This window comes from Nicotiana sylvestris, chromosome 6, assembly GCF_000393655.2.
Source record: "Nicotiana sylvestris chromosome 6, ASM39365v2, whole genome shotgun sequence".
NCBI classification, from domain to species: Eukaryota; Viridiplantae; Streptophyta; class Magnoliopsida; order Solanales; family Solanaceae; genus Nicotiana; species Nicotiana sylvestris.
Genome location: NC_091062.1, coordinates 37930168 through 38002256, shown reverse-complemented (window position 1 = coordinate 38002256; position 72089 = coordinate 37930168).

The following is a 72089-nucleotide window of genomic DNA, read 5'->3' as shown; positions in this document are numbered from 1 at the left end:
CAAGACCTTAGAGAAGGTGAAGGTAATTCAGGAGAGGCTTCGTACAGCGCAGTCGAGGTAGAAGAGTTATTCTGACAGGAAGGTTCGAGATGTGTCCTACATGGTTGGCAAGAAGGTTCTGTTGAAGGTTTCGCCCATGAAGGGTGTTATGAGATTTGGAAAGAAAGGCAAATTGAGTCCTCGGTTCATTGGGTCTTCTGAGGTGCTTCGGAAGATTGGGGAGGTGGCTTACGAGCTTGCTTTGCCACCCAGCTTGCCGAGTGTGCATCCGGTATTTCATGTTTATATGCTCCGGAAGTATATTGGGGATCTGTCTCATGTTTTGGATTTCAACACGGTTCAGTTGGATGGTGATTTGACTTATGATGTGGAGCCAACAACTATTTTGGAGCTTCAGGTTCAAAATTTGAAGTCAAAGGATATAGCTCAGTGAAAGTACAGTGGAGAGGTCAGCCCATAGAGGAGGCTACCTGGGAGACCTAGCGGGAGGTGCAGAGAAGATAGCCTCACCTGTTTGAGGCTTCAGGTATGTTTCTTAACTCGTTCGAGGACGAGCGTTTGTTTAAGTTGGTGAGGATGTGACGACCCGGCCTGTCATCTCATAAATTACCGCTCTTTTTCCCCATTTCTACTTCTTATTGCTTTATCTATCAGTTCTATATGCGATCGGGTTAGTTGGCTCAGGTTCGGAAAGGAATTGGTAAGGTTTGAGACACTTAGTCTCTTTTGAGGAAGCTTAAGTTGGAAAATTCAATCGGATGTTGACTTATATATTAGAGGGCTCGGATGTGAGTTATGACAAGTCGGATAGATTCGAGAAGTGATTTGGGACTTAGAAGCATGATCGGAATAAGTTTTAGAGGTTCGGAGTAGATTTAGGCTTGAATTGGTGAAGTTGAAATTTTGGCGATTTCCGGTTGGTAGGCGAGATTTTGATATAGGGGTCAGAATGGAATTTCGAGAGTTGCAGTAGTTCCATTGTATCATTTGGAATGTGTATGCAAAAATTTCAGGTCATTCGGACGTGTTTTGGTTGGGTTTTTGATCAAAAGCAAAATTCGGAAGATTTTGGATACTTAGGCTTGAATCCGATGTGTTTTGGTTGATTCGGTGTTGTTTGAGGTGTTTTGAAGATTGGTACAAGTTTGAATAAGGTTATGGGATATGTTTGTGCTTTTAGTTGAGGTCCCGAGGGCCTTGGGGTGATTTCGGATGGTTGACAGAGAAGTTTGAGATTTTGTAAAGTTGCAGATTTTTCTGCTTCTGGTATTTCCGCACCTGCGAATTGGGACCGCAGGTGCGATGTCGCATATGCGGAAGAGGGGGTCCTAGAAGCGGGAGCTAGCGAGGTTGGCAGGGACCTCAAAAGCAGTTATGGGACCGCATCTGCGAAGGCGCAGGTGCGGTTATTTCATCGCAGATGCGCAGTTGGGCATTTTAAGTGATTTCCGCAGAAGCGGTTAGATGACCGCAAATGTGGTACCGCAGAAGCAGTAAATTGGTCGCAAATGCGAAAATGCCTGGGCCAGAAGGTATAAATTGTGTCATTCGCAATTTTTGAGTATTTCACCATCTTTTACTCGACTTTAGAGCTCTTTGGACTATTTTGAACAGGGAACTTCATTGAGGTAAGAATTTTGGACCAAAAACCCATTCATATGGTATTATTTCACGAATTAGAGCTATAATTAATGGAATCTAAGGTTAAAATTAGGGAAACTAGGGCTTGGTATTGGAGACCTAGACTTGAGGATTTGAGGGACCTATTGTGGTTGGATTTAGGTACTTTTGATATGTATGAACTCGTGGGGACATAAGGAATCCATTGATATAAAAAAATTCGAATTCCGAGACATGGGCCCGGGGGTCGGGTTTTGGTAATTTCGAGATTTGTGTCATATATTGATTAGTTTTGCTTGGGCTTCATTCCCTTAGCATATCTTGACATCGTGATTTTAATTTTGGATAGATTCGATGCGAGTAGAGGCCGATTTGAGGGGCAAAGGCATCACGAAGTAGTATTTTCACCAGTTTGAGGTAAGTAACCATTGTAAATCTGGAACTGAGGGTACAAAACCCTAGTATTTGACTTGTTTTGATAATTGCGGTGACACACATGCTAGGTGACGAGAGTGTGGGCGTGCATCGGTAAGGATTGTGACTTGGTCCGTCCCATAGCGACTATTAAGACACGTACTTGATTTGAAATCTTATGATATCCCATATTTTAGAAATTTATACTGTATTGTGGGTTGTCTGCCATGTTTGGGGCCTTGTGCCGACCTGTTGAGACCCTTAGGGGCATTTTTACTGTTTTGCTCACTCTATTTGTTTGAAAGCATATCCTCAGTCATGTTTTACCTGTTTATTGTCAAAATTGGTTTCCATGATTTCCACTATTATGCCCGAGTGGTTGTGAGGTTAATGATTGAGAGAGGTTGAGGACCTAATGGTGAGGATTATATATAGATTACGGATCGGGCTGCACGCCGCATCAATAATATAAGTATATATTATGGATCAGGTTGCACGCCGCAGTGATACTTATATGGATCGGGCTTCACGCCGCAGCGATATATATATTGGATCGGGCTGCGTGCCGTAGCGATATGATGTTTGGACTGTAGGAGCCCCTCCGGAGTCTGTACACCCCTAGTGAGCGTAGTCGACTATAAACTATGGATCGGGTTGGGCGCAACAGCGTTTACTATGATTATTATTATTATTATGAGATATTAATGAGCCCAAGTGCTGAGATTGTTTACTGAGTGACGAGAGCTGAGTCACGAGTGACTGAGAGGCTGCACGAGAGGCCATATTCTAAGTGATACCTTACCCGAGGGCCCAGTTATGATATGTTCACTAATTTCACTCTTCCTTTAAATAAGCCTCTGTTGTAAAATTACTAAGTATATGATTTCAAGTATTTAAACTGAAATTGATGATTTCACGATGAATCTGGTTTTAAACTGTGGAGTTTAATCGGTTATCCTATTGTTTGTTCATTTATATGATTTTTAACTGCTCGTCAATGCTTTCAGACTTTATTTACTTTAGTTACTTACTGAGTTGGCATACTCACGTTACTCCCTGCACCTTGTGTCTATATCCAGGTGCTCGAGCGACAGAGTGAGGATCCTCAGCTTATCCAGAGTTTGCCAGATATTGCAAGGTAGCTGCATGGCATCTGCAGCCCTGCTTTTTCTCCTTCCTATCTTGTTCTCTTCCGCATATTTTTAGACTTATGATGTATTAGACAGTTGGCTGTGTATTAGAGGCTCTAGACTTGTGACACCAGATGGTTGGGCTGTGTTGGTTTATGTTTTATTGATTTTCGCGCATTTTAGTTGTTTTAAACACTTATTATGAACAATTTGGTAATTAAACCCATGTTACAAAATGGTTTATTAAAAGAAAAGGGTTATGATCGATGTTTGGGTAGGCTTGCCTAGTAATGTGATAGGCTCCATCACGATCGGGTATTTGGGGTCGTGACAATTCATGATGGATGTTGTACCGTCTACTTTACATCAAGTTATTAAGTTTCCTTTGGAATGGGGGATTCGACAAATCCATGGAGATCAGCAGGCCCCTAAAAGTATCAATTTAGTTGTGGATTTGAGCACAGTGAATGATTATGCAAATAAGAAATAGAAACTACAGAGTTCAGTTGAGGACATAGAAACACAAACCTCAACTGAAAACGGTTCAAGACAGATGGATGTAGATTCAAGACCTGATGTCATTCAAGAGCCAGAAGAAAATGAAAACATCAAAACAACAATTGAAGAACTTGAGACTATCGCACTTTCCGAGTAGTGGCCAGATAGAAAAGTTTATGTTGGAATGAGGCTAAGCCCGGGAATGAAAGGTAAACTTGTTAAATTTTTAGAAGCTAATGTAGATTGCTTTGCTTGTTTGCATTCGAATATGACAGGTATACCACCGGAGGTGATGACCCACAAGCTGAATGAAGATCCATCGTATCCACTTGTCAAACAGAAGAAAACAAAGCAGGGATCCTTCAAAAATCAGGTGATCCAGGATGAGGTACAAAAACTTTTAAAAATTGGGCCAATACGAGAGGTAAAATATTCTAATTGGCTAGCTAATATGGTAGTAGTACCAAAAAAGAATGGGAAATGACGAGTTTGTATAGATTATATCGACTTAAATAAAAATTCCCTTTACTACACATAGATCAACTAATTGATTCTACTGTAGGCCATGAGTTGTTGAGTTTTTTTAGATGCCTATTTAGGTTATAACCAGATAAAGATGGACCCCTAAGATGAAGAAAAAACTTCCTTATCACGGACATGGGGACTTACTGCTATAAAGTCATGCCTTTTGGTCTAAAAAATATTGGAGCCACATACCAAAGATTGGTAACAAAAATGTTTCAATAACATCTGAAAAAAACTATGGAAGTCTACATTGATGATATGCTAGTCAAATCGGCACAGGCAGGAGATCATATCCAGCATTTGTCGAACACTTTTCAAATTCTCCGCAAGTTCAATATGAAGTTAAATCCAGAAAAATGTGCTTTTGGCATGGCTTCAGGTATGTTTTTAGGATTCCTTATTTCTAACCAAGGTATTGAAGTAAACCTTGCGCAGATCAAAGCCATTGAGGAGATACCAGACATACTCACGAGCAAAAAAGAGGTGTAGAGGTTGACAGGTAGGATAGCTGCCTTGGGGAGATTTATTTCCAAATCCTCAGAGAGAAGTTTTAAGTTTTTTTCAGTATTAAAAAAGCAAAATCAATTTGAGTGGACTGATGAATGTCAATAAGATCTCAAAAATCTAAAAGCATATTTTTCAAACCCACCCCTACTGCCTAAACTGAAGGATGGAGAAAGGCTACTCATATATCTTGTCGTGTCAGAAATGGAGATAAGTGCAGTATTGGTACGAGAAGATAAAGGTAAATAATGTTCAATTTATTATGTTAGCAAATCTTTGTTGGATGCTGAGACTCGATATCCTCACTTAGAAAAAACTTGTTTTAGCATTAATTATGGCATTTAGAAAGTTGAGGCCTTATTTTCAATGTTATCCTATTTCTGTAGTAACCGCTTATCTCCTAAGAAATATATTGCATAAGCAAGAATTGTTAGGTAGCTTAGCTAAATGGGCTATAGAACTCAGTGAATACGATATCGTGTACCAACCTAGAGCTGCGATAAAATCACAAGTTGTAGCAAATTTTGTGGCAGATTTCTGCGTATGAATAGTTCCTGAAGCAGAAAAAGAACTACAGGTATTCACTGGATCTAATTCGGGTACTTGAACCCTATTTAGTGATGGCTCCTCGAATGTTAAATGAGCGGGTTTAGGTATTGTTCAAATCCCACCTTCGGGGGAAACCATAAGGCAAGCAATAAAGTGTCATCCCATTACTAACAATGAAGCAGAATATGAGGTTGTAATTGCAGGTCTGGAACTAGCATGAGAACTCAAAATAGAGCAGATTATAATCAAAAGTGATTCGCAGCTGGTAGTTAACCAGATGCAGGGGACTTACATAGCTAGAGAGGTGCGAATGTAGCAATATTTAGAAAAGGAACGAGACTTAATCAGACAGTACCAATCATGGAAAATCATGCAAATTCCCAGGGAAGGAAATGCGGAAGCAGACGCACTAGCTAATATCGCATCTATTGCAGAAGTGACGAATGCAGAAAATGCCACCGTAATGCATTTTTTTCATTCGGCACTCGACAAAGATAAAAATGAGGTGAATTTTAATAATTGAACTTGGGATTGAAGAAACGAATTTGTTAATTTTCTACAGTACAGAATTCTACTTGAAGACAAGAAAAAGGTTCAATAACTTCGAAGAAAAGCTGCCCGTTATTGTTTGGTTCGTGGAAACTTGTATCGGAAGATGTTCAGAGGACCTTTAGCAAGATGTCTCGTACCTTCTCAAATAGAATATGTGATGAGAAAAGTACATGAGGGACATTGTGGAAATCACGCAAGAGGAAGATCCTTGATAAAAACTCTAATAAGAGCAGGATACTATTGGCCAAAAATGGAAGAAGATGTGGAAAGTTTTGTGTCGAGGTGTGATAAATGCCAACAATATGGCAATAACATGCATCGTCCAGCGGATCTATTACATACGGTTATTTCACCATAGCCCTTTATGAAGTGGGGATGGATATCGTGGATCCATTGCCACAAGTGGGTCCATTACCACAAGCTAAAGGAAAGGTACGATTTTTATTAGTATTAACGGATTATTTTACCAAATAGGTAGAAGCAGGAGCCTTCAAATCGGTGTGGGAGAAATAAGTAAGAGACTTTATTGGGCTAAACATTATATGTCAGTTCGGCGTTCCAAAAGAAATCGTATGTGACAGTGGACCGCAATTCATAGGCACGAAAATCACAGAATTTTTTTGGAGTTGGCAGATTAAAGGATAACTTCAACACCTTACCACCTTGTGGCCAATGGACAAGCCAAATCGACAAACAAAGTTATTATTAATAACTTGAAGAAAATATTAGAGGAGTCAAAAGGCAAGTGGCCTGAAGTGTTACCAGGAGTCTTATAGGCTTATCGAATGACAATAAAGATAGGTGAACCAAGTATAGGATATACACAAGCAACAAAGGAATCAAATGAGGAAGGGATGCGAATAAATTTAGATTTTCTTGAAGAAAGGAGAGAAGCAGCTCTACTAAGAATGGCAGCTCAGAAATAAATTATTGTGCGATACTACAACTGGAAAGCTCATCTTAGATGCTTCAAGAATGGGACTTCATCCTCAAATCAATCAACAAAAGCAACCAATGAAGGGAAGTTGAGTCCAAATTGGGAAGGACCCTATAGAATTCGAAGCATCATTGGAGAGGGAGCATATGAGTTGGAATCTATGGAAGGCAAAGTACTACCATTAAATTAGAATGTTGTTCATTTAAAAAAATATTACTTCTAGGCAGAAGAAGTATCCATGGTCAGATATCACTCAAATATGATTTTATTTTGTTCTTTTTGATTATACTAATCATTTTATATGGTATGCAAAAAGCTAGCCCGTACCAAATGATGATATTAGACCTGAAAGAAATGAGGAATACTGAATTATTTTCAGTCTAGGTTACAACATTTCTGATGGAGAAAAAGGATTAGGTAGTCATCATCTAAATTTATACATCCGAGTCCCGTGCATATTTTCCTTTTCAAGGAATGGACCAAAAGGAAGAGATCATATCCAGTGCTTTATATTTCATACTTCAAAGCTCTAACACTGGGGGACTATATATATATAAGAACAGGCAAAGAAGACAAAAATTCAGAATTCAAGTCTGAATCAGCCTAAGAGCCAAAAATCAAGCCTTCAAAAACCTTGCGGAGGTGTAGAACTTGCAAAAAGGACACAAGATGGATACAAGATATATTCCAAGTTCTTATGAGTTTTTAGGTTAAGGTCAATAATTAGTCATGGGACAATAGACCCAGAATTTTGAAAACTATTACAAATAAAGCAGTTGTGAAAGAATTGTAAATGTTGTATCGCATAAATGAAGAATGATGTACAAAATTTGAAAGTTCAAAGCATAAAATTTTCTCAAATTATTTTTTTTCTACTTCTTTCATATATTTACACCAATATGAAGATGACATGTCATCTTCATTAGTGTCGCTTATAAAAGGGCCCTCTTTTATAAAAACAATTCGTGTCTATCAAAATCACAACTGTTAAAGAATTTTTTTAATGCAAGATTGAATGTCAAAGAGTGGAACAAAACTTAAACATTAAAATGGGTGGGAAAAAAATCCGATATTTATATATTAAACTTTGCAAAAACAAAGTACTTGTTTGTCATCAAACCCCAGAACAAGATAGGGGTAAACCAACAACCATTCCGAAAAAAGAAAACTTCCCACCAAAAAGTTATAAACAAAACAATTCAAGTAATAGAAAACATTAGGAAGCATCATCCACTAGAACATCAGCAACGGGAGCATCATTGACGAAAGTAGATGTGTCAGCTTGAGAAGAAGAGGCTTGAATATTAGCTTTAATAGGAGCAAGTCCATCACATTCGATAACATCGCCTTCAGGTGAAGGAAAGCTTTGACTTTGCTGAGGTTTTTAAATTGTCTCTTTAGATTTAGCAGTCTCAACATTAAAGTTAAAACCCTCCTGGCTGACTTCCATTAGAGTCTCGAGGCGAGTTGTTACATCCCATATTTACGTACGTAAGAGTACGTCTTAAGCCAATTGATGTAAGCTCATAAATAAGATCATAATTGAATGTACATAAAGTAAGTTAATCATATTACCATGGAGGTTATAAATATTTAAGATCGTGAATACCAAATACCAAGAGGGTTGGAAGGCTTTGAAGCTAAACGAATTGAAGAAAATAAGTTTCGTTGAAAGTCGACAAGTTGGGAATGTTATACCATGTACTTTTGGGGTGAGAATAGGGTGTTTAAAATTATAAGGAGATTATGTTATGAATTATTTTAGTCATATGATAGACATGTTTTATGATTTGAAGTCAAGCGATTTTGTGGAACAAAAGTTAGAAAAGGTCATCACCAGTTACATTCATAAATGTGTTGAAACTTAGGTCAAATGTAGCTGAGCTTTTCTCCAAATATACTTGAAATTAGGGTATGATCTACCTACAAAATTGAATATTTGCAAGTCTATTTTCTAACCCATTAAACCATTCATCTATACGACATAGGAGTAGAGAGATATTTGCAGTTTCGCGAGACTGCGCATACTACAAAGGTGACAAGTAGATGTGTCACTAAAGCTTTTTGAGCAGTACATTTCGTGTGTTATACGAGGTCTTTTTGGAACATATTATATACATAATTAAATTTCTTAGAATTTAGTTTCCAACGCTCTTAACCGTTAATTAATACGACATCCGGATTAAAAGATATAAGCGTCTGAAGATGGGCCAATGAGAAGGTGACAAGCTAGCACCTCCTTGACTTTTCAAAAGTTAGTATATAATCCCTATTTCGTTTTTTTTGTTTATTTATCCATTGAACACGACAAGAGAACACCCCTAAACTTAACCTTCAAGGGTTTCAAAGAGGATTAACATACTGGGTACAAAATCAAGAAGCGATAACACTAGAATGTTTGAGTTTTGGATGAAAGTATCATTATACGATGAAAGTATCATTATACCACCTCTCTTTTTTCTTTGTAGTTTGAGTTTTGGAAGGTACTTCAAAGTTAAGAAACGTCTAATATCTGTATTTAAGTGTTTAAATATCAAGTATGGTTGATAAATTTGTTTCTTAATAGTTAGAACTCACGGGACGATGATCGGAAGTCGTGAGTTCGAGTTATTTGACTTATAGTGGACTATTCATGGGCAGTTTCGTGTTGGTCTCTTGTGTTGATATTTTATGGAGTTTTGTAGGAGAAAAGGTTTGGTGAAATAACACATAATGACGGAATGGTAGGCTGGTTGTTCGTCATTACTTTCTTTAGGTTGTTTGGCACTACTTTTGTTGTCGTTTTATCTATAAAGTGATTAGGGTGTGTGGGCTGTTTTATGGTATATTGTGATGGAGATAATGTTGGAAAATGATTCATATATGTTGTTATTGTTGTGTTCTTGTTGGTGTTAGTATATAATATTGGAGGAGGGCCTTGTTACAAAGGAGATGCTTCCAAAATTTACGTAAACGAGCTACTAGTTTAAGTTCTGAACATAGCCTTTACTCGGCACTGATTTTGAATATCCTTATGCTGTTGTAGATTGAGTTGAGTTGTTTGAAGAATTTCTTGGAAGGTATCAAGGACTCAGCAGAGTTAAGGTATGTTAAGGCTAAACCTTTCTTTCATTTGGGCATGATCCAGTAACTATAGGTGTTTGATAACAAGACATAAAGAGAAGTTCATAATCCGGAATTTATGTACATTGTTCTAGTCTTATAAGTTACAACATTCTCCCTTATCGGGATTTCATATTCAGTTTAGTTTTTTCTTCTGTCAGCTAGGAGAGCAGAGAGTCTATATATACATTATTACTGAATTTTCACCACCATCGAGCTATAATCGATGGGCATGCTCCTATTAGGCAATCTCTGATCAGATGGTGAGCTATATACCGAGCCTACTGTGGTCGAGCACCTACGAGCAAGCCCATAATGGCCAAGATACAGAGCCTAATATGGCCAAGCACCTATGAGCGAGCCTACTACAGTAGAGCAATTACACATACCGAGCCTAATAAGGTCGGACAACTATTTTACTTACTATATTGAGAGAGTTGAGTCAGTATCAGCAGGTAAGCATATCTTTAGATTATCTTTGAATCCTAGTTACTTTCAATTATTATATTATTAGTTCAGTTTCAACTTTCAGTTATTCTCTTTCCTTACATACTTAGTACATTATTTCGTACTGACGTCCTTTTTGTCGGGGATGCTTCATTTCATGCCTACATGTCCTCATTGATAGTTGGACAAACCCTCCCAGTATATAGAGCCAAACATCAGCTTGGTTGGTAAGCTCCAATTCCTCGGAGTTACCAGGTCTAGACCTTGGAGTCCATTATATGTATACGTATTTGATGGGTAGGTCGAGGCCCTGTCCCAACCATCGTATAGTTCAGTTATCTCTAGAGGCTTATAGACGAGTCCTGTATAACTGGTATATCTGTAGATGTTCATGGCGGCATCATCAGCCTGCACGGTTATATGTATATCTATATATGAGCTTTTGGATATGTTTACCCCTCAGTTGAGAGAGACGGTATTTTCAGATGGTTCAGAATATGGCTTCACCGGCATAAGTTGAGGGTTACACTCCAGAGTTCGTAGTTACAGAGTGGTACTCTCTGGTCGAGTATGGAACCGGGTTCCGGCCACGCCTCGTCAGGTTTGAGGCGTGACAAAGTTGGTATCAGAGTAGTTCTGTTGTAGGGAGTCTACAAGTCGTGTCTAGTAGAGCCTTGTTTATAGATGTGTTGTGTCATGACCCCGGTTCGCCCTCCGTGAACCATCGTGATGGCAGCTAGTCCTCTACGACTAGGTAAGCCTAAATTACAGAAGATAACCAAAGTGCGGAATAAAAAAAATTAAAACAGAACGAAGAGTGATAAAACAGTGTTTTAAAGTGCCGCTCGGCATACACAATATTTAACTCTCAAACCAATACATACTTGCAAGACCCGGAAACCCGTGAATCACAAGTTAGAATGAGTACAGAAGGGCTAATACTTAAAAACGAGAATAGAAAGGGACTCCTCGGTCTGCGGATGCGGTAGATATACCTCGAAGTCACTGGAGCAGGTGCCTCCTCAAGGGTGATAGGACTGAGTCGCAGTACCTAGATCTGCACATGAAAAACATGCGTAGAAGGGGTATGAGTACACCGCAGTAGTACTCAGTAATTGTCAAGCCTAACCTTGGTCGGGTAGTGACGAGGAAGGTCAGGGCCCTACTGAGAAAAAAATAAAGAATATAAGACATGACAGTCTAAGATAAGCAGTACAGTTGAAAACTAACGATAAGAATTTAATATAGGAAAAACAAGGAATTCACTAACTGAAACATAGGAAAAAACAATTACAGAGAAACAAACGGGGATCTCTCAGTATCCCGAGAATCTCTTAGTACCCTCAATATATGTCAGGGATCTCTTGGTATACTGAGGATCTCTCGGTATCCCGAGGATCTTTCGGTATCCTCAATATATGATAGGGATCTCTTGGTATCCCGAGGATCTCTCGGTATCCTCAATATGTGCTAAGGATCTCTTGGTATCCTGAGGATCTCTTGGTATCCTCAATATACGTTCAAGGGATCTCTCGGTATCCCGCACCTCAGTTCAAATCAAAAATACGTACAGGGGATCTCCCAGGATGTCGTCCCGTAGTCCCAAAGTAAAATACACAGCAGCAACACAAGAATACTCAATTAAGCTCGATTTCGTATCAAATAAATAGGTAATTCTAATCTAACATGCTCCACATAATTCAATTAAGGCAGTTTAAGAAAATAAATAGTTAAGTCAATTAGACATGCTTTTTTTCTAAGCTAATAGCAGGTTTAAATTGCAAGTAAAATGAAATAGGAAAAGGAACACAATTGAAATTACTTAAAGAAAACTGGATTTTCAACAATTAACTCAAGTACGCACTCGTCACCTCACGTACAAGGCATTTCAAATATCAAATATACCGAATCCTAAGGGGAAGGTCCCCCACACAAGGTTAGACAAGTCACTTACCTTGAACTGGCTCAAAATCAACTTGAAACCACGTTCTTGCCACGAGTACTCGACTTCAAATGGCCCAAATCTATTCAATTCAATTGCATAATGTAAATAACACTTCAAGTAATTGATTCTACAATTAAATTCTATACGCAAAATTAGGTAAAATGAGCAAAAAGTCCCTCGATCCCACGTCTCGGAATCGGGTAAAATTTATATTTTCAGAATCCTCACACTCTCACGAGTTCATGCATACCAAAATTATCCAAATCTAAGGTCAAATTCCCAATCAAAATTTGAATTCTAGGTCTAAGAACTTTCTTCCCACTTTTCCCCAATTCTCACCTCCAATCCAAAATTAAATGATGAATTCATGTTTAGATTAATGGGTTACAATCAAAAAAGGAGTTAAGAATAATTACCCAATCGATATCTCTGAAAATCCGTCAAAACCTCGCTCAAATCCTGGCTCCCAAGCTTTAGTTTTCACAAAAATGGCTAAACCCTCAACTTTGAAATTTTATATTCTGCCCAGATGCATTCTTCTTTGCGAACGCGAGACTACTATCGCGAACGCGATGCACAAAAATCCTACTGGCCAACTTCCTCTTTCGCGAACGCAAGGTCCACTCACGAACGTGTAGCTTACACTTGCATACCCTACGCGAATGCGAGGACCATCATCGCGAACGCGAAGACCAACGGGTCCATACCTTCGCGAACGCCGGACATCATCGCGAACACGAAGCACGATTCAACTGCTTCACCCAGATGTTCTACGTGAACGCGAGACCCTTTCGCGAATGCGATGAATGTTTTTTCTGCAACATAACAACAGAAAATCTGCAATCTTTCCCAAGTCCAAAAATGGTCCGTTGAGCATCCGGAACACACCCGAGGCCCCCGGGACCTCAACCAAACCTACCAACATATCCCATAACTTCATTCAAACTTTCTCCAACCTTTGAAACGCTCAAAACAACACAAAACACCTATTCTTCATCGGAATCAAGCCTAAGAATTCCAAAAACTTAAAGAACACGCTTTCGATCAATAAGTCTATCAAACCTCGTTCGAATGACCTGAAATTTTGCACACATGTCACATTCAACACTACGGATCTACTACAACTTCCGGAATTCCATTCCGACCCTCGGATCAAAATCTCACTATCAAACCAGAAACTTGAAAAAATTCAACTTTCGGCATTTCAAGCCTAAATTAGCTACGGACCTCCAAAACACAATCCGAACACGCTCCTAAGTCCAAACTCACCCAACAGAGCTAACGGAACCATTGAATTTCCATTCCGAGGCCGTCTTGATACTATTTTAACTACGGTCAACTTTCCAACACTTATGTTCTCATTTAGGGACTAAGTATCCCAAAACTCTCCAAAACTCAAAACCGATCATCCTGGTAAAACAAAATAGCAGAAATAAACTTGAGGAAAGCAGTTAATAGGGGATCGGGACGTAAATTCTTAAAACGACCGGCCAGGTCGTCACATCCTCCTACACTTAAACATTTGTTCGTCCTCGAATGAGCATAGAGACATACCTGAAGTGGTGAAAAGATGAGGGTAATGGCTGCACATATCCTGATCGGTCTCCCAGGTCGCCTCCTCGACCGGCTGGCCCCGCTACTGAACCTTTACCAAAGCAATGTTCTTTGACCTAAGCTTTCTAACCTGTCTGTCCAATATTGCCACTGGCTCCTCAACATAAGATGGATCCTTGTCCAACTGGACTGAACTGAAATCCAATACGTGCGACGGATCACCGTGATATCTCCGGAGCATCGAAATATGAAATACCGGATGAACTCCTGCCAAGATAGGAGGTAAGGCAGGCTCATAAGCAACCTCCCCAACACGCCTCAATATCTCAAAAGGGCCAATCAGCGAGACTCTAATAAACCGGCTTGTGATCCATGACTCCTATGAACCTAGAGCTCTGATACCAACTTGTCACGACCCCCGTTCGCCCTCCGTGAACCATCGTGATGGCACCTAGTCCTCTACGACTAGGTAAGCCTACATTGCGGAAGATAACCAAAGTGCGGATTAAAAACAAATTAAAATAGAATGAAGAGTGATAAAATAGTATTTAAAAGTACCGCTCGGCATACACAATATTTAACTCTCAAACCAATACACACTTCCAAGACCTGAAAACCCATGAATCACAAGCTAAGGATCACTACACGGTACTCTAAATCAATAATGTCTAACAAGAACAGAAATACAGAAGGGCTAATATTTAAAAGCGAGAAATGAAAGGGACACCTCGGTCTGCGAATGCGGCAGATATACCTCGAAGTCGCTAGAGTAGTCACCTCGCCTCAAGGTTGATAGGACTAAGTCGCAGTACCTGGATTTCCACATGAAAAACATGCGCAGAAGGGGCATGAGTACACCACAGTGGTACTCAGTAAGTGCCAAGCCTAACCTCGGTCGGGTAGTGATGAGGAAGGTCAGGGCCCTACTGAGAAAAAAATAAAGAATATAAAACATGACAGTATAAGATAAGCATTATAGCTGAAAACTAACGATAAGAATTTAATACTGGAAAAACAAGGAATTCAATAACTAAAATAGAGGCAAAAGCAATCACAGGGAAACAAATGGGATCTCTTAGTATCCCGAGGATCTATTAGTACCCTCAATATATGATAGGGATCTCTTGGTATCCCGAGGATCTCTCGGTATCCTCAATATATGCTACGGATCTCTTGGTATCCCGAGGATCTCTCGGTATCCTCAATATGTGCTAGGGATCTCTTGATATCCCGAAGATCTCTTAGTATCCTCAATATACGTGCTAGGGATCTCTCGGTATCTCGCACCTCAGTTCAAATCATAAATAAGTATAAGGGATCTCCCGGGATGCCGTCCCATAGTCCCAAAGTAAAACACATAGCAGCAACACAAGAATACTCAATTAAGCTCGATTTCGTATCAAATAAATAGGTAATTCTAATCTAACATGCTCCACATAATTCAATTAAGGCAGTTTAAAGTCGAATTCTAGGTGAAATTCCCAATCAAAAGTCGAATTCTAGGTCTAAGAACTTTTTTCTCACTTTTCCCCAATTCTCATCTCCAATTCGAAATTAAATGATGAATTCATGTTTAGATTAATGGGTTACAAGCAAAAAAAGAGTTAATAATCATTACCCAATTGATATCTCTGAAAATCCCTCAAAACCTCTCTCAAATCCTAGCTCCCAAGCTTTAGTTTTCACAAAAATGGCTAAACCCTCAACTTTGAAATTTTATATTCTGCCCAGACGCGTTCTTCTTCGCGAACGCAAGACTACTATCGCGATCACGATGCACAAAAATCCTATTGGCCAACTTCTTCTTGCGCGAACACGAGGTCCACTCACGAAGGCGTAGCTTACACTGGCAGACCCTACGCGAACGCGAGGACCATGTTGCGAACGCGATGAATGTTTTCTCTACAACACAACAGCAGAAAATCTACAATCTTTCCCAAGTCCAAAAATGGTCCGTTGAGCATCCGTAACACACCCGAGGCCCCCGGGACCTCAACCAAACCTACCAACATATCTCATAACTTCATTCAAACTTGCTCCAACCTTCGGAACGCTCAAAACAACACAGAAACACCGATTATTCATCGGATTCAAGCCTAAGAATTCCAGAAACTCTAAAAACACGCTTTCGATCAAAAAGTTTATCAAACCTCATCCGAATGACTTGAAATTTTACACACACGTCAGATTCAACACAGCGGAGCTACTCCAACTTCTAGAATTCCATTCCGACCCTTGGATCAAAACTCACTATCGAACCGGAAACTTCAAAAAATTCAACTTTCGGCATTTCAAGCCTAAATTAGCTACAGATCTCCAAAACACAATCGGAACACGCCCCTAAGCACAAAATCACCCAACGGAGCTAACTAAAGTATTGTATTTCCATTCCGAGGTTGTCTTCATGTTGTTCCAACTACGGTCAACTTTCCAACACTTAAGCTCTCATTTAGGGACTAAGTGTCCCAAAACTCTCCGAAACTCAAAACTGAACATCCCGGTAAATCAAAATAGTAGGAATAAACTTGGGAAAGTAGTTAATAGAGGATCGGGGCGTAAATTCTTAAAACGATGGGCCGGGTCTTCACATGTTGTGCACCATATTATATAAACAGGAAGCTATAAGGCATTTAGGAGTATTTTACCCTTCTTTCAAATCCACATCGCGCTATAGAGCTAAGTCATAAGAGTTTGAGCCATGACTTATGTTTGATAATTATAGAGATGCTTGAAATTTGAAAAATTACAGCTAGCTAGAGGGCTAATATAGCAGCAGGTAAGAGCACTAGTAGAGAGAGAATTCTAGACAATGTGGCCCAGTTTGAGGCCCTATCAGATCATGCATACTAGATGTGCGGATTTTCTACTTAAGCCCCTAAGACGGGAATATCTAATATACCCCAAGAATAGCAGGCCATTTTAGTATTAGAAGGTAAAAGTATAAGTTTCAACATATAACAGAAGCAAGGTAAAGACGGGTACGAGGTATCCAATTAATGAAGATTATCCAAATTTTCAATTCAGGCAGAGAAATATATGGCTTCTAAGTTACCCTTAACAGAAATAGAGGTACATAAAATTGGCCACACCCATCTTAGTTATGTCCTGTGGGAGATAACATTGATCGGACATCAAGATCCAGCTAGGGTTAGAGTAACCCAAAATGGTGGATGGATTGTGATCATTAGCTAAAATTTTCGAAGGATAGTGCAAACGTGGTAATAGATCTCCTTGTGAGACACCCAGTGCACTAGAATAGAACAGTCAGACATAAATACTAGAATGTCCAGAAAAATTTCAGAAGATATCAGTGGAATCCTGGCTCCCGTCTCTAGTAAAGAGAGAAATGAGTTGGTGAGTCCAATGTGATTACCAGAACAAAAATTTAGACCCCTGGAGTAAGAGAAATCAGCATGGGCTAGTGAACAAGATAAATCAAACAAGATTTAGGGACCGAAGGATTTGATAATAACCCACATCATGATAATTTTAGAGATCACATTCCGGCAATAATGGAATGGACAACGGAAGAATGAAACACGCTTCCCTAAAGCAAGTAGTGTGAGCAGAGTTAATATTAAGAGACTAAGTGTTCCAGTTACACTAGGTGTCACCCTCTTGCATAAGAAACTCACTTATCAGGGGCACAAAAGGGTTACCGCAAGATGAGTAAGAGTCAGTGAAGACGTGAAAAGATGCCAAAGATGAAGAGGTAAACCATATATATGAAAATCTTAATAGCATTAAATATTAGTACTCCCCTAAAAGGGGGAAGACGGTTTGATATGGTAGTAAGTCGGAGTTATGCAGTTCAAGTAACTATGGAATAGTAAAGAAAGAATGCGGTAAAAAGGCAAAAGGAATGAGATTGCATTTATTCAGATCCTATAGATATGTTACGACTCCAGAACATTATTCAAGCACAATGTTGGGAGAAGCAGTAAGGGTTCCCTCCCAGGATATTATTGATAAATAAGTGCGAATGAACACTTAATACATAAGGATCTGGTGCGAGAGGTAAGTTAAGATAAAGGAAACAACCTGAAAGAGATTACGCAGGATATAGATATGATAATGGGCCAACGAATAGTTAGTAGTTGATTCAGGAAGCACCTAGTTATGGCTAGACAAGAGGATACAGATAAATCAGAAGGTCATGCAAGATAGACCTAGTGAACCCCATCATAGGAAATTCAGTCTCGCGGATACGATATCGTAATCCTTGAGAAATATTCAGATAGGAGTTGGGATAGTAGAAGGTACATCATAAGTGTTACGGAAATAAAAGAGAGTTCCACTAAGGAGACAATCAAAATTTGAGTTCAAAAGTAACCTGGCGAGAACAAGGGCACGGAGGTATGTAACTAAGGATATTTATAGGTGAGTAAGAACATCAAAAATTCTGTCAGGTATATGATGGGATAAGCTCACAACTTTACAAGAGTAAGAGAGTCTTTCCTAAATGCTACAATGAAAGACTAGTTGAGGAAATAAGGAAGAAGGTTTCAACCTAAACATAGTGACCTAAATAAATAATGGTCTTGTAATAATAGTCTCACTAAGCATAGTATGTTCTCTATAAGACAATGGCATCTATCGTGACTAAGGAATGAGAAGTAAATTCCAAAGTAATATTAGAGATCATATGAGTTGCACAAAATTCCAATATATGTGGCCACTAAGATAAGCCAAGTATTCATGCGACAAGTGGTAGAACGACCAAGAAAGGTAATTGCTTACTTTTAACAAAAGTTGAAAAAACGCAAAATGAATTATACGATCTATGACCCAGAGTTAGTTACGTTATGAACACACTTAATATTTCGGAGTGCTATCCATGCAGCATATATGTTGACAATGATACAGCTATAAGAGACTCCAGTATAAGTTAAAAGAAAGAATTGAGTCCACGTCACAAACAAAAGCTTGAATTGCTAGAAGATTATATCACGCATGTTCAATAGCGTCCACGAGGGGCTAAAGTAATAACTAATACCCTAAGCCGCAGATCGGAAGATAGCTTAAGCCTACATAAAGGCTGAGAGAGAAGAGGAATCTAAAGAGTTAATTAGCTAAGTAAATCAGGAGTCTGATTTTAGACCAAGATAATTATGGAAAACGCAATTGAGAACATTACAGAATCACTCTTAATATCAGTGGTAGAAGAGAGATAGTACAGCAGTCATATTCTACAATGTCTCTATGATAAAAGCCAGTTAGAAAAGTATCAGCCTCATAAGGAATAAGTATGAAGCTTCCACCGAATTTATTTACAGAACAATTGCCTAGATGGTAGGGATAATATTAAATATTCTTGAATGGTATGGGTTATGAGACTGACCAAATGTTCCAAATGGGGGAATGATGATACACCCCATATTTTCATACGTAAGAGTACGTCTTAAGTAAATTGATGTAAGCTCATAAATGAGATCATTTTTTAAAGTACATAAAGTAAGTTAATAATGTTACCATGGAGGTTACAAATATTTAAGATCATGAATACCAAGTACCAAGAGGGTTGGAAGGCTTCAAAGCTAAATGAATTTATGAAAATAAGTTTCATCAAAAGTTGACAAGTTGGGAATGTTATAACATGTACTTTTGGGGTGAGAATAGGGTGTTTAAAATTATAAGGAGATTATGTTATGAGTTATTTTATTTGTATGATAGATGTGTGTTATGATTTGAAGTCAAGAGATTTGTGGAACAAATGTTGGAAAAGGTCATTACAAGTTACATTCAAAAATGTGTTGAAACTTAAGTCAAATGTAGCTGAGCTTTTCTCCCAATATTGTCATGACCCAAGTTCTCCCTCCGTAAATTATCGTGACGGCACCTAGTCTCTACGACTAGGTAAGCCTAACAATTTGTGGAATAAGAAACGAAAGATAAAACTAGCCAAAAACTGCGGATAAAACATAAATAAAATGTTTAAGATGTCGCTCGGCATATACAAATATACACTCTCAAACTGAATCAACTCCCAAAACCCAGAATCTCATGAAATCACAAGATGTGGATACTACATAGTGTTCTAACTCCAGAATGTCTAATCAAAGGAAAATTACAGAAGGCTATAGCTAAAAGAGAGAATAGAGAGGGACTCCTCGGTTTGCGGACGCGACAGATATACCTCGAAGTCTCTGAAGTTCGCCTTGCCTCACTAATAGTATGGCTGAGCCGAAGAACCTGGATCTGCACACGAAAAACATGTGCAGGAAAAGGTGTGAGTACACCACAGCGGTATCCAGTAAGTGCCAAGCCTAACCTCAGTCAAGTAGTGACGAGAAAGGTTAGGGCCCTACTGGTTATGTATATATATAGAACGAGGTAAAAAAGTAAGAAGTATGATAGTATAATTAAAAAAACACTAACAGTTGATGGAGTGTAAATCTCAGACAGAATATACTTAGTACACAGAGATAGCAACAGGGGATCTCCCAGGATATCGTCCCGTAGTCCCAAACATAAATGTGCAGAGGATCTCCCGAGATACCCTCCTATAGTCTAAATCATAAATATGCAAGGGAAACTCCCAAAATACCAATCCATAGTCCCAAAGAAAATATCCAGTATGGGGAATCCACAGGGTAATGTCCCGTAGTCCCAAGCATAATGTGGGGGGGGGGAATCTACCAGAATACCGATCCGTAGTCCCAAAGTAAACATGCAAGGGGATCTCCCAGGATATCGTCTCGTAGTCCCAAAGTAAACACACAACAATCTTAGAAGAATTTACGGTTCTATTATAGAATTTAACAGGAAATTCTACTCTAACATTCTGCATAGAGTACAAGTAAGCAACTAAAGCAGGTAAGACAATTAAATCACATAAATATGCATTTCCTACACTAAGCAAGAGGCTTCAAGTACAAGTATTGCTCAATTGCAAGAAAACATAGGTATTAACTTAATGAAAATGGGATTTTTCAACAATTAGCACGTGTACGCTCTCGTCACCTCACGTACATGACACTCATATAACAATAATACCAAATCCTAAGGGGAATTCCCCCACGCAAGGTTAGGCAAGCCACTTACCTCGAACCAGCTCAATCAACTCGAAATCACATTCTTGCCATGATTACCCGACTCCAAACGGCCCAGATCTATTCAAATTAATTGCATAATATAAATATAACTTCAAGTAACTAATTTAACTAATAAATTCGAAGCTAACACGCGAAATTAAGAAAAATCGCCCAAAAAGTCCCCTGGGGTCACGTCTCGGAATTGGATAAAATTTAAAAATTCAGAACCCCCGATCACTTACGAACACACTTGAACAAAAATCACCAAATTCTTACGTCCAAATCTCACTCAAAACTCGAATTTTTCAATTAGGGAACCTTTCGCCCATTTTCAAACTTTTACCTCCAATTTCCTTAATTATAAGAGGAAAACAACAATAGACTATAGTTCTAGGATCAAAATAAAGATAGAAATCGTTACCCAATGTTTCTCCTTCAAAAACCCTCTAGAAATAGCCCTCAACCGAGCTCCAAATCGTTTTTCCAAGTTATGAGTTCAAACCCTCATTTTTTCCTTTTTCTGTCCAGCGATTTTTGCACCTGCGAGGGACCTACCGCACCTGCGGTTCCGCTTCTGCGGCCTTTTATCCGCACCTGCGACTTTTCATTAAACGAACATAAGTCGCACATGCAGCCCTATACTAGCAGATGCGGTCCGCTTCTGCGGTTCTTGGGCCGCATCTGCGAACCAGCTTCACTTGGGTCTCAGACCGCACCTACGGTCATCATACGGCTTTTGTGTTGCCGCACCTGGGGACCTACACACGCAGGTGAGGTTATGACAGGCTCAGCAACTCAGATTTTTACCTAAGTCAAAATTCCAATTTGTTAGACATCTAAAACTAACCTGAGGCCCCCAGGACCTCAACCAAACTTGCCAACCAATCCTAAAACATCATATAAACTATTCCAACTCTCGAATCTCATCAAACAACGCTAAAACCACGAATTACCCTCCAATCCAAGCCTTATGAACTAGAAATCTCAAGAATCCTACACCCGATGATAAAATCAACCAAACCAAGTCTGATTGACACCAAAATTTGCACACAAGTCACATTCAACACTGCGGAGCTACTCCAACTCTCGGAATCAGATTCTGACCTCGATATCAAAATTTCACTATCAAACCGGAAACATCAAAATTTTAAATTTCGACATTTCAAGCCTAAATAAGCTACGGACCTCCAAAACACAATCCAAACATGCCCCTATGCTCGAAATCACCCAACGGAGCTAACAGAATCGTCAAAATTCCATTCTGAGGTCATCTTCACACTACTCCAACTACGGTCCAAATTCTAAAGCCTAAGCTCTCATTGAGGGACTAAGTGTCTCAAACACTCCAAAATTCACAACGAATCATCCGCCAAATCAAAATAGCAGTAACAAATACGGGAAAAGTAGTTAATAGGGGATCGGGGCGTTAATTCGTAAAACGATTGGCTGAGTCGTTACAAATATACTTAGAATTGGGGTATAAGATACCTACAAAAATGAATATCTACAAGTCTATTTTCTGACCCATTAAACCATTCATCGATACTACATAGGAGTAGAGAGATATTTGTAGTTTTGCGAGATTGCGCAGATTACATAGGTGACAAGTAGTTGTGTCACTAAAGCTTTTTGAGCAGTAAATTTCGTGTGTTATATGAGGTATTTTTGGGACATATTATATACTAAACTGAAGGTCTTGGAATATAGTTTCTAACACTCTTTAATTGTTCATTCATACGACATCCGGATAAAAAGATATAAGAGTCTGAAGATGGGCCAATGAGAGGGTGCCAAGCTAGCACCTCTTTGACTTTTTGAAAGTTGGTATATAATCCCTATCTCGTTTTTTATGTTCATTTATCCATTGACCACGAATAGAGAACATCCCTAAACTTAACCTTCAATGGTTTCAAAGAGGATTAGTATCGCGGGTACAAAATCAAGAAGCGATAATACTAGAAAGATCCCTACAACGTAAATATCATTATACCGCCTCTCTTTTTTCTTTGTAGTTCGAGTTTTGGAAGGTACTTCAAAGTTACAAAAACGTATAATATCTGTATTTAAGTGTTAAATATCAAGGAATGTTGATAAATTTGTTTCCTAATAGTTAGAACTCACGGGGCGGTGATTGGAAGTCGTGAGTTCGAGTTATTTGACTTATAGAGGACTGTTTGTAGGTTGTTTCGTGTTGTTCTATTGTGTTGATGTTTTATGGAGTTTTAGAGGAGAAAAGGTTTGGGGAAATAACACATAATGACATAATGGTAGGCTGGTTATTTGTCGTTACTTTCTTTAGGTTGTTTGGCACTACTTTGGTTGTCGTTTTATATATGAAGTGATTAGGGTGTGTGGGCTGTTTTGTGGTATATTGTGATGGAGATAAGGTTGGAAAATGATTAATACATGTTGTTATTATTATGTTCTTGTTTTTGTTGGTATATTATATTGGAGGAGGGCCTTTTTACAAGGGAGATACTTCCAAAATTTTCGTAAACGAGCTACTAGTTTAAGTTTCCGAACATAGCCTTTACTCAGCACTGATTTTGAATCTCCTTATATTGTGGTAGATTGAGTTGAGTTGTTTGAAAAATTGCTTGGAAGGTATCAAGGACTCAACAGAGTTAAGGTATGTAAAGTCTAAACCTTTCTTTCATTTTGGCATGATCCAGCAACTACAGGTGTTTGATAACAAGACATAAAGAGAAGTTCATAATCCTGAATTTATATACATTGTTCTAGTCTTATAAGTTACAACATTCTCCCTTATCAGGACTTCATATTCAGTTTAGTTTTGTTTTCTGTCAGCCAGGAGAGCAGAGAGTCATATATACATTATTACAGTATTTTCACCATCATCGAGTTATAATCGATGGGCGTGCAACTATTAGGCAACCTCTGATCAGATAGTGAGTTACATACCAAGCCTACTGTGGCCAAGCACCTATGAATGATCCCAAAATGACCGCGATACAGAGCCTAGTATGGTCGAGCACCTATGAGCGAGCCTACTACGGCAGAGTAGTTACATATACCGAGCCTTATAAGGCCAGACAACTATTTTACTTACTTTATTGAGAGAGTTGAGTCAGTATCAGCAGGTAAGCATATCTTTAGATTATATTTGAATCCTAGTTACTTTCAATTATTATATTATTAGTTTAGTTTCAACTTTTAATTATTCTGTTTCCTTACATACTCGGTACATTATTTTGTACTGACGTCCCTTTTGTCGGAGACGCTGCATTTCATGCCTGTAGGTCCTCATTGACAGTTGGACAGACCCTCCCAGCATACAGAGCCAAACATCATCTTGGTTGGTAAGCTCCACTTCCTCAGAGTTACTAGGTATAGACCTTGGAGTCCATTATATATATAGGTTTGATGGGTAGGTCGAGGCCCTATCCCGACCATCGTATAGTTCAGTTATCTCTAGAGGCTTGTAGATGAGTCTTGTATAGTTGGTATATCAGTATATGTTCATGGCGACATCCTCAGCCTGCACGGTTATATGTATATCTATATATGAGCTTTTTGGTATGTTTACCCCTCAAATGAGTGAGGCGATATTTTCAGATGATTTAGAATATGGCCTCATCAGCTTAAGTTGAGGGTTACTCTCCAGAGTTCACAGTTATAGAGTGGTACACTCGGACCGAGTATGGTACCGGGTGTCGGCCACGACTCTTCAAGTTTGGGGCGTGACACGAGTGTTCAAAAAAGCTCTACTCACGTCATGTCACGCCCCAGGTTCGGGGATTCTACACCCCATGCATTCATACGTGAAAATACTCCATAAGTAAATTGATAAAATCTCGGAAAGGAGATGTAACATTCCGCATTTTTGTATGTTAAAGTTTCGTCGTAAGTTAATCGACATAAGCTCGGGAAGGAAATTATTTTGAGATTATAAGTATTATGTTATTTCAAACAAGTGATAAATAAATCCGTAAAGGTGAGAGGGTAAGAGAATCGAAGAAAATAAGTTTCTTCGAAGTTTGGCAATTTGGGATAAAATGGTCCGAGCTATAATACCCGGTATCTATGGACCAGTACCATAGAAGGTACCACCTGACCAGGATAGTAAGGTGCATAAAGTGTGTTAAAAGTGAGTGGTATTCTAAGTAATTCGGGATAGTTCTTAATTATATGGGTAATTGGTTATTGGATTAGTGGGGAATTAAAAAAGTTAATTAAGTTATTGATAATCTTGAAGCCAAAAATGTGGCAGCAATGCTTGGTCAATTTAATGACTCTTGATTCATATGGCAAGGTGTCACAATTAAAGGAATGTGTGGCTTAATCATAAAAAGTGCTGGCCCACATATAAAGACTAACCTCAAACAATTCATTTTGTACTCTACAAAGTAATAAAGGAGGCTTCATCAAGTTCATATAAGAATTGATATGTTAGCAACGTGAATTTTGCTACATAAATTATACGAGACTACATAATATTATGGCAATGGGATTCTGCGATTCAAAGCGAGTACGGTGTAATCTTTCTCAAAGAATGTCATATGAATTTTTTCCCAACTTCGATCTGTCGTTACATGTTTTGTCGTAATTAATATGTGTTGGAGAGATTGTCAAGAGAATAGGCTCAGGTATGTTAAGGCTAAGCCCTTCCTTCATTTTGGCATGATCTCGTAACTACATGAGTTTGATAACGAGGCATAAAGAGAAATTGATATTCCTAAATTTTTGTAGATTTTTCTAGTTTCATAAGTTACAGTATTCTCCCTTATGGGACCTTATATTCAATTAAGTATTGTTGTCTTCCATTCAAGAGAGTAGAGGGTATATATATATACAGTATTATAGTATTTTCACCACCATCAAGCTATAATCGGTGGGCAGGCCCCTATTGGTCAACCTTTGATCATATGGTAAGTTATATAGCGAGCCTACTATGGTCGAGCGCCTATGATCGAGCTCAACATGGACGAGATACAAAGCCTAGTATGGTCGAGCGCCTATGAGCAAGTCTACAACGGCAGAGCAGTTTTATATATATATATATATATATATATATATATATATATATATAGAGAGAGAGAGAGAGAGAGCCTTCTAGGGCCGGACAACTATTTTACTTACTATATTGAGAGAGTTGAGTTAGTATCAGCAGGTGAACATATCTTCAAATTATCTTTGACTCCCAGTTACTTTCAGTTATTATTATATTATCAGTTCAGTTTCCACTTTCAGTATATGGCATTACGTACTTGGTACATTACTTCGTAATGATGTCCCTTTTCTGGGGGCACTGCATTTCATGCATGCAGGTTCAGACAGACAGACGAGTAGACCTCCTCATTAGGTGTTGCACGAGTTCAGCTTTATATGTAATCTCCATGCCCTTCGGAGTTGCCGGGTCTAGAGCTTTATATACATCTTGCGTATATATGTATATATGTTATGAGTAGGTCGGGGTCCTATTTCGATTAAAGTATATCCATAAGTAGAGGTTTGTTGACATATCCTGTCAGTTAGTGCAGTATGTTTGGCTTGTAGGCCTTTTATATATATTTTGTTGGTTTGTCAGTTGTAGTATGAGGCCTTGTCGGCCCAGCTTTATATGGATATTTAGTCAGCATTCGCAATTGTCTTGCAATGTGGCCCATGGCCAAAGTATGACATTATATGTTCAGAGTCCCTTAGTCACAAGTTGGTACGCAAGGATAGGTGAGGCACCAGGTGCCGGTCTCGCCCCCCGAGTTCGGGGCGTGACACGTCAAGTGATAGCTTATCCTCGAGAACCTCATAGTCATTTTCCCACTAATCAATCTCGATTAGCAACTCTTCTTTCTCTATTTTGGAAGCATCGAAAGCTGCCTTCAAATGGGTAAGGAAACTTTCCAAAAATTTAACCTTATCAGTAGAGGCACAGAGATCTTCTTGAATTTGAGTATGTGTTTGAACCAACTCTCCTAAATAAGCCTCTTTCTGGTTAAGGAGTTCTCTCAAACTCCTAATCTCTTCGGTTGCCTTTGAAAGCTGCTTAGCAAATGAGTATTCAAGGATATCCTTATCCTTACCAACTTGACTTGAAGAAGCCTATTCAATCGCTAACTCAGCAGCGATCATTTGCATTCGTTGCTCTAAGGCATCTTTCTCCTCTGCCAACACCTCCTTCTCCAATTGAAGACCTTCAAACTGCTCTTTCCAATTGTCAGCCTCAGTGCGATAATCAATAATTTATTGGTCAACATTGACAATCCTTTTCATTAGTTTAGTACTTATCAAATTGATCTAAAAAAGGAAGGAGTTATGAATAAAAAGAAAAGAGAAGAAAGAAGGAGTAAAATCAAACTCAAACCTTCAGATATGAGTGAACAATATTGTCCATCCAAGTCAACGAACTATGACTCTCCAACTTTGCTTTCTCCATAGGACTGAGTAAAGTCTTCAACCATACGTGGTCCTGACCTGACTTCTCCAATAAGTTCCTACCTTCAGGAACCTCAACAATAATATTTTTCATCGCCTTCTTGCTACTGGAAGGATCAACTTCTATGTGAAAAGTAGTAGTAGTAGTTGAAATGTCAGATGAGGTGAAGGCAGTCACGGGGGAGGGTAGCATCAACAACAACTTCAGGTAAGGGAACTCGAGGGTAATAGGGGACTGACATTGGAAAAGAGGTAAGGGGCGACTCCTCAGAAATGGGGTCAAAGGCTCCCTCACTTCTGAAGCAATAGGAAAATAATTGTTCAACAGAAGCAGGAGGGATCATTCACTTCTTCATCAGAGATTACTAGCGGGGCACTTTCTGGCTCGTCCAAAGGTCTAGAGGGAGCTGAGCTTGATGGAGGGGTAGTTTCATCATCAGAAATAATGCGTCTCCTGACTCGGGGCCCGGCCTACGAACCAAAGAACCTTCCTCTGGTTCTTCTTCACCCTCAGAGCCACGGACTCCATCAACCTTTCTTTTTGAAGAAGAGCTCAAAATTCTTTCTTGTGCAAGACTCACGGTATGTCTTGTGGATGAAATAGGAGCAGGACTGACACCACGAATAGGAAATCCTAGTAAAGGAAAAAGGCATGGTAAGAAACGCTTAAATTAGCTAAAGAGCGAAAGAAAAAGACTAAGCGGGAAAAGGTACCGTGTGCCTTAGGTTTCCTGCCAAATCTCTGTGAGAGATATTTCCAAGATCTTTTATCCATAGGAGCAACAGATAGTAACTTCTCTATCCAAGCACGGAAGTTAGGAATATCCTCAAAAACGTCCATGGTTGCTGTAAAAGTAGGCACGAGAATACATTGTTAACATCCAATTTTGTCCCTCCTTTCTTCCAAAGTAGGCACGAGAATACATTGTTGACATCCAAATTTGTCCCTCCTTTCTTCCAAACTATTTCTTTAAGCTTCTATTACTAATAATTTAAGAATAATTACTTTAGCGTTGTTATCCCAAAATAGACCTAATTCGTATTATAATTTTTTATTATTATTAGCATTAGATATTATTATTACTATTATTATTATTATTACCATTATTATTATTATTACTACTACTACCACCACCACCACCATTATGATTCTAATAACATTTTTATTGTCTTTTGATGAAAGTATATCACGTTTCTTATTTAATCAAATAGTAATATTTATTCAATCCTATTCCTTATAAATATTTACTCTAATGATATTCTAATATTTTATTCGCATATCTCATAATTTTTTATATTCATTAAATACTAGTAGTTTGTGATATTTATGGAATGTTAAATAATTTAATTACTTACTTAATATTAATATGCTAATATTGTATTATATAATATAATATGGCTAGTAGAATAATTTATCTGAGAGAAAAGCCCAAAAACAAAAATATAAAAGAAGGAGAAGACTTCTATTTTTTTTAGCCCGACCAAGGTCCAAGTCCTTTGTTTAATTTGACCGTAAAAATTATTCGGGTCGCGCTATTTGGTCGCCCTCATTTAACCTATACTCATTTTTTTTAAAGTTTTAACTTGTACCCGATTTTTAAACAACTTCAGCCTCTTTCTCCTCTTCCTTCTCCTCCTTCGTTTTCTTCTTCTTCTTCTTCTATTAACAACTGAAAGGCACTATGATTAATTCTCTAATACTATCACCATCTTAAGTAAAATTTTCATTCTGTTTTTAACATTGTATTGGTAGAATTTTTACATTAGGTGAATGCAATGGTTGCAGCAGTAGATTTGGAATTTGTTTCTGTAGAATCATAGTACTAACAGATCAGGAGAATAATACTAGTTTTTTTGTTTAAGGAGAGGACTGAGGAGGAGGATCACAGTTCTCTTGCCTTTGTACTTGTCTGAATGGTAAAGTTCTTAATGTGCTGCAGTGTCAGAACGAACATCTTTGGATTATTAGTGTTTTGTGTAACATCTGTGGGATAATTGATTGTTGACTTGAAATTTGTGAAATATTTTAGTGGTGATTCGATTTTTACATATAGAACTTAAGCTTTGCCATTTATATTTCACTCTTCCTGCAAAATGTTGCTTCAGCTTATTTAGTGCTGAAGTTTTTACAAATGAACTAAATAACTTCAGCATCTTCTGCTGAAGTTTTTGAAAAAGCTTATCCAAGACAAAAAAAACTTCAGCTTATTTAGTGTTAAAGTTTTTACAAATGAATTAAATAACTTCAGCATCTTCTGCTGAAGTTTTTGAAAAAGCTTTATGACAAAACTAATGAATCCAGGACAAAAAGACTTCAGCTATTTTTAGTGCTTAAGTTTTTACAAATGAACTAAATAACTTCAGTAAGGTCAAAAAAACTTCAGCATTGTCTTTGCTACTTCAGGCCCGTCTACTAGAATGCTGAAGTTTTGCGTGATTGTCTTTGCTACTTCAGCCACGTATGCTGAAGTTACGTGAAAAAGTGGGTACGTTTGTAATTTTTTTGCAAAGCGGGTACAAATTAAAATGTGACCCAAAAAATGGGTATAGATGCAAATTCCCCAATTTGACCCTCCCAGCACTACCCGAGCATGGAGTCATCGCATCCCCTATTCCTGTAGATGCACTGGATAGCGCAAGAAAACAAGCAAAACGCTTCGGGACTCCTATGGCATCTTTGTTTTTCTTTTCTTTTATCATTTGTTTTATTTACCTCTTTATAATGATTGTTGATTTATTTGCATGTTTGGGTTTATTTTGATAACTAAATCTTATTTTGTTTCGTGGCCGTTAGTCAACAAATCACCGATTTTGTTTTACATTAGTCTTAAGAGCTTTAAATCAAGAATTTGGTTTACGTTCAAATCTGACAATGATCGGTTTATTAGAATATAATTGCCAACCTCAATTTTACAGAAATTACTTGTCGACAACATTTGGCCATAAGAACTTTACTTTCTTTTGCAACATTCAAGTTTAATTCAGGTTTTCTTTAAAATTCTTTGGAGTGCCTTTTTTTAGGAACATATTTCGAACTCAAGTTTTATTCATTTAGTATACTTATACGTGGAAAGTATAGTCACGTGTTATTTTGTAATTATGTGTAAAAATTTAAAATTTTGTACTTATATTATAAAACTAGATTATAGTTTGTAGTAACCTAAGTTTGGCCGGTAATTGTTATTAACTAATCTTAAAGAATGCTTAACACCTTCTCTTTTGGATAATTAAAACCCTTACCTAGAATTTCTAAGGTTAACCAGATCATTAAAATAGAGTTAACTTCAAATATCACTTAGCTAAAATTTGGTGTCCTAATTCATTTTTAAAATAATTAGGTGGCGACTCTTTTAATTAATAAACTTAGAAATACCAATATGTTATACTCTAGTTTGATCCATGTTAAATGGGGACTCTGCTGGGGATACTAGGTTCTAAACCATAACAAGCTTAGGTTAATAATAAAATCGATTTGTGTGTTTGTGATTGTTTATGATGCTTATTTTAATTGCTTCTATGTGATAAACTGCCTTATATGAATTGTTCATTCTTATTTCTTTATATAAATTGTCATTCCGTTTCACTTCCTCTAATTTTGAAAAACTCACACTATGCAGACACCTAGTTGTTACGTGATTTGCGGACGTGCACTTTTAAAAAAAATACCTTTTAGGGAAAAGTTTGTGGGTAAGTCGATCAGCAGCGCAGTCGACAGTCACAGGCTTTCCACTCTCAAATTGTCCGCTTGGGAGAAGACCAGTCTAGAAAAACTCACTCTTAATCAGCCTAAGATAGAGCTAAACCAAAACCCTTTTAAGAGTATGCGTCAATTTAACCTTAGGTGATTTAATATCTGAGGTGTATTAAATCCATTAGTTAACCTTACCTAAATGTCCAAGTGGGTTTTCAACCCTAAGTGACACTTTATCACGTGTATGTGCATTATTTGAAGGGTGAACATGCCAATTATGTGGACCATTTTCTCTAAATTAATTAAATCTTAGGTAAAGGAGCATTGCCGTTATTTCTATGATATGTAGTAAAATTTTCAAATGACATAATCAACGAGAAGTTTAGACATGATGAAAATATATACTTTCTTTTGATCTTTAATTACAAAAAAAAAAAAGAGGTTTAAGCAATCATATTTTACTATTATACTTTATTTTCTTTTGAAAAATAAACTTATTTAATTAATTTACAACAATGGGATGATATATAATGGCATGTTTATATTTCAAATACACGTTAGGCCTGCCTCTAGCACAAAGAGGTCTCCTACTTATTAGGACGCGCATTATTTGTTATGCTTTGGAATCTTTCACATGCTTTGCTTGCTTATTTGCGTACTATCTATGTTGTTTACTTGACTTTATTATTTTTACTAACATCATTTGTTGTTTTTCAGAAGGAAAAAGTATTGACTATCAAACTTGTTTACATATATATATATATATATTATGCTTAATTTTATAGCATCTTCCTGAATTAATAATAATAATCATCACCAATCGATTCGCTCTTAGCGCTCTTTAACAACTCTAGAGCACCAGCTAGGTCCAAATTTCTCTTAGGCCTACTCTAATTCTTAGTATCTGGGCAAGATCTTCTATTTCTTATAATGTGGGACATTTTTCCCGCAAACTCTTCAATAAGCTCGGTTCTTCATGAAAATTCATCAATATGCGTGCCTTAAACTAGCTTTAAGAATTTTCTTTAAACAACAATGACCATCTTACTCCCTATAGCATAATATTTATAATTGTGTGACATATTTTTCCGTCTATGGGGATTATCTAAATTTGCTAATTAATTTTATTTCGATCCTTTAATTAAAATATCGTTAAATATTTTTAAAATTTTGTCATTCGTGGCTCATATAGTTTTCATACCTTCAATTCTTCCTTATTTATTCCAATTCCGGTATAATCTTATATCTCCAACAACATAAAATACTTGTCTCGTAGCTTCATGTTTCATATAATCCATTTAGCATTCGACCTATGTCTTAGAACTTCAACCTTCGTGCCAATTCTCATTTATAAGTTGGTAAATGTCAAAACTTTCGTAATCTACCAAGCAATAAAAAACCACTATTTGGTCAGTTTGCATCGCCAAATTATTCTAAAAAATTTACCTATTCAATTCAAGTGTCTGTATCGTCTTATTTCGGATCGCCGAGATTAATCTTCACGCACCCGTTGATTCTAAGTCGAGGTACTATCCCATAAGTCTCAAAATGATTGACACCATATTCCCTGGCCTCGACAGTTTTATGATTTACCAATGCTAAAAAAATAGATTTTAGATTCTTTTCATGTCAATTCACGACCAGATCCTTATTAATTATTTTGATCCCGAACTTGTCTATATCCAAATACCATAAAATTATTTTTTAATATCAAAATCACCCATCTTTGGCCTCTTTTAAACATTGCAATATTATAGGACCCGATCTCGTCGGTTTCTTAGGCACGCATTCCCAAATATTCTACCCTTAGCCTTCAATATTTACCTACTTTGTACATGCTAGATATATCTTTTTCCTAAAGAGGTTGACTTGAATTGAACGCAAATGCAAGTTCAAGGACAATATGGCCAACCAAATCATGGTGATTGACCTAGTGTCACGATCCCAAAATCGACCCGGTCGTGATGGCACCTATCGTAAAACTAGGCCAGCCAACTCATTTCCAAATATTTCATATTTCATTGAAAAGATAAGTAAAACCATGTTTTCAACTGAAATCCGATAAAAGATATAAAGTAAAAATCAAACAAATCGGAAAATACTAGCCCGAGCTCGAGTGTAACTAAGTTATTAACAAAATACTACAATTGTTCGAAATAAAATAAGACCAACATAGTCTGTGAATAGCCAACAAATACACTAAGAGGAAGATAAGGAAGGAGAAAGGTGGGACTACGATCGCCAGACAGCTACCTCGCTATCTCCAATGAAAGCCTACGACTGAAATGATCAGCAACCGCTACTGTGGCCCGAGATACCTGAATCTGCACACAAGGTGCAGAGGGTAACGTGCATACACCAGCTCAGTAGGTAACAAATCCAAACTATGGACTGAGATGTAGTGACAAACTCAACCTCCTTAAAGATAACCGAAATAACGTACAGAAACGTAGGCATGCTTTCAGCTAAATAGACGGTTCAAAACAGGGAATAGAGCAGATATGAACATGGAAAAGAAATGAGACTCTGCCACATCTATTTGTTAGTTCACACACTGTATGGAATACACCATCCTGAGTGCCTCATGTGCCCACAATCTCAAATGCTCGTCCACTCAGTATTATATATGGCTCATACAACCTAGAGAAGATCCATCCCGGAATATATACATCTCTGATAGTAGTCACTCAGTACTGAGGAAGGTCAATCCAGCCTGTGGAGAAGATCCATCTCCAGATAATAACAATGATAACAACCTCACAACCACTCGGTATTGTATATGGCTCACAAGGCCCAGGGAAGGTCCATTCAGGATGATATACATATTACAGACCATCAGTCTCTAGTACCGAGGAACATTCCAGCCAACCTCATGGAGAAGATCCATCTTCATACCAAGGGAAGATCCATCCCTGAATATAATCAACAGCACACACTGGGGGTGTGTTACAAACTCCGGAGAGGCTCCTACAACCCAACCGCTATCATAATCAACATAACTGCTATGGCGTGCGGCCCGATCCCATAATTGTCACTCACAATCAGGCTCTTGGCCTCACTCAGTCATCACTCTCGAGTCTTACACACACGGGCTCACAATATCATAAAAACTAGCTCGAAACAATGATATGATGTGCCAAATAATAATAAATAAGACATGATATGATATGCATGAGGAAGATTGAGTACAGAATATCAATAAATGTAATGAGATGACAGCAAGAAACGATCACTCGGGGCTCATCAGTATCGGCGTGAAGCCCTAACAGGATATCTAGCATGTTTTACAGCACATTCACTTAATCACATGATAGAAACATGAGAAATCAACAAGAAAGAGTTACTAAGTTATGCCATGGAATGATCAAGGCCGCAATTCTCAGGCTGCACGCCCACATGCCCGTCACTTGGCAATTGTGTTACTTTAATAGTAATCATAAAACACATAGTTCGAGGTTTCAAACCCTCAGAACCAAGTTTGGAAGCGTTAATTACCTCAAGCCAAGCCAAATTCTAGCCCCGCGATGCCCTTGACTCTCGATTCGGCCTCCAAATGCCCTGAATCTAACCAATATCAGTATATTATCATCAATATACGCTAAATGAATGAAACTCATACAAAATTATCAAATTAACTCAAAAATTCCAAAATTGGCCAAACCCGACCCACATGAACACATCTCAAAATTTGATATAAATCACATCACTATAATCCTTATTCTCCCATGAGTCTATTCATGCTAAAAGCATCGAAATCAGACCTCAGATGGCCCCTCAAATCCCCTCTCAAAGCTCTGCAATTTCAAGCCTTAATCTCCCAACTTTCTTCCATAATTTCCACTTATATCATGATTAAACAATGGAAAAATGGTCATAAACACAAGTAATAAAGCTTAAGTGGCTTACCCAACTGATAACCCTTGATCCCTCTTGAGAAATCACTGTCCAAGTTCAATTCCCGTCTTCAAAAATGGAGAAACTTAGCAAAATTCGCGAAGAAGACCTTTTTATACCTTCTGCCAGTGTTTTCTACATCTGCGGTTTCAGAGTCGCTTTTGCAACGCTACACCTGCGGAAAAACCATCGCAGGTGCGATTTTCACTTAACCCTGGAGTTTCCGCTTTTGTGATCGGCTTCCCGCTCCTGCAGTCTCGCAGGTGTGGTCCTTGTGCACACTTACGGTTCTCTTCAGATCCTAAACTCTCTGCATATGTGGCCCAATCTAGCTTCTGCAAGGCTCGCCGCACCTGCGGTCCCCAATCCGCAGGTGCGGAAATGACAGAAGAAGCAAAGTTCAGCTGCTCAACCAAATTCCAAATCCTTCCGTTAGCCATCTGAATTCATCCCGAGGCCCTCGGGGCCTTCAACAAAGATACCAACAAGTTATATACCACTATTAAGACTTATTCCAACCTTCGGAACACTCAAACAACATCGAAACACCAAATCGACCTCAGATTCAAGCCTAAGAACTTAGAAACTTTCAAATTCTGCAATCGATCCAAAAACATATCAAACCTCATCCGAATGACCTAAAATTTTGCACACACGTCCTAAATGACACAACAGACCTACTCCCATTTCTAGAATTCTATTCCGATCCCGATATCAAAATTTCCATTGCCGACCGAAAAATGTCAAATTTCCAATTTCTCCATTCACACCTAAATCTATTACGGACCTCCAACCCACATTACGAACATGCTCCTAGGACTAAAATCACCTAACGGAGCTATCCGAACTATTAGAATTCACATCCTAGACTTTTACACATAAGTCAACATCCGGTTGACTTTTCCAACTTAAGCTTACTCAAAAGAAACTAAGTGCTCATACCTCTCCAAAACTACTACGAACCGAACCAACCTGATACCACATAAAACAACTGAACAAGACATAAAGAAGTAGAAATAGGGGAAACGGGGTTGAAATTCATAAAATGACCGGTCGGGTTGTTACATCCTGCCCCTCTTAAACAAACTTTCATCCTCGAACGAGCAAAGAAACATACCTGAAGCTCCAAACAGGTGTGGATATCTGCTCTGCATCTCCCGCTCGGTCTCCCAAGTAGCCTTCTCCACGGGCCGACCTCTCCACTACACTTTCACTGAAGCTATATCCTTTAATCTCAACTTTCGAACTTGCCGCTCCAAAATAGCCACCGGCTCCACATCATAAGTCAAATCACCGTCTAACTGAATCGTGATGTAGTCCAAAACATGAGATGGATCGCTAATATACTTCCGGAGCGTAGAAACATGAAATACCATATGCACACTCGAGAAGCTAGGTGGCAAAGCCAACTCATAAACCACCTTTGCAATCCTCTAAAGCACCTCAAAAGGCCCAATGAATCGAGGACTCAATTTACCCTTCTTCCCAAATCTCATAGAACCCTTCATAGGTGAAACCTTCAATAGAATCTTCTCCCCAACCATGTAGGACACATCACGGACCTTCCTATCAGCATAACTCTTTTGTCACGATTGTGCTGTACGAAGCCGCTCCTGAATCATCTTCACCTTGTCCAAGGCATCCTGCACCAAGTCTGTACCCAAAATCCTAGCCTTACCCGGCTCAAACCAACCAACTAGAGATCTACACCATCTCCCATATAAAGCCTCATATGGAGCCATCTGAATACTCGACTGATAACTATTGTTATATGCAAACTCTGCGAGCGGTAAAAACTGATCCCATGATCCCCCAAAATCAATGACACAAGCAAGCAACATGTCCTCTATTATCTGAATAGTGCACTCGGATTGCTCGTCCGTTTAAGGGTGAAAAGTTGTGCTTAACTCAACCTCAGTACCCAACTCTCATTGCACGGCCCGCCAAAACTGTGAAGTAAACTGAGTACCTCTATCTGAAATGATGGAAACTAGGACGTCATGAAAGCGAACAATCTCTCGGATATAAGTCTCTGCTAACCACTCTGAAGAATAGGTAGTAAACATAGGAATGAAGTGTGCGGACTTGGTCAACCGATCCATAATCACCCAAATAGCATCGAACTTCTTCAAAGTCTATGTGATTCCAACTACAAAATCCATGATGATCCACTCCCATTTCCACACTGTAATATCTAACTGCTGAAGCAAGCCACCCGGTCTCTGATGCTCATATTTCACCTGCTGATAATTGAGATACCGAGCTACAAATCCCACAATATCCTTCTTCATTCTTCTCCACCAATAATGTTGTTTCAAGTCCTGATACATCTTCGTGGCACCCGGATGGATGGAATACCACGAGCTATGGGCCTCCTTCAGAATCAACTCCCGAAGCCCATCTACATTGGGCACACATAACCGTCCATGCATCCTCAATACCTCATCATCACCAATAGTCACATCTATGGCATCGTCTGAACTTTATCCTTAAGGACAAGCAAATGAGGATCATCATACTGGCGCTCTCTGATGCGATCAAACAAGGACGACTGAGAAGCCACACAAGCTAAGACCCTACTAGGCTCCGAAATATCCAACCTCACAAACCAATTGGCCAAGGCCTAAGCATCAACTGTAAAAGGTCTCTCCCCAACTAAAATATATACCAAACTGCCCATACTCATCGCCTTCCTACTCAAGGCATCGGCCACTACATTGGCCTTCCCCGGATGGTACAAGATAGTGATATCATAGTCCTTTAGCAGCTCCAACTATCTCCACTGCCTCAAATTGAGATCTTTCTATTTGAACAAGTGTTGGAGGCTACGATGATCAGTAAATACCTCACAAGACCCATCACAGAGACAATGCCTCGAAATCTTCAACGCGTGAACAATGGCAGCCAACTCCAACTCATGAATAGAGTAGTTTTTCTCATAGGGATTCAACTTACGAGAAGCATAAGCAATCACTCCACCCTCCTGCATCAACACACACCCTATACCAAGGCAGTTTTGAACCTAAAGCTAATGGCAACACTAATACTAGAGTTGTGGTCAAGGTAGTTTTGAGCTTCATATAGCTCGCCTCACACTCATCCGACCACCTGAAAAGAGCACCCTTTCGAGTCAATTTGGTCAAGGGTGATGTTATAGATAAAAATCCCCGAACGAACCGACGGTAATATCCCGCCAAACCAAGAAATCTGCGAATCTCTATGACTGAGGACGATCTGGGCCAACTCTGAACCGCCTCTATCTTCTTTGGATCAACCTGAATACCCTCACTCAACACCACGTACCCCAAGAAAGCTATTGAACTAAGCCAAAACTCACACTTGGAGAACTTTGCATAAAGCTTCTCCTCTCTCAACCTCTACAATACAACTATCAAATGCTCGGCATGCTTCTCTTGACTACACGAGTACGCCAGCATATCATCAATGAATACAATAACAAAGGAGTCGAGATAAGGCCAAAACATGTTATTCTTCAAATGCATGAACGCTTCTGCCCAAAAGACATCACAAGGAAATCATAATGATCATATAGGGTCCTGAAGGCTTTCTTAAGAATGTCCGAGTCCCTGATCCTCAACTAGTAATATCCTGAACGAAGATCAATCTTGGAGAACACTCTCGCTCCCTAAAGTTAGTCAAATAAATTATCAATATGAGGCAAAGGATACTTGTTCTAGATTGTGACTTTGTTCAACTGCCTCTAATCAATGCACATCCTTATCGGGCCATCCTTCTTCTTCACAAATAGCACCGGCACATCCCAAGGCAACACACTAGGTCGAATAAACCCCTTTATCAAGGAGTTCCTGAAGCTGCTCCTTCAACTCCTTTAACTCTGTCGGTGCCATACGATATGGTGAAATAGAAATGGGCTAAGTTTCCGGCACCAAATCAATACCAAAGTCAATATCCCTGTCCGGTGGCATGCTCGGAAGGTCTGTAGGAAACACATTTGGAAAGTCCCTCACTACCGGAACGGAATCAATGGTAGGAATCTCTACACTGACATCCCTCACGAAGGCCAAATAAGAAAGACAACCCTTCCCAACTATCCGTTGGGTCTTCAAAAATAAAATCACCCTACTGGGAACAAAATCAGTTGAACCTTGCCACTCAATCTGTGGTAACCCCGGCATGGTCAACGTCATTGTCTTAGCATGACAGTACAAAATTGCACGACATGGAGATAACCAATCCATGCCCAATATCACATCAAAATCAACCATACTAAGCAACAAGATATCCACTCGGGTATCCAAACCCCCAATAATCACAACACACGACCGATATACACGGTCCACAACAATAGTATTTCCCACCGGAGTAGATACATGAACAGATGAAATAAAAGACTCGCGGGGCGTATCTAAATAATGAGCAAAATATGATGACACATATGAAAAAGTGGAACCGCAGTCAAATAATATAGAGGCATCTCTGCGGCATACGGAGAAAATACATGTGATCACAGCATCTGAAGCAATAGCATCTGGTTTGGCTGGAAGTGCAAAGAAATGAGCCTGACCACCACCTGATCGACCTCCCCCTCTAGGGCGACCCCTAGCTGACTGAACTCCACCCCGAGCTGGCTAGGCGGGTAGGGAAGTAATTGGTACTAAAGCTGAAGGCTGACTCCTCTGTTGGGATAAACCTCCTGTAAGACGGGGACAGAACCTCTTGATATGACCCAAATCTTCACACTCGAAGCAACCTCTCCCAGTAAATGGCGATGGGGACTCAAGGGAGCCCCGAGCACCGGGATACCCACTAGAAGAACCAGGCATATATGAGACCTAAACTGATGGTGCCTGAGTCGAACTCTGAGCTGGAAGGGCACTAAGAGATGAGTGACCCTGATGTGAACTGTGAGAACCGTGGCTAGATGATCTACCATGGTGGCCCAAGCAGGTTGGTTGAGCATGTCTGAATGGACGGCCTCTGCCGTGCTAAAATTGACCTCCCGAAGGAACACCACCAAAACTACCAGATCCCCTAGGCCTCTTGGCCTCCCTCTCAACTTACTCCTGGCAGCGAACCGACTCTATCTCTCGAGCAATGTCAACCACCTCCTCGAAAGAAGCATCAGACACCATCTCTCTAGTCATAAGAACCCGTAGCTGATAAGCGAGGCCATCCACGAATCTCCTAATCCTTTCCCTGTCTATAGGAACCAACCAAACAGCATGACGGTCTAACTCATAAAACCTCATTTCATGTTGCGTCACAGTCATATCATCATGATGCAACTGCTCGAACTACCTGTGTAGCTTCTCTCTGCGGGACTGCAGCACATACTTCTCTGGAAGAGAGCGGAGAATTGCTGCTAGGTAAGGGGCACTGCACCAACAAGCCTATGCCTCTCATAAGCCTCCCACCAAGTAAAGGCAGCTCCAGAGAACTGAAATGTAGTGAATGAGACCCCACTAGTCTCCAGAATAATACCTATTGTACGTAGAATCCTCTAACACTTGTCCAAGAAACTCTAGGTATCCTCTCCCTCTCTACCATTGAAAGTCGGAAGCTGAAGTCTACCAAACCTCTAAAATTGTCGTTGCTCATCATCAGGCATGACTGGAACCACATAGTCCTGAGCAAGTGCAACCGGCTGGGCTAGTGGTACCTCCGGTGTCTGAATTCCTTGAGCAACCTGCTCGGGTGTACGGGCGGCGGGAGTCTGAGTGTCTCCCCCGGCCTTAGAAGTAGCTGATGTAGTAGAAACTACGACTGACTGAGCAAGACTAGTGCATACGATCAGAATCTGAGACATGGTCTCCTGAAGACCCAAAATAATAATAGGCGCAGTCGGTGCCGAAATATTACTGGAGCATCCCCCGCTGGAGCCTGATCATGAACTGGGGCGGCTAGTGGATCTGCAGGTGCTGCCTTAGCTACGGTGCAGGCTACACCCCTACCCCTACCACAGCCTCGACCGCGACCTCGACCTCTAGTGGCCCCAACTAGTGGTACTGGTGGTCGTCCGTCCTGACCGGTAGCACGTGTCCTCACCATCTGTGAGAGAATAGAATAACAGAATTTTAGTACAAGAATCAACATATTCGCACGACAAGAATTCAAGAATGTGAATTTTTTTCTAAAGTTTATACAGCCTCCTGAAGATAAGTACAGACGTCTTCGTACCGATCCGCGAGACTCTACTAAACCTGCTCATGACCTGAGAGACCTACGTAACCTAGGCTCTGATACTAAGTTGTCACGACACCGAAATCGACTCGATCGTGTGGCACGTATCGTGAAACTAGGCCAGCCAACTCATTTCCAAATAATCCATATTTCATTTAAAACATAAGTAAAACCATGTTTTCAACTGAAATCCGATAAAAGATATAAAGTGAAAATCAAACAAACTAGAAAATACCAGCCCGACCTCGGGTGTCACTAAGTCATGAGCTTTCAACTGTTCGAAATAAAACAACACTAACATAGTTTGAGAATAGCCAACAAATACACTAAGAGGAAGATAAGGAAGGAGAAAGGTAGGGCTGCGATTGCCAGGTAGCTACCTCGCTATCTCCAATGAAAGCCCACGATTGAAATGATCAGCAACCGCTACCTTGGCCCGAGATACCTGGATCAGCACACAAGGTGCAGAGGGTAATGTGAGTACACCAACTCAGTAAGTAACAAGTCAAACTATAGACTGAGAGGTAGTGACGAAATCAACCTCCTCAAAGATAACAAAAATAACGTACAGAAATGTAGGCATTCTTTCAGCTAAATAGACAGTTCAAAACAGGGAATAGAGCAGATATGAATATGGTAAAGAAATAAGACTCTGCCATATCTATTTGTCAGTGCACACGATGTATGGAATGCACCATGCTGAGTGCCTCATATGCCCACAATCTCAAATGCTCATCCACTCAGTATTGTATATAGATCATACGGCCCAGGGAAGATCCATCCCGAAATATATATATCTCTGACAGCAGTCACTCAGTACTAAGGAAGGCTAATCCAGCCTGTGGAAAAGATCCATCTCCAGATAATAATAATAATAATAATAATAATAATAATAATAATAATAATAATAATAACCTCACAACCATTCGATATTGTATATGGCTCACAAGGACCAGGGAAGATCCATCCCAGAAGATATACATATCACATACCATCGGTCTTTAGTACTGAGGAACAGGCCAACCAACCTCATTCATAAGATCCATCTCCATACCAACGGAAGATCCGTCCCTAAATATAATTAACTGCGCTCACTAAGGGTTTGTTACAGACTTTGGAGGGGCTCCTACAGCCCAAGCACTATCATAATTATCAACATAACCGATGCGGCGTGCATCCCGATCCCATAACTGTCACTCACAATCAGGCTCTCGGCCTCACTCAGTCATCAATCTCTAGTCTCACACACACGGGCTCACAATGTCATGAAAACTAGCCCGAAACAATGATATGATGTGCCAAATAATAATAACTGAGACATGATATGATATGCATGAGCAAGACTGAGTACAGAATATCAATGAATGTAATGAGATGACAGCAAGAAGCGACCATTCGGGTCTCTATAGTTTTGGCGTGAAACCCTAACAGGATATCTAGCATGTTTTTATAGCACATTTACTTAGTCCTGTGATAGAAACATGGATATCAACAAGAAAAACTTACTAAGCGGTGTCATGGAAAGATCTAGGCCGCAATTCTCACGGTGCACGCCCATATGCCCGTCACTTGCTATTTGCATCACCTCAATAGTAATCATAGAACACATAGTTCGAAACCCTCATAACCAAGTTTTGAAGCGTTACTTACCTCAAGCAAAGCCAAACTCTACCCCCGCGATGTCTTTGCCTCTCAATTCGGCCTACAAATGCCCCGAATCTAACCAAAATCAGTATATAATCATCAATATACGCTAAAGGAATGAAACCCATACGGAAATTATCAAATTAACTCAAAAATCCCGAAATTGGCCAAACTGACTCCTGAGATCACGTCTCGAAATTCGATAAAAATTACATCACTAGAATCTGTATCCTCCCACGAGTTCATTCCTACCAAAAACATCAAAATCAGACCTCAAATGGCCCCTCAAATCCCCTCTCGAAGCTCTCTAATTTCAAACCCTAATCTCCCAACTTTCTTCTTTAATTTCCACTAATATCATGATTAAACAAGGGAAAAATGGTCATAAGCACAAGTAATAAAGCTTAAGTGGCTTACCCAACTGATAACCCTTGATCCCTCTTGAGAAATCACTGCCCAAGGTCAATTCCCGTCTTCACAAATGGAGAAAATTAGCAAAATTTGTGAAGAAGACCTTTTTATACCTTCTGCCAGTGTTTCCGCATATGCGGTCTCAGAGTTGCTTCTGCGACGCTGCACCTGCGGAAAAACCATTGCAGGTGCGATTTTCACTTAACCATAGAGTTTCCGCTTCTACGGTCAGCTTCCCGCTCTTGCGGTCTCACAGGTACGATCCTTGTGCACATTTGCGGTTCTCTTAAGCTCCTCAACTCTCCTCATATGCAGCCCAATCTCGCCTCTGCAAGGCTCACACCTATGGTCTCCAATCCATAGGTGCGGAAATGATAGAAGCGGCAAAGTTCAGCTGCTCAACCAAATTCCAAATCCTTCTTTTAGCCATCTGAATTCATCCCGAAGCACTCTGCGCCTTCACCAAAGATACCAACAAGTCATATACCACTATTCAAACTTATTCCAACACTCGGAACACTCAAAACAACATCGAAAGACCAAATCGACCTCGGATTCAAGCCTAAGAACTTAGAAACCTTCAAATTCCGCAACCGATCCAAATACATATCAAACCTCATCCGAATGACCTGAAATTTTGCACACACATCCCAAATGACCCAACGGACCTACTCCTATTTCCGGAATTCCATTCCGACCCCTATATCAAAATTTTCACTACCGACCGAAAAATGCTAATTTTCCAATTTCGCCAATTCAAACCTAAATCTACGATGGCCCTCTAACCCACATTCTGAACACGTTCCTAAGCCCAAAATAACCTAACGGAGCTATCTGAACTATCAAAATTTACATCCGAGACCTTTTACACATAAGTCAACATCTAGTTGACTTTTCCAACTTAAGCTTACTCAAAAGAGACTAAGTGTCCAATACCTCTCCAAAACCACTCCGAACCCGAACCAACCAACCTGATACCATATAATATAGCTGAACGAGACATAAAGAAGCAGAAATAGGGGAAACGGGGCTGAAATTCATAAAATGACTGGACGAGTCGTTATATCCTCCCCGTCTTAAACAAACTTTCGTCCTCAAATGAGCCAAGAAACATAACTGAAACCCCAAACAGGTGTGGATATCTGCTCCACATCTCCCGCTCGGTCTCCCAACTAGCCTTCTTTACGGGCTGTGTGGCTTGTGAGGTGGATGATTGAGAGAGGCCGAGGGCCTGTTAATGAGGATTATATAATTATGGATCGGGCTACACACCGCAGCGATATATATATATATGAATACGGATTGGGTTGCACGCTATAGTGATGTATGGATCGGGATGCATGCCACAGCAATATATTGGATCAGGCTGCATGCCGCAGTGATATAACAGTTGGGTTATAGGAGCCCCTCCGGAGTCTGCACACTCCCAAAGAGTGCAGTCGACTATATATTTATGAATCGGGCTGCATACCACAACGGTTATTATAAGGTACCTATTCAGCGTGAGTGTTGAGTGGGAGCGTTGATTGATGAGAGTGGAGTCACGAGTGACTGAGAGGCTTGCCCGAGGGGTTATATATATATGAGTGATACTTTGTCTGAGGGGCTTGTTTTTATGAAATTACTATTTTCACTTTTCTTTTACACTGAGCCTCTAATGAAAATGTTGAATAAATATTTTAAACAACTTTCATTGAAACTGGAATTTTGACGAGATGTTCAAAATCTAACTGTTGATTTGAACCTAGTTATTTCTACTGAGGCTTTATGTTATGAGATGTATATGATTTTTAAATGCTCGTCATTGCACTCAGTCTTTGTTTACCTTTATTACTTACTGAGTTGGCATACTCACATTAATATATGTACCTTGTGTGCAGATTCAAGTATTTCTGAACCCGGTGGCGGGTGTTGATTACTCAGTGGCAGGTTCATCGGAGTTAGCAAGATAGCTTCCTGGCGATCGCAACCTTGCTTCCTCCCTCCTTATTCTCCCTTAGTTGTATTCAATAATTTTCTCGGCCATGTTGGCCTTGATGTTGTCAGACAGTTGTAGTAGATGCTCATGACTAGTAACACCCCGATGTCGGGCTTTCTTTTCGCACTGTTATTTTGTTTTAAACACTTTATAAAGGTTTATTGTTAAATAGCTTTGATTTTATCCTAAGAATGAAGATATTGATGGGTTTTAGGATTGTGTCGGCTAGCGATCGCAACCCTGCTTTCCTCCCTCCTTATTCTCCCTTAGTTGTATTCAATAATTTTCCCAGCCATGTTGGCCTTGATGTTGTCAGACAGTTGTAGTAGATGCTCATGACTAGTGACACCCCGATGTCGGGCTTTCTTTTCGCACTGTTATTTTGTTTTAAACACTTTATAAATGTTTATTGTTAAATACCTTTGATTTTATCCTAAGAATGAAGATATTGATGGGTTTTGGGATTGTGTCGGCTGGCCTAGTTCCACGATAGGCGTCATCACTACCGGGTTGGTTTTTGGGTCGTGACAGTCCTAAGTCCTTTGTTTAATTTGACCCACTTGGTCAATTAATTGCTTTATCAAGACGGCCCAAATCAGCCTTCAGATCAGCTCTTTATCCCACAAAATAAGCCCAATAAATGTAATCCAACAACGCATATTCTAGATCTTTCCATAAGCTAAACAGTCCCCCCCCCCCCCCCACCCCCAAATAACTTTTACTCAAATGTTTTGACTAATTTGACCCACTACTGTAAGAACGGCTCTTTTAGCCGTTGCTCATTTTGAAATTCTTCATATACCCTAGCTTCCTTGTCTCCTATAAATACTCTTTTATACTCAGCCGCACAGGGAGCCCAAAAATAAAATCCAAAAGCTTCAGCCACACCTTTACCCCTAAAAATCCTAAAACGTTTCAGTCGCCATCTCTCATATGCTTACTATTTTCACTTCTCTAAAAGAATTTCTATAAAATCTAGTGTTCTCGTTTTGCAACCTTTAAGTTTGTATTTGGTTTTCTTTTAGCCATAGCAGATCCGTTAATTTGCTCGTTTCAATGTTCATTAGTTGTTTGTAGGAGCGGGTTCGAGGTGGAAGTTTGATAGTGCATCTAAAACCCCGCCTTAGTTCTGTGCCCTGCAACAGTGGAGTCTCACTCGAGACTCAACACTACCCGAGCATGAAGTCATCGCATCCCATATTCCTACAAATGCTCCGAATAGTGCAAGAAAACAAGCAAAACACTTGGTGACGCCTATGGCGTCTTTGTTTTTCTTTTCTTTTATCATTTATTTTATTTAGCTATTTATAATGATTGTTGATTTATTTGCATGTTTGGGTTTATTTTGATAACTAAATCTTATTTTGTTTAGTGGCCTTTAGTCAACAAATCACCGATTTTGTTTTACATTATTCTTAAGAGCTTTTAAATCAAGAATTTGGTTTAGGTTCAAATCTGACAATGATCGGTTTATTAGAATAATTGTCAACCTCAATTTTACAGAAATTACTTTTTGACAGCATTTGACCATAATGTATTGAGAAAAATTGTATTTAAATATAAAGGTGACGTGTCGAGACACGTAGACTGGTCAACTAGTTAAAGAATTACAACTAGTCAAGATGCACGAGTTGCAACAGATAAGAGCAAATGGCAGAGGAAGAGGCACGGACAGTTATTCAAATAACTAGCGCCCGTACCTATCTAAGTCATTTATGTCCGAGAATCAAAAGAAATGAATCTGACTATAGAAAAGAGTGTAGATACGGCATTTAATAGGCATTAAATGTGGAATACGTTAGAGAATTTGTATTGAATGTAATGATTATGTAACATAGCATTCAATGTCTTTAATTACTCATAATAGCCTCATTATGATTTGGGCAAAACGTATATCTCCAAGATATCTATAAAAGAGAGATATATGATCAATTGTAGGGACATAAAACATTATTGGAAAACTTTGGTTTACTTATTTTTCTCTTGATTACTCTCTTGCTACCTAAATTACTTCCTTTTATACATTCTTTTGATTATCAGTAACCCGTGTTCTTCTAAATTCTAGCTTTGCCTAAAATTTCATTTTTTGGTTAAACAAATTGGTTCCGTTACTGAGAAACTGATAATCTATTTTCTTTTCACTTAGCTTTCCTTGTTGCATCAATTATGTCGAATAACAATGACAACACTTAAGGAAACCAAGAGAACCAACAAAATCAGGGGGATCCATAGAATTAAAACATTCAAGTTCCTACTCCACGAGACTCTCCACGGAAATCTCGTGAGGGTACTCCTGATGGGTCTCAAATAAACGAGTATGCTCAATTTGAAAATGCTGAAGCTATTGATGAAGCTTTGCAGAAATTAATTGTTGTCATGTCAACAAAGCTATTGAGGCACTTGTTAACCAGCTACCTATTGCAACACCCACACCTACTCCAAATAATCACACTCTGGAAAACCCTCGTTACGGGCTTGTTAACTCAGGCAGCGGTGGAACTCCCAGTGAATCATAGGAGAGAGAACTAGGTAATGTAATTAATTTTGATTTACAAAATTTAGTACTAACCTTGCAGAAACAGCTCAAGGAGCAAAGTGAGCGCATATAGCAGATACCCAAGGTGCCACCCATAATCAAAGGGGTAGATATGGATAGATATTCGCAACAACACTGGAAGCCAAGTGCTGCTCCACTCCAAATTCCAAAAAAGTTCAAAATGCCTGATATTCCAAAATATGATGGAACAACAGACCCACGAGATCACGTGACTGCATTCACAACGGGCGTAAAAGGCAACGATTTGACTAAGCAGGAGATTGAATCATTATTAGTCAAAATATTTGGTGAAACGCTCACCAAAGGAGCGCTAACATGGTATTCCCTTTTACCCAAAAATTCTATAAATTCTTTTGCTGAGCTTGCAGATTCTTTCATCAAAGCACACTCGGGAGCTCAAAAAGTAGAGAAAAGAATGGAGGATATTTTCAAAATCAAGCAAGGGGACTCAGAACTGCTAAGAGAATTCGTGGACAGATTTCAACGTGAAAGAATGACATTGCCATGTATACCTGACAACTGGGCAACTATAGCTTTCACAAGTAATTTGAATGAAAAAAGCTCGGAAGCTATGAGGAGACTCAAGGAAAGCCTTCGATAATTCCCAGCTACAACATGGAATGATGTTTATAACAGATATAGCACGACGCTGAGGATTGAGGAAGATACTATTCCACGAGTTCAAAAAGAAGAAAAGGTAAGTTCGAGACGTGCGGAGACTGAAAAAAGATCCGGTAAAAATAGATACGAGCCTTACATGGGACCTATGGGAAAGGACTCACGGTCAAAGCAGGATAATCAGAGGTACGATCACAGATCAAGAAATAGAGAATCAGGTTTTTCATCAAGATTCGGGAATGAGCGAAACAACTATGAGTCACGAGATGATGATAGAAATTTAAAAGCGAGATTCAGTGGTTACAACTTCAACGTTAGCACCTCCGAGCTCGTAGCTATTTTGAGAAGCATGAGAGATAAGGTTCGATGGCCAAAGGAAATGAGATCGAATCCAAACAGGCGCAACCCTGACCATTGGTGCGAGTTTCATTATGATCATGGACATAAAACAACAGATTGCAGAGTTTTACAAAGTGAAGTTGATCATTTATTAAAACAAGGATACCTTACTGAGTTGTTCAGTGAGAAAGGTAAGCAAGCTTACATGAAGAACATGCAGGAGCCTCCAAAATCACCTTCTCCCAAAAGAACTGTCAACGTTATAAGTGGGGGTAAAGATGTCAATGGTATATCATATACCTTCTCCCAAGGGAAACGGGTGAGGCACGTTTTAGACAAAGACAACATTACATTCAATGACGCAGATGCAGATGGCGTATTAACCCCTCATAATGATGCACTAGTAATATCTTTAATTGTACATGATACTAATGTGAAACGTGTTTTGATTGATCCAGGTAGTTCCGTGAACATTATTATGCTAAGAGTATTACGTGAGATGCAAGCTGAAGATAAAATGATACCAAAGGCGCATACTCTATCTGGATTTGATAATTCTAGTGTCCTCATGAAAGGAGAGTTAACACTCACCACATTCGCTGAAAGAGTCGTCAAAGATACAAAGTTCCAGGCGGTAGATATGGACTTGGCTTACAATATGATTCTTGGGAGACCATGGATCCACGAAATGGATGTTGTTCCTTCAACCTTGCATCAAGTTATTAAATTTCCATTGCCATGGGGAATCTATCAAATTTGTGGAGATCAACATACAGCCAGGGCTATCAACTCTGTTGCAGATGCAAGCACGAGAAATGAAGGTAATAGCAATTACAGAAGGCAATTGAGGACACCACAACACAAACCTCAACTGAACAAGGGCAAACAGATGTAGATTCAGGGCCTGATACCGTTCAAGAACCAGAAGAGAATGAAAATATCAAAACAACGATAGAGGAGTTAGAGCTTGTCGTGTTATTTTCTCAATGGCCTGATAAAAAAGTCTATGTTGGAGCCAATCTTAGCCAAGGTATGAGAGGTAAGTTAATTGAATTTTTGAAAACTAACATGGACTGCTTTGCTTGGTCCCACTCTGATATGATAGGAATACCACCGGAGGTGATGAATCATAAACTAAATGAAGATCCATCATATCCTCATGTCAAGCAAACGAAAAGAAAGCAAGGAACTTTCAAGAATCAGGTGATTCAAGAAAGAGTCCAAAAATTGCTAAAAATTAGTTCCATTCGTGAGGTAAAGTATCCTAATTGGTTAGCTAACACTGTTGTAGTTCCAAAGAAGAATGGTAAGTGGCGGGTTTGTGTAGATTATACAGATCTTAATAAATCCTGCCCTAAAGATTCTTTTTCACTACCACACATAGATCAATTGATTGATGTGACTGCGGGTCACGAACTATTAAGTTTCTTAGATGCATATTCAGGTTATAATCACATTAAAATGGATCCGGGAGATGAAGAAAAAACTTCATTCATAACAGACAGGGGAACTTACTGTTATAAAGTAATGCCCTTTGGCCTAAAGAATGCAGGTGCAACGTATTAGAGGTTAGTTACCAAAATGTTTCAAGAGCATTTAGGAAAGACTATGGAGGTATATATAGATGATATGCTTGTTCAAACTCAGTATTCAAAAGATCACATATCACACTTATCTGACACGTTTTCAATTTTGCGCAAATTTAATATGAAGTTAAATCCCGAAAAATGTGCATTTGGCGTTGCATCGGGTAAGTTTTTGGGTTTTCTTATTTCTAACCGTGGTATTGAAACATATATCACACTTATCTGACACGTTTTCAATTTTGCGCAAATTTAATATGAAGTTAAATCCCGAAAAATGTGCATTTGGCGTTGCATCAGGTAAGTTTTTGGGTTTTCTTGTTTCTAACCGTGGTATTGAAGTGAATCCTGCACAGATTAAGGCCATTGAAGAAATTCCTGATATACTTTCAAACAAGAAAGAATTTCAAAGATTAACAAGGAGAATTGCAGCCTTGGGAAGATTCATTTCTAAATCATCAGAGAAGTGTTTTAAATTCTTCTCAGCCCTTAAGAAGTAGGATCATTTTGAATGGAATGAGGAATGTCAACAGGCACTCAGGAATTTGAAAACGTACTTATCAAATCCACCTTTGCTGACAAAATCAAAGGCTGGGGAAAGACTACTCATTTACCTTGTTGTTTCGGAAGTTGCGGTAAGCGCTGTTTTGATCCGAGAAGAACAAGGTAAATAATCCCCTATCTATTATGTTAGTAAATTTTTTGTTAGATGCGGAGATGCGGTATCCTCAGTTAGAAAAACTTGCACTTGCATTAATCATGGCATCTAGAAAGTTAAGACCTTACTTTTAGTGTCATCCTATCACTTTAGTAACTGCCTACCCCTTACGTAATATATTACACAAGCATGAGTTATCAGGTAGGTCAGCTAAGTGGGCAATAGAGTTAAGTGAATACAAAATCACATATCAACCTATAACTACTATAAAATCACAAGTATTAGCTAATTTCGTGGCTGATTTTAGCCAGGGGATGCAATTAGAAGCAGAAAAAAAATTACAGGTATTCAATGGAGCTAACCCGGGAACTTGGACTTTATTCACTGATGGCTCATCTAATGTAAAAGGGATGGTCTTGGTACCACCTACGGGTGAAACCATTCGACAATATATTAAATGTCACTCCATAACTAACAATGAAGCGGAGTATGAGGCTGTGATTGCAAGTCTAGAATTGGCACGGGAGCTTGGCATAAATCAGATTATAATCAAGAGTGATTCGCAACTCGTGGTTAACCAAATGCTGGGGGCCTATACAGCTAGGGAAGCAAGGATGCAACAATACTTAGAAAAGGTACGGGAATTGATAAAGCAATTTCAAACCTGGAAAGTTATACAAATACCAAGGGATGAAAATGTTGAAGCGGACGCCCTAGCTAATCTCGCATCTGCAGCTGATGTGGCAAGCGATGCAAACGCCTCAGTTATACATTTATTTCATTCAGTTCTCGATCCTGATAAGAATGAGGTAAATTTTAATAATTTAACTTGGGATTGGAGGAACGAGATTGTTGCTTTTTTGCAGTATGGTACCATCCCTGATGATAAGAAAAAAGCTCATGCGCTTCGAAAGAAGGCTGCTCGGTACTGTTTAAAGCAAGGTAATTTATATCATAAAATGTTCGGTGGTCCCTTAGAAAGATGCCTCGGACCTTCACAAACAGAGTACGTAATGAAAGAAATACACGAGGGACTTTGTGGGAATCACACAGGAGGAAGGTGATTGGTAAGAACCTTAATTAGGGCAGGTTATTACTGGCCTAAAATGGAAGAAGAAGCAGAAAGTTTCGTGGCCAATGTGATAAATGTCAAAGGTACGGTAACAATATGCATAGACTTGCGGAGTTATTACATACGGTCATCACGCCATGGCCATTTATAAAATGGGGAATAGATATCATGGGTCCACTACCACAAGCAAAAGGACAGGTAAAGTTTCTGCTCGTACTCACTGATTATTTTACTAAATGGGTGGAGGCAGGAGCATTTAAACAGGTGCGAGAAAAGGAAGTCAAAGATTTTATTTGGCGGAATATCATATGCCGATTCGGTGTACCAAAGGAGATCGTGTGTGATAATAGCACTCAATTTATTGGAGCTTAAATCACGGAATTCTTTCAAAGTTGGCAAATTAAAAGGATTATGTCTACACCTTATCATCCGGTGGGTAATAGACAAGCAGAATTAACAAACAAGGTTATTATTAATAATTTGAAGAAACGATTAAAGGAATCAAAAGGTAACTGGCTTGAAGTGTTCCCTGGAATTTTATGGGCATATCGCACAACTACAAAAACAAGTACAGGAGAAACACCATTTTCATTGGTTTATGGAGCTGAGGCTTTAACTCCAGTTGAGATAGGGGAACCAAGTACACGGTTCACATAGGCGACACAAGAATCTAATGACGAGGAGATGTGAGTCAATCTAGATTTACTCGAGGGCAGGAGAGAAGCTGCATTAATAAGAATGGCAGCACAAAAGCAAGTTATAGAACGATATTACAACTGAAAAGCACGCCTCAGATTCTTCAAAGTGGGGGACTTCGTGCTTAAAAAGTTTTTCAATCTACAAAGGCAGCTAATGCGGGTAAATTAAGTCCAACATGGGAAGGACCCTATAGAGTTCGTGATATTGCAGGAAAGGGAGCATATGAACTGGAGACAATGGATGGCAAGATACTACCTTCACATTGGAATGTTATTCATTTGAAGAGATACTATTTCTAAGGAATACCCATGGTCAGGTATCACCATTTTAAATTTAATTTTTGAATTGTTAAAATTTTACTAACGATTTTAGATGATAGGCAAAAAGCTAACCCGTACTAAATGATGAGTCACGACTTATAAGGCACACGGAATAACCTAAAATTCCTGGCCTAGGGTTAAAATTATTCTGATAGAAATTCAACCGGGTTAAGCAGTCTTCATCTATAATCACACCTCCGAGTCCCGTATGTTTTTCCTTTTCAGGTAAAGGACCAAATGAGAGAAACTATCAAGTGCTCGAGGCTTCATACTTCAACACTCAAACACTTGGGGGACTACATAATGTACACAGACATGTGTATAAAGAAGGCAAAGAAGATTAAGGAAAAATAAAGCCTAAAAAAGTCAAGTGCAGAGTAAAAGTCACAAAGTCACGAGATGGAGCCACGAGCTAAGGCCAAAGACAAACCTCACTATAGTTAGGGTAAAGGCTATGTACTAAAATGGGTTATAAGGAAAAACCCCGTGTCTTTTATTCTTCTTTTCTAAAAATCTGTTACAAGAAAAACAGTTACGAGAAAGTTATAGATGTAACTCAAATACATGTAAAGTATTATTCAAAACTTGTCAAAATTATTTCAAAGAAACATGTGTGTTCCTATTTCTTTTATCGTATGATAACACCATTATGAAGTTGAGACGTCTTCTTCATTAAGTGTCGAAATATAAAAGGGCCCTCTTTTATAAAACTCATGTTTAAATTAGTTAGTCATGAGATTAACAGAAGCATTTTTGAAGAACAAAAATGCAAATTATTCTATAAGTCCTTAAAAATAAAGACAAGAATAAAGCAGACAGAAGTTTAAGATAATAACATGAAAAACTTCTTAATACTTAAAAACTGAAGACTAAGTACAAACTTAGTCATAAAACTATGAAATTGTTTATACGAATTGCCCCATAAAAGACTTGGGGACTTGCGTTTCCAAAATTAACCCTCAATTGAAGCTAAGGGTTTGATTACAATTTTCCAAAATAAAAACAAAAACAAAATCATTCAAATGATTAAAACTGGTCACTAAGAAGTTTGTGGAACTTAAGCATGAGCATCAATAGTAGCGGGCTCAATTTGGGCAGGTGCATCAACAGATGTGGTTTCAACTTGGTTTGCAGCAACAAGCTCGATTGGGCTTGAAAGAGTTGAGATACCCGTATCAGCTTCAACATTCACGGGAGATTCAACCACGGGAGAAGGAAAGTCCTGAGTTTGCTGAGCTTTTTCAATGGTTTCATTGATCTTAGCTAACTCCATCTCCAGGTTGAAGTTTTCTTGGCCAACTTCAATTAGGGTGTCACGACGTGAATTCAAAAATGCCCAACTTACCTCAACATCAGATTTTTCTTCAAAGATCTCATAATGTTTTTCCCAATCAGCAATCTCATTCTTTAGCATGCGGAGTTATAAGAAGCTTGAAGAGAGTCATGGCAGCTCTCTAAAGCATGCACCTTATCAGCAGAGACTCGAAGGTCTTCTTGTGCTTGAGTTAAGCTTTGCACGAGCTCCCCAGCGTAAACTTCTTTTTGACTCATAAGAGCCTTCAACTCTCTGTTCTCTTCACTGGCCTAAGAGAGTTGCTTTGAAAAGGAGGATTCGAGACGTTCTTTTTCTTTTTCTGCTTGGCTTGAGGAAGCTTTTACAACCGCTAACTCTGAAGTTAAAGCCTGCACCTACTGCTCTAAGGTATTCTTGTTCTCTTGTAAATCTTCCATATCAATTTGTGCACACTTAAATTGTTCCTTCCAATTGATCGCCTCCAACTGAGAATCACGTGCTACCTTCTCCAAGAGGGGGATTCTGTTCATCATTTCTGTGCCAATAAGATAGGCCTAAAAAAAGGAAGGGAAATAAGAATCCCAAAGATAAAAAAAATTTACATAGTAAAGAAGGGAGAGAAGGAAAATACCTTCAAAGTGGCATGCACGATATCATTCATTAGAGTTAAGGAACTATGGCTCTCCAGCTTTGCTTTTTCAAGTGGGCCAACTAAAGGCTCCAGCCATACATCTGCCTGACCTGACTTCCTCAAAAGGCTACTATCAGCAGGAACTTCAATAGTGACCCTCCTCATAGCAACACTTCTATTTGAAGAGCCCACTTCCGTATGATGAACAATAGGAGGGGGAATTGTCAAAGGAGAAGCGGTAGAAGAAGTGAAAACAATAGAAGATGGAACAGAAATAGCTGGGGTTGGTAAGGAAGGAATCACAGGCACGGGAGTTAAAAAAGAAGATAAGGGTATTTCATCTAAAGCAGGCCCTAAACTTCCACTACCAAAACCACTGATTAAAAGTTGATCAATAGACTCATGGGTATCATAAGGAGTGACGTCATCGTTAGGAATTATTATTGGGGTTTCAACAGGTTCGGTAAGAGAAACAAAAAAGACGAGGGGAAACTTCATCTTCGACATCAGAGACGATACGTCTCTAGCTCGTGGCCTCATCACCAGGGAGCCCCCATCTTCCTCTTCTTCAGAGTCTTCCCCTTCAGCAACTTTCCTTTTCGCAGAAGAAGAACCCAAGCCAATTTCTTGGGCTCTTTCTAAAAAGATACAGGACCTCAAAGGAGTACGGGTTCCCGAAGAGACACGAGAGGCCGCAACTACTTCAGCAGTAACTCCTCGAATAGAAAATACTGATAAAAAGAAGGATGGGAGTTAGAGCAATAAAGAAAAATATATATATGCATGAAAGATGAAATAAAAACTCTTACAATGAGTCTTTACTTTCCAACCGTAACGATTAGAAAGTGTTCTCCAAGACCTACCATCTATTGGTGCGGTCTTCAACAATTTATCTACCCAACCACGTAAATTGGGAATATCCTCTACAACTTCCATGGTTGCTAAAAAAAGGGGCAAAATTAGAGAAGTTGATAAACTTGAAGAAAAAAGGCACGAGAAAGATAAAAGACTTATGTGCAAAATTCTACTTCTCAGGGAAGGGAACGTTATCCTCACCCACTAAGTCGCAGTGGGGGTAGCAATAAACCGGGCATACCAGCCACGGTCCTTGTCATCTTTAGGGCTCACCAAAACCCTCTTACTCCTGGCCACTAGGGTAAAAATGCCATTACGGAAAAGCCTAGGGGAGTAAAGATGAATCAGGTGAGGGAAAGTAAAGGAAATGTCAGCCATATTGGTTAAATGCCTCAAACACGCAACATCCCTCCATATGATTGGGCCAATTTGACCCAAACAGACATTAAAGAAACGGCAAAATTCAAGAATAACTGGGTCAATAGCTGGTTTGAACCCTAAAGTGAAAGGGTATGTATAAACAAAAGAGAACCCAATCAAGTAAGAAGTAATTCTCTAATTTGGATTAGGAATAATAATGGGAAAATTATTACTCCAATGACACTCTTTGCAAACTACGGGAGTCAAAACTTCTATAATTTGAGTGGGGTAAGCATCAGCAGGATCTAAAGAGGAAACCTGGTTTCTAAGAGATTCCCTATCATGGTAAAAAGATAGTTCTATAGGTACTATCTCCTCTATTAAAGGCTCACGTAATGGTTCAGAAGGTTCTATACCCCTAGAAGAAGATTTGTGAGAAAGGGAACCTCTGGTTCTAGAAGAAGGACCAGAGCTAGGAGAAGGTATAGACGAACCACCACCACGAGTAGACCCTAAGCTACGAAGCCTACCTCCCCTTCTATGCCTAATGGGGGCATTGGGGAAGGTATCAACAATGGGAACTCTCCTAGGGTTAGGGTTTGGTGAAGACATGGCGAAGAAGAATAATGTGAGGAAGAAGTAAACTGAGATTTGAGGAATTAAGTGTTCAATAAGCTTTATGTGGTAAAAGACAAGGAAAGAAGTTATATTTATATTAATAAGCAATCGTCATTATAAGGAAGGACCATAATAATGATAACTGGCACTTCGTGAATAGTGGAGCCGTAAAAAAACCTTGAAAAGGGCTGCAAAACTGCATAATCAATGGAAAAATGACACGTGTACGGAGCATTAAATGGAAGCGTCAATTTTGTCATAGCATTAATGGTGACAAAAATTCTCTTTTAATGAAATCCACTTCCCAAATATTCAACTAATGAATAAATGGAAGGTGGGGGGACTATCTGTATTGGGAAAAATTGTATTTAAATATAAAGGTGACGTGTCGAGACACGTAGACTGGTCAAATAGTCAAAGAATTACAACTAGCCAAGAGGCACGAGTTGCAACAGATACTAGCAAATGGTAGAGGAAGAGGCACAGGCAGTTATTCAAATAACTCAGCGCCCGTACCTATCTAAGTCATTTATGTCCGAGAATCAAAAGGAATGAATCTGACAATAGAAAAAAGTGTAGATACGGCATTTAATAGGCATTAAATGTGGAATATGTTAGAGAATTTGTATTGAATGTAATGATTATGTAACGTAGCATTCAATGTTTTTAATTACTCATAATAGCCTCATTATGATTTGGGAAAAAACTATATCTCCAAGATATCTATAAAAGAGAGATATCTGATCAATTGTAGGGACAAGAAACATTATTGGAAAATTTTGGTTTACTTGTTTTTATGTTGATTACTCTCTTGTTACCTAAATTACTTCCTTTTATACATTCTTTTGATTATTAGTAACCCGTGTTCTTCTAAATTCTAGCTTTGACTAAAATTTTATTTTTTGATTAAACACATAAGAACTTTACTTCCTTTTGCAACATTCAAGTTTAATTGAGGTTTTCTAAAAAAACGTTAGTCTTTGGAGTGCCTTTTCTTTGGAACATATTTCGAACTCAAGTTTTATTCATTTAGTATACTTTATACGTGGAAAGTATAGTCACGTGTTATTTTTCTAATTATGTATAAAAATTTAAAAATTTGTACTTATATTATAAAACTAGATTATAGTTTATAGTAACCTAAGTTTGACCGGTAATCGTTATTAACTAATCTTAAAAAATACTTAACACCTTCTCTTTAAGATAATTAGAATCCTTACCTAGAATTTATAAGGTTAAACAGATCATAAAAACAAAGTTAACCTCAAGCATCACTTAGCTAAATTTAGTGTCCTAATTTACCTTTAAAATAATTAGGTGGCGACTCTTTTAATTAATAAACTTAGAATTACCAATATGTTTACTCTAATTTGACCCGTGTTAAAATGGGGTATAACATACATGAGTATCTTTTTTGAGAAAGGAAAAAGACAAGGTAGAAGAACTTACGTGTAAAATTTTATTTTTCTGGAAAAGTCATATTTTCTTCACCCACCAGAGCACTAGTGGGAGCAGCAATGAAGCGGGCATACCAGCCACGGCCTCTGTCATCTTCAAGGCTAAATAACACTCTTTTGCTTCTAGCCACAAGGGAAAAAACTCCTTCACGAAATAATTTAGGGGAATAAAGATGAAGCAGATGACGAAAAGTAAAAGGCATAGAAGCCAAGTTTGACAAATAACGGAGGCATGCAACAACTTTCCAAACAAGAGGACCAATCTGTCCTAAGCACATATTGAAGTAATGACAGAATTCAATGATCACTGGATCAATAGGAGGTTTAAAACCTAGGGTAAAAGGATATGTGTATACGAAAGAATAACCAGTCTGATATGAAGTTATTCTCTGGTTGACACCAGGAACTAAAATTGGGAAATCAGGTTTCCAATAGCATTCTCTTCGAACAAGAGCGAGAAGACCAGTAGTAATTAAAGTAGGGTAACGGTCAACACGATCAAGGGAAGCCATGGAAGAAACTTGACATTGGGTTCACGTAAAGCTTCAGTTGAATCTTTATCTCTAGAAGAAGATCTTTGGGTTATAGGAGCCCTAGGTCTGGAAGAAGACGGGTTGACAATACTACTTTGATAGGGGGAACCACTGTTAGGGGTGGGCATCGGTCGGTTCGGTTCGATTATGAATATTATCGGTTTAGCATATCGGTTATCGGTTTACAAATTTGACAAACCGATAACCAAATCGATAAGATATCAGTTATCGGGTATCGGTTAATCGGTTATCGATCATTATCGGTTCGGTTATCGGTATACCCGATAAGATAACTCAATCTAGAGTTAAGCAAAAAAGAAAAGACAATTCACCGGAGTTAAGCAAAAAAGAGAAGAATTCACATATAGCATACTAAAGACTTATGCTAGGAGTAACTAGTAAGGTCTATGAAGAATGAAGATGAAGCAACTGAAGAGTGGGGTTGAGAAAGAATAGGAGAGTATGAACTGAAGCCCTAGCATTTGTATATACTTAAGGATAAAGTCATAATTTTATTAATTCTTATTGGATTATCGGTTAACCCATTAACAAAATTGGCAAACCGAGGCCCGAACCGATAACCCAATAGTAAAAATATTTTAAACCGTTATCGAACCGTTAACCCAATAACCCGATACCGATAACCCAATAAAAAATTAATGGTTCGGGTTATCGGTTTTACCTGATATATGCCCAGCCCTAACCACTGTTAGAAATAGAACCGAGGTTACGCAGCCTACCACCTCTTCTACTTCTAGTAGGTGTATTGGAAGACACAAACTTGTCGACAATTATAACTTTGCGAGGATCAGGTGAAGACATGATTATCTAAAGAAGAACAAGGAAAAAATGCAGAAAGGTGTAACACAAAAAGACGAAGGAGGAAAGACTTCAGAAAATCAAATAAGGGAGAAGTATTTATAAGAAGACACGACTATTAAGGTCATTATGACGCGTCATAATGGAACCGTCACTTCGTGGCTGATGCGGTTGTAAAAAAGTCTTAAAAAGCACTGAAGAACTGAAGAAACAATTAGCAAAAGCCATGTGGCATGATTATTAAATGGAAGTGATATGCGTCGCATCAGTTCAGAAGAAGGTATGATTACATTTGAAAAAAACGGCGGCAAGGAATTCCCGCTATAAATACTTTCCACTTCCCCAAATATTCAGTAGAGAATATTCAAGAAAGTGAGGGGATTATCTGTATTGGTGGTGAAAAAGCACTACACGTAGAATATTAGAATGCTGACATGGCATGGTACGTGGGACAATGATACAACGACATATGGCTTTCTTAATTAATAGGGAAGAGAAGGCACGGGAAGAAATACCCACTAGACGGTATCAGGTATAACAGTTGGCAAGGAATAAATAAGGACGGAATGAATAAAGGATAAAAAGAAGGAAAGATACATGAATCGGAAGTAAGTAAGGAAAAGGAATCGGAACAGATATGAGACATTTATAACAATAAATACGTCAGTTATAGATATTAGAAATAATGGGCAAATAATATCATTAATGCTCATAATCAACCCAAATTATGTGGGGAAAACCGTTACTATTGTATATTCCTATATAAGGATACAAAATTCTATTTATAGGGACGGATCTGAGACAATATTGAAATATACTCTTTACTTTTCTGCTTTCTCAAAATTATATACCTTGGCTTTGCAATTTGTCTATCAATTATTTCCTAAGTTATCTTATTAATTTCCTTTGATATCATTGTGAAAGTGAAGTAAAACTTGATTATCAGTAACCTCTTTTTTTCTAAAATTAGATTTTGGCCAAAAGACTTATTTTTGATTACACAGTTGTTTGTTTGCTATTGAATTTCAAAACTTTATTGGAATGTTACACTTTTCTTGTAAACGAGGTAAAAGAAGAAACTAACTCCTCGCTAAAGAATTTCAAAACTTCATTGGAATGTTACATTTTTCTTATGTACAGGTAAATTAAGAAACTAAACATTATTGAAAGTTACATTTTTCTTGTGTACGAGGTAAATTAAGAAACTAACTCCTCGCTATTTCAAAACTTGTAATTTATACCTCATAGAGAACCATTATTGTCTGACATGAACTTTCCAAATCTTAAAGAGTTAATGTCACTATAATTATTAGGACAACAACATGTTAAACTTTAACTAATTAATTAGTGAAATTCAGTTATCATTTAATTGGCCAAATGGTTTTTATCCACTGAACTAATACTCCACGATTAGAAAGAAATCCATTTTATGTTCGGAAAAGAAAGGGGTAAGCTGCACTTGCAACCCTATAGGAGCCTAGCTACCAATCCAATTCTAAAGACAGTTTGCTTTTTGACAAATACTTTCAATAATTTATGCTGGATATTTGGTCGTTGGCTGAATCTTTTGTGAATTTTTATTATTTTATGATAAAGAAACTTATTAAACAACAATAAATACGAAGAGGGGAGGCTACTAGACCGAGTCGAGAACCTAAATGTGGTTCTTTTTGACAAGTATAACGGAAATAAGTGTAAAAAAAAAGAGTTAAACATATCTATATATAACGTGGGTTTAAACCGCGCTATATTTTAACGGTGTTTTGGCCGTCAAAGTATAGCGTTGTTTAAAAGAGTGTTATACATATAACACCTTTAATAACCACATTATACATATAAGTGTTGGGTGGTACAATAGTTAAATAATAGCTGAAAAGTTAACTTTGGCCTTGAAGTGCTGGGTTTGAATCCCTACACAAGCATCCCTTTATTTTCCTATTTCTTTTTCATTTTTCATTTCTTTTTACTATTTGGTTTAACTATTTAGATTTAATAGAGAAGCCTTTTATTATTTCTTTAAAAAATCAATCGACATTTTTAATAGTTGTTATTTTGTGTTATACGTAAAACAAAATTATTATTTTCTCCTTTTATTTTCAAATTAGAATTATGAGTTTTATTTTATAGTTAAAATTTTCATACGAGAATAATATATATAGTTTAATCAGTGTTGAATTATTTTATTTAGTCCGGAAAAAAATATGTTCACGCACACGACCAAAAAATTAGAAGGTATTAAAACAACCAAAAAGTTAGAAGGCATTATAAAAATAATGCATCGTACATTGAGATAATGCATATTCCTCGGATAGCAAATCATTTTCTTTATTTATTTTAAATTCTTTTCAGTCTATGCTGTAACGATTCGACTGGTCATTTTGGGAATCTGCACTTCGCTCGGTATTTGAGGGCCCGAGTATCTCCGCATGATACATTATGACTTGCATAAATCGTCGGTATTGGTTTTCAAGTTATCCGGAAGCAATTTGGAAAAATGAACTTCAAGATTTAAGTTCTAAGTTGGAAGAGTGGACCAAGTTTGACTTTTAGCATTTGATCTCGGTCGTCAGTTCCGTTAGCATCGTTGGGTGATTCCTAGCTATTGCTCTATTTTTCACATTTTTAAACCCTAGCTTCGAGGTGAGGCGATTTTGAGAGGGGATTTTCATACCAAATTATTGGGTAAGTATCTTTAACCAGTTTCCAACTATATTTCATGATTTTATACAAGATTTAACATCAAATTCATAGAAAATCTATGGAAAATTTGGAAATTTTGTCAAAGTTTTGAAAAATAAAAAATTATGATTTAAGACTCGAATAAGACTCAGATTTAAAAACAAAACACATATTTGGATTCGTGAGGCTATGGGTAGTCAAGACCTACCCTTGGACCAGAGTTTTGACCTGGCATGCTCGGGGTTTGACTTTTGTTGACTTTTTAGAAATTGAATGAAAATCATAGTTTTATTAATTGGAATTGTTTTCTCTTGCATTGTGTGGTGTATTCAAGTCGCCATTGGCTAGATTGAGTCGAGCGGAGGCGAATTTGTAGAGAAAAAGACTAAATTGAGTGTTGGATTGGCCGAATTGAGGTAAGTGTTTTGCCTAACTTTGTTAAGAGAATTTTTCCTCCTATTTGCCATTGTTTGCCACATGCGGGGGTGATGTATATATGAGGTGACGAGCGTATATGTATGTGCCGGGGTTAATCATGCTCGGGAGGTGATTATGTTATATTTGTATTTGTAGAGTTTTGTGACATTCTGTTAAATGCCTTACTTGACTCTTAGATATTAAGGACATAAAATTAAGTGTTAGATATCAAGACCTAGTTTGTTATGACTTGATCAAACTTGATGGAAATTGTAAGAATATATTAATGTGTATAATCCGGCCATCTCTATGCAAAATCATTACTACATTTCTATAAACGATATTCTTGAGATGATGGACTCTATACTTGTGTTGTGGATTATTTATGAGATTGTGGAAGTATTGGAATAATAAGGTTCTCGAGGATTGTTAAACCATTGTTGACTTGAAAAGTTATGATTGGGAATTGTTTGGAATATCCGATAAAAATACTCTCTTTGATGTCATTTATTCTTCCTGCCTTGCTTGTCCTTGTTTTATATGTACTTGGTAAGGAAGAGTGTAAAGTACGAAGGGTGATGCCGTTTCATTATTGATCTATTATCATGTGAGGGAGAGTGTAAAGCATGAAGGGTGATGTCGTGCCACATTATTGAGAGTAAAAGCACGAAGGGTGATGTTGTGCCACATTATTGAGAGTAAAAGCACGAAGGGGGATGCCGTGCTATTTCATTTATATTGTTATGCTTGTATATTACGGTGAGGTCAAGGTACGAAGGGTGTTTTCGTGCAAGTGAGGACGAGGGACATGTATTATGATGTGATATCGATTTTCTGTGTATACATTTGTGCCTTACCTTGAGTTGTTCTTGTTGTATTTACATGTTTTGTGTAATTTATTGTTATTGTCATGTACTTGACCTTTATCTCAAATGTTGTTGCATTGTCCATATCTTTTACTTGCTTAACTTGTGAATAATGTGTCCACTTCTTGCTTTTATAATTATACTTATGTTGTATCCATTCTGTTGTGCCTTAGTTTAAGTCTTTCACCATGCTAGCCATTCATGCCCTTACTTGTTAACTTGCGAAGATCATGTGTTTTCGTTTTAATGGTTATAATTGTACTTGGGCCTCCAATATGCTAGTTAATTGAAGTTGATATTCCTTGTTTTCCCGTTGTTGTTATTACTTAGGTGCTTTCCGTTTAGTTCTTTATTGTTGCTCATATATATATATATCCTTATCCATTGTTGTTATTTGCATATTCCCTACCTTGTAATTTTTGTTATTGTATTTTTGTCATAGGTGGGTTCTGTTATACGTTCATTTGGAAGGATGAGTTGAATCCACGAAGGGTGTTGCCGTGCTAATTGAAATGTTACATAATTTATTCATACATGGTGAGGATCAGATAGAAGCATGAAGGGTGTTACCGTGCCATATGAGTTCTCAATTGACATTTTGGACATATATTCCATACCAGGAAAGATCGTAAATATTCTACTGTGGTTCTTTCTTTGCAAATTTTGACTGTCTTGCCAAATTGTTTATGATATTTTTATTGGTTATGCTTCGAACTGCTTTTACTGTTAAACTAATGTACAAGTTATAATAATAAACATCTTTTAACTCAAAATCTCGTCGAGGTTAGACAAAATACTTACTAGTACATGGGATCGGTTGTACTGATACTGTACTTCTACACTTCCCATGTAGATTTTGGAGCGGAGCTGCTGATGGCGTCGGGTGCTGATTTCAGAAGATGTTCGTGCGTCTGGTTGAAGTTGCCACTTGTTCTTGGTAGTTTTAGACATTCTTAATCTGTTTATGTAGTTTTCAAACAGATCGTGTGATAATTTATGTTAGGTTGTAAATTCTAAATTCTAGATGCTCATGACTTATACTACCAGTTCTTGGGTAAATTTGTAAAAGTTCAGATAAATTATAACTTCCTTTTTCTTTAAATTATTTGGTTGTTTCTTTTGATTATTGGCTTACCTAGCGGATCAAGTTAGGTGCCATCACGACCAGTGATTTTTTGGTCGTGACATATGCCTTGCTTCTAATTACTCAACTACTTAGACGGTATCTGAATCTGGTTTTAATTTTGAGAAATAATTTTTTTTTAAAAGTTACTATTAGAAATTATTACTATTTAAATACTGTTTATTTAATTAGTTTTGCTTTTAATAATTTGAATCTTTCTGGAATGACATCTCTATCTAATCAAGGCAAAGATAGGAGAATAATAGTTTGTTCATGATTTTATCGACTTTGATCCACTTCATTCAATTGTTCCGTCCTAACTCCTAATGAATGGGAGAAATATATTTTTTAAGAAAAAAATTGAGTTTGAGTGATCTTTTCGTTATTTGCTTTAAGTATTTAGATATACATACTTCAATAGAGAAGCCTTTTATTATTTCTTTAAAACATCAACCGGCATTTATAATAGTTGTTATTTTGTATTATACATAAAACAAAATTATTTTTTTCTCCTTTTATTATCAAATTAGAATTATGAGTTTTATTTTATAGTTAAAATTTTCATAAGAGAATAATATATATATATATATATATATATATATATATATATATATATATATATATATATAGTTTAATCTATTGGTTGAATTATTTTATTTTTGATATCTTTCTTTTTAAATTTAGTTAGCAGGCATATGTGCATTCAAATTTAAAGACTAGTGTTAATTTTAACGCACAATTGTTTTGCTATATATTTGAAATAAATCAAATATTCAACCCATATATTAAACTATATATATTATTCTCTTATGAAAATTTTAACTATAAAATAAAACTCATAATTCTAATTTGAAAATAAAGGAGAAAAAAATAATTTTGTTTTACGTATAACACTAAATAACAACTATTAAAAATGTCGGTTGATTTTTTAAAGAAATAATAAAAGGTCTCTCTATTAAAGTATTTATATCTATTATGAAACAATAAAAGAAGAAGAAGAGTATTGCAGAGCAAAGTAGAGAGAGGAAATTCTTATTGATATGGGATGATTTACATCGGAATAGAACCCTCTATTTATAGGGAGAGAGTGACTTAGCCACCAAATAATAAACCCTAGAATCTCTCTAAATATAGACATTCACCATAAATAGAATTTTATTTATAACACTCCCTCTTGAATGTCTATTCAACAGATAATGTGCCTCGTTAAAACTTTAACTAAAATAAAATCCAGTGGAAAAAAATTCTAGTAATGGAAAAAGAGTACACATATCTAATAATACGCCTTTTGTTGCCTCGTTAAAAACCTTGCAAGAAAAATTCAGTGCGACAAAACCTTGTAAGGAAAAAAGTGTGCAACGCGCATTAACTCCCCCTGATGAGAGCATCAATTCACATCTTTAAGCATTTGCATTCCAATCTTGTGCACCATCTTCAACATTTTATATCGATTCCAACATTTTTTCATAAAGACATAACATAGAGATCTCTTCATTCATATATTCAGGTACCTGAATCTCTCAAGAGATTTTATGAAGTGTTATGTCATGTGATCTTCTAGATCACTTGCCTCCTTATTATGATCACTTTGATCATTTGCTCATCTTCTTTATCAAGAAGTTTTATTTGAAACCAATTAGTATATACGCTTTAAGCGTACCATAGACTTTGTCCTTCTAGGACATAATAGGAGCATTTGCAATGAGAATATAGTTACTTTCTTTGGACCAGCAAATGCGCCTGGCATGCTTTGCAATATATTGCAAATGAATTATCCTTTTATGAACTTCAAGTTCATATTATTTTATTCGAGGATCTAGATATACACATGATAATTCATTCCACGTAATTTTTTCTCAATTGTTTATCATGTCTCCCCCTCATGTTAGAAAAACTAACTTGTTTCCTCAACTTTGAGAACTCATCTTTGTGCGTTATGGTGTTAATCAATATACACTGCACATCAATAATAATAATAAGATGAAATTATTTGGTTCCCGACCTTGAACCATTTGTGAGGGGAGAATGTAATATACTTTCGTATATAACCTATATCAAACTGATATAGATAACTTTGTTCTTATAAGCAATAGTTTAGCTATTAAGTGGAGGCACTCAATAAATTATTTTGTTAAACTGGTTGTGATGTAAACCAACTTATCAAGATGAACTTCTTGAATAGAAAATCTGGAAATTATGCTCGAAATTAAACTATTGAGCAAGTTACCTCGCAAAACACCATGTTGCGAGTTAATAATAATTGCACATCTAACCATCTCATAGATGCATCTTATGTGGTATACATGGTAGGTGAATGGGCCCATATTCACTTTTGATATTTCCAGCATTCATGAGATTCAATTTCAATTTTAGTTAGTCTACCAATTAATAAGAACAAGCAATGCAAGAGAATTCGTAAAGAACTTTTCTAGTTCTTTAATATTTATCCATGTGAATTCTCTATTATTTTTGCACACCATACTTAACTTGATATGGCTATCCGAAATGCCAACTGAATAAATTATCAATATTGATAAACTTCAAATTTGCACATGACGTGTAACGACCCGACCGGTCGCTTTGAGCTTTTGCATTTCGCCCGCCAGTTCTCAGGCATGACTTGCCCCGTGTGGTGTATTATGACTTATGTAAATCGTTGATGTTGGGTTTCAGGTAAATCAGAATGAATTTGGAAGAACAGTCCTAGTTGAAAGCTTAATTTGAAAGGTTTGACCAAAATTTGACTTATGTGTATTTGATCTCGGATGGGAATTTTTATGATTTGGTTAGCTCCGTTAGGTGATTTGGGACTTAGGAGCATGATCGGAATGCATTTTGGAAGTCCGTGGAAGGTTTAGGCTTGGATTGGCGAAATTGAGATTTCGGCGCTTTCCGAGCGATAGGTGAGATTTTGATATCGGGTTCGGAATGGAATTACAAGAGTTCCAGTAGTTTCGTTGTGTCATTTGGGATGTGCGTGCAAAATTTCAGGTCATTCGGACGAGATTTGATAGACTTTTTGATCAAAAGCATAATTTAAGAGTTCTTGGAGTTCTTAGGCTTGAATCCGAAGTTAATTTTGTATTTTGATGTTATTCGGAGTGATTCGAAAACTCGACTAGGTGTGGTGTGTTTGGGTTGAGGTCTGATGGCTCCGGGTGTGTTTCGGGTGAGTTTTTAGCGAGTACGGACATTTCGGAACTTAGAAAATGGATGGGGGCAGAATATTTAGTGCTGGCCGCGGTAGAATTAGCGTTGGGCGCGCTGGCTTAGTGTTGGGCGCGTAAAAGTGACCGCGGCCGCGGTCATGAAGATCTGCAGATCATCAATCCAACTTCGGAAGCTCATATCTTTTGATCCACAAGAAATTTTGAGATGATTCAAAAATGCAAGTTGTAGCCCTTCGTGTTTAGTTTCTAGAAAGGTAAAGATATTGCCAGTTGGACATCTGTATCAAAAGTTATGACCAAAATACTAAAGCCTGTCACTGCAGAGGAAGGCCTGTGCGGCCGCGGTTGTGTTTGCGCGGACCGCACTGGCTTGTGCGGTCCGTGGTCGATTTCGTGCGGCTCGCGGAGGCTGAAACCTGAGGGGTACCCTATAAATACGAGGTTTTGGGTTTTATTTAATATTTTGATCTAGAGAGCTCGGATTTCGGCGATGTTTTGAAGGTTTTTTAAGAAATTCATCGGGGTAAGTGATTTTAACTCAAATTTGGCTAGAATACATGAATCTATCACTGAATTCATCATTTAATTCGTGATTTAGGATGGAATTTGGGAAGAAAATTGTGAAACCTTTCAGAAATGTAAAATGATGATTTGAAGTACCAAATTGTACCGGAATTGGATAATTTTGGTATGGTTAGACTTATGAGGGTATGAGGATTCTGAAAATGTATATTTTACCTGATTCCGAGACGTAGGCCTGGGACTCGAGATTTGCTAATTTCGGAATTTTTGATATTTTCGAATGTTTTCGCTTGGGCTTTGTTCCCTTAGCATATTGTGACGTATTCGTTCTGATTTTGGATAGATTCGACGTGCGTGGAGGCTAATTCGAGGGGTAAAGGCATCGCGAGGTAGAGAATTAGCTAGTTCGAGGTGAGTAATAGTTGTAAATGATGTCCTGAGGGTTTCAAACCCCGGATTGTACATCGTAGTACTATATTGTGGCAAGATACGCGCTGGATTATGAGTGTGGGGTCTTTCACTACTGAAGATTGTGACTTGGTCCATCCCGATTGATGATTTTACTGAATATTTGATTGAAATTCATTTGTTATCATCATGATTTGGGCTGATTGCCATATTTGGGCTTTGTGCTAACTATTTGAACCCTTCGGGGATTTTTATCACCGTTTCCTCACTACTTGACTTATTATTTGAACTCAGTCCTGTTGATACTTATTGTTTTACAAGCTCAACCACTTTTACTTAGATTTGAAACTAAAATGATATTTCTACATCATGTTTTGGGTTGAGAACTACTATTTTACTAATGCCCAAGGGGCTTATGATGATATCCGGACTGAGTGAGGCCGAGGGCCATATGTGAGGATATGCTGAGTGATATGAGGCTGAGGGCCTAAGTTACTATTTATGCCACGCGGTGACTTGAGTGATGTGAGGCCGAGTGATATGAGGCCGAGGGCCTGAGATACTTTATATGCCACGCGGTGGCTTGAGTGATGTGAGGATATGCTGAGTGATGATGCCACGAGGTGGCTTGATATAGCGCTTGGGCCGTAAGGGGCCCCTCCGGAGTCTGCACACCCATAGTGAGCGCGGGTACCCATTGTTCTGAGTGATTGATGCTATGCCCGAGGGGCTGATATGAGTGATTGTGAGGTAGCCCGAGGGGCTGATACTATTCTGAGAGTAAGCCCGAGGGGCTGATACTGTTCTGAGAGTGAGCCCGAGGGGCTGATACTATGCTGAGCGAATGATACTATGCCTGAGGGGCGGATTTCTACTTGTTATTTACCTGTTAAATTACTGGTTTTACTTGTTTTAAAAGGAATATCATTTGATTTCTTCACTGATTTACTACTTTAAGTGATTTTACTACTTGATATGGAATTGCTTTGTGCCTTTACGTGTTTTCATACTTTCAGCCATTATTTATAATTATTACTCATTGAGTCGGAGTACTCACATTACTCCCTGTACCTTGTGTGCAGATTCAGGTATGTTTTGGATGATCGGAGGCAGAGTCATCAGAGTTTAGCAAGGTAGTTGCCGGCGTTCGCAGCACTGCTTTTCTCTCTCTTCATTTAATTAGTCTGTATTTGTACACTCCAGGCTTTCAGTTGTATTTATACCCTAGTAGATGCTCGCGACTTATGACACCCCGGTTAGGGCTGTGTCGGGATAGTTCTTGAGGTTATTATCGTTAAATTCCGCAATTTATGAGTACTATATTATATTTTATTACTGTTTATGATGATTAAATGTTTAAAGAAGGTGTTCCGTTTTGGTCTGGTTGGCCTTGTCTTCACGAGAGGCGCCGTCACGATCGGGTTCGGGGATTGGGTCGTGACAAGTTGGTATCAGAGCCTAGGTTACATAGGTCTCACGAGTCATGAGCAGGTTTAATAGAGTCTCGCGAATCGGTACGGAGACGTCTGTATTTATCCTCGAGAGGCTGCAGAACCTTTAGGAAAACTTCATATTCTTGAATTCTTATCGTGCGTCCTTGATTCAACTTGAAAAATAACTCTTGAAATTCCTTCCACGCGTTCGTATGCGTGCATGAGCGCTCAGTATCAAATGTACATCGATGGCTTGTGATTCCCTGATCGAGGGGTAAGGTATGATCTCTGTGAGTTTGATGTTGGGATAGTCTAGAGGACTTGAGGCCGGATCTTAGCCTATGGCTTGAGCACCGAGGTGCTGATTGTGTGAGCAAGTGTTTTGAACTTATATGTGTGGTATTGTCCCTATTAGTAGAAGTGATGGTTGACAACTATGTGATGAGTATGTTGGTACTGCGAGCGGTATCTATATGACTTGGAAGTGACGAGGAAGGTCTGATGGATGATAGATGAACTATTAAGTGTTTGATTTCCATTGTGGTTAGATGTGTAGCCCCGAGTTATAGGTGCGTGAAGAATCTTTTCGTGTCTCCTAGTTGGATAAATTTCATATTGCAGTATGAGTTCAGACTCAGGAAAATTAAGTGACTGTGTAATGTGTATGACGGTGGAAGGTATACAGAAATGTTATATTGAGGCGAAGCAGGCAGGTTGTCTTCTGCGGTGTTCTGAGATTGTGTGATCCTTATGTTGTCTGTTAGAAGAACTCATTCACAAGTGAAACATATGTGTTGAAATTTAAATTTGGGTCACTTGATAGAGTGGGCTTAACTGTTACGAGAGTGAATGCGAGATTTACATAGAGTTAAAGTACCCAATGGTCGGTGTTTCAAGAGCTTATGAAGGACTGAGTCTAATCTCACTATGGTATTATGGAAGCAATAAAGTATACGCGTTATAAGTTATGGTGCGTGTTTTGATCTATGGCTTTGAGCCAAGTGGGGGAGTCCGCTATTGAATAGTTGATTGCACGGTTATGTGCTCTAATGGTTCCAGTTTGAGGCGTATTTGTGAATCAGTTATGGCTCGAGTAAAGGAAATTTCAATAAAGGTTATGTTATGCTTTATGGGTGTACGAGAATCGAGGAATGACTTGAGTTGTGGTTGGTAAGGAATGCTCGGTGCATAGGGCAGGAAGTTGCTTGGTTATATCGAAATGAGGTCACATTCTGCAGTGTCGGAGCGCAAATGAAGCACAAGTTGTTCGGTTCGTTTAATCAATCTAACTACGGTTTAAGTAGAGTGGATGCCTCTAGAGAATGCTCCTATTGTGTTCAAAATTTTGCATGTAACAATTGGATATTTTCAAGTTGTATGTGTGGTTAGGAACTGAGTTTTCCTTGGAAGACATCAAGACTTGTGGTGTTTTCTATATTAATTGTGGGATTCTATGTACTAATATTAGGAGGTAATGGATTTAGATCCGCAGGAAGTTCTTTAGAGCGAAGTATTTCGAATGTAGTGCTTTTGGGAATATTTAAGAGAGAATATCAAGTTGAAAATGAATCAGAAGGAAATTTAGATAGATGGGGTAGCTTGATAGTAGACTGGATCAGTATGGCAAGGATATGATTAGTTCTTTGGGTGTGTATGGGGTAATGAGTTCCTACAGGTATTTCGCGGTAATGCTCTTAGGTTTTGATGGCTTGCTAGCTTGGCCGGGTTAGAAGATTTAGTCCTGGCAGGTCTGGTTTGTGCAAGGGGAACTCAGAGAGTCCTTGATGGTTTCTACCTTGGTTGGAGATGTATATTTTCTATGGGAATGAGAAGCATGGGATGTATAGTGGTTCTTTGCTAGATGGGATCAATGGAAAGTTCTTGGCTAGTGGAATGCATAGTGGCTTACGGTTCTGAAGGGATATGAAGTTCTCATGGGTATCCTAGAATGGTATGGGTTATGCAGTATGTTATAAATGATTAGGAAATGTGTGCGTGAGGTTGCGGTTTAGTTTTGAATGGAAAGTCATATAATTTTTAGGCAGCATGGGCAGTTTCAGATAATTAGAAGAAC